The following is a 72,089-nucleotide window of genomic DNA, read 5'->3' as shown; positions in this document are numbered from 1 at the left end:
GATTTCATCAATAAGTCTTGGTCTTATAATATTGTCTAGAGGAAGCATTCCCAGACAGACATAACACAATTCATTTCAAAAAAACGTTCAGGCAAAATCGACATGACCTCTTCATATAATGTTAGCTCAATACATTTTAATTTTTATAATTTTATCAACCTTAGCAGCCTAACTGTTGCCCCAAACAATTGTTGGTCAGGTTTCTCATTGTGGTTTCTTGCCTTCTGACTTTAAAATTTTTCTCTTCTAAACACGTATGAATAGAACAGGCCTGTCTGAGGTCCTTAATATTGGGGGGCCAATAGGGGGTCCCTTTAGTCCACCCAACCTTTGGCAGTGTTTTATTAAAATGTTTATTTTAACTTCATTCATGTCCATTTCATTTATCCCATTTTTATTTTTAGTAACTAACTAAAGATTTCCATCCTGCTGAGGTGAGTCCTGTGTCTCTTCCCTTTTAATTCCTCTCTATTTTTTCCCCTTTTAATATTTGCCTTATTTACCCCACTGTCTAATTTACCTTATATATATATATATTTTAAAAACTCTTTAAAAATTTCCACTTTGTTGAAGAGTACTTTTATTTTTTTTCTGAGCTTTTTAAATTCTTTTGTTAACTTGTTTTCATTAACATCTGTAAGACCATGAGAGGAAGCTGAGACCCCAAATTTTATTATTTCATCTTTGTTTTTTCATGGGTTTATAACTGAAAAAATACCAATTTTGCAATACATGAGCCAGAGAGCTGCCACTGGGCATTGAATCTGAGTTTCCCATTATGCTGCTACCCACACACACACATTATACACACTCACACATTTCCACACAAGTATCAAAACAGATGGAGCCAAGAGTTGGTCCTTTCAACAAATTGGGGTTCCCCCCAAATAAACTACAGTAACCTGGAACAGAACCCCTGAAATAGAGGCAAATACACTACACATCCACGTCCGCGCTCACACACACACAAAAACAAATGGAGCTCAGAGTCAGTCCTCTCTGAGTGATATCTCTAGTCCTTACAACAAAGTCAGAGCCCCCTGACCAAACTCTAGCAACCTGGAACAAAACCCCTAAAGCAGAGGCAAACAAATGAAAAGAAAAATAGACTCAGTCAGTTTTAATGAGGCAACTCAACCAAAATAAATGGGGCCCAGAGTTTTCTCCTGAGTGAGATCCCTAGTCCTTTCAACAAAATCAGAGCCCCTCAAACAAACTCCAGTAACCTGCAACAAAACCCCTGAAATAGTGGCAAACAAAGAAAGGAAAAATAGGACTCAGTCAATTTTAATGAGGACCAAAGGAAGTCCCTTTCAAACCAGAAGCCAAAACAAACAAACAAACAAACAAACAAATCCAGAGCCTGCTTCCTTGCCGCAAGAAAAATGTGCCTAGGGCCAGTGGTGCTAGGTAAGATGGAAAGTACCAGGGACAGTCCAGAGGGAAAATCACCCAGGCAGCTGCTAGATTGCTTCCCAGGAAATCCCAGCAGACCTGGGGCCATGGAGCCACAGGCAAAGAGCCTCTTGGCTGGCTGGCCAAATTGTTACTGAACCCAAACACAGGTTCTTTCATCCACTGCATAGTAGGGCCAATAAAGAAAAAACTGAAACATCAGGCTTGTGGTAAGGAAAGGGGTTTACTATTATGGAAAGGCAGCCAGGCGAGGAGATGGAAGTTAGAATTCAGATCCACCTCCCTGAAGGAAAAAAGGTAGGGGTTTTTATTTGAGGTTTTAGGTAGGGGAGGGGGAGCTGTGGCCTTGCAGGTGGGTGCCTTCCTACCAGCCTGCGTTTGGCCTTGTGAGGCTGCTTGCAGGGAGGAGAATGGCGAGATAAGAGAATCAGCAGGTGGGTGTCCTTGGTTGTCTGCTTCCATGGTGGATGGTGGATTCTGGCACCAGGAAGCCAGGGAGTTGGGGTCTGGAAGCTTCGGCTTCTTGATATTCTCTGGATATCACTTTCCCTGTAATAAAACCTCAAAGGACCCATAACTAGCCAAGAGGTTAGTTTGAGGCCATCTGGGCTCTAACAATTTGTAACTTCTATTTGCCTTGTGAAGTTCAGGGATACAAAGGTTTAAAAAACTAATATTTACATATGAATGTAACTTAGAGAAGCAGGGAAAGGGGATGGGTGCTTTGGGCTTTAATCCCATATATGCTGGGTTTAATGTAGGGGAACTGATATCAGGGCTGACATCACATTTAAAAGATTTTTAAATTTTGTTTTAAGAGTATTTTTATTGTAAGATGAAGTAATGAACTGGCTAATCAAAAGTGGAAAACAACTCCTACAGGCCTGCATAATTGTCTTGCAATATACAGGAGTCTCTTTTTTCCTGTTTGACTTTTTATTTTTGTAGAGCTCACAGCTTTCAACAGGAAATAAAAAAATGTGAGTGGGACAACCAATCACTGAGTTTTCATTTAAAAAACCTTTTCATCTTTCCAGGGCTAATGTTTAATCGAAGTTATGATATATACAATAACAGTCTCCATAATGAAAACCAAGTTATATAATTTCAATAATGTCTATATATATATAGACATTTTTACTATGTTTTATAATTAAATAATTATATTCAATTAACTAATTTTCAGTGTCTTTAACATTTTGACACTGTAACATACCATGTGGTTTCATCTCTTACAACATGTTGAAGATAATAACACTGCCATAGAGACGGGGTACAAGTAAGGAGGGAGACCTATGTCTATGTTAGGTCTAGGTAGAGGAAAGGCAAAGAATGAGAATGCATGCCTTTGTGCTTCCAGCATTAACTAGGGAAATTAAGAAGAATTATTACATAGACTCATTACAGAGGGCAAGGATACTTGATTCTGATAAGCTGGCTTAATAGAAATATCCTTTAAGAGTATATATGTTTTAAAAAATTGGCAAGACATCACTCATTTTCTTATAAGTTGGAAACCTAAGTAATAGTTGCTAATTCTCTGTCCCTCATCTAGCCCTGGAGATGCCAGTAGTGAGACAGGGAATTAGAGTTCATTTTAATAACTAGAAAAGCCTGTAGGATGTTGATATGCTCCTAATAGGGTTTAGTTTTTGCATTTTCTGGACAGCAGAAAGAAGTGGCCTTAAGTGGAAGTCCAAAGTCCAGGGAGAGACGTTGGGCGGCTGTACAGGATTTTTGTTACTTTTTCTTTCTGCTGTGTGTTTTGTTGAGATCAGGCCAGTGAACGTAATCAGGAAGGATTAATAGGGCAGTACTTGGAAAGGTACATCTTGTGAACTTTGAGTGCTTGCCAATTTTGAAATCTTGGTCTCAGAACTCAGTGAAAAATTGCACCAGGAAAAGGAAATAAGAAAAAAATAAAAGAGGAAAGAGAAATTTGCACCAGAATCATGACAAGAGTTTCCTAGAAATAGCTTCCAAATACCTATTCCCTCTTACTTTGCCAATTGCAGAGTCATGTTGGGGACAATGCTAGAGGCAGGCTGGAGTGGGGAATCAAGAACCGAGAACAACAAATACACTTAGTTCAGGTAGCTCCTAGCCCTTGTCATTAAAAACGATGCAGCCGACCAGTAAGGAGAGAAGTTATTGAGACAGACCGGCTGAAAGGCTTTCCTGGAGGGAAAAAAAAAAAAAATTTCTATCCATCGGGACAGAGGATTACAAATATGAGAAATTCCAGCTGAAAATTAAAAGATTGAATTTATATCTTTCTTCCACCTCCACCAAAACACCAAGAAGAAAATAAAGTTAGGACCCAACCTTGTCTGATCCCTGCAGATATAACTAATCAAGGCAACAAATATACTGATAAAGGGAAAAAAATCAATATATCTGAGGAACTCCAGAATTATGAGACAAAACCAACAATTGGAACAACATATACTAAAAGAAGCAGAATTTATTTGAAAGTAAGTACAAATTTCCAATAAGCCTAACAAAAGTCTCAGAGCAATAAACGTCATAGAAATCTGAATCATCATCAAGCAATTATGAAGCACAGCCATTTGAAAAAAACGGTGAAATGAATAACTGAAAGTAATGGGTTGCATAACAAAACAGATATAAGAGTAGCTAAAAAATGAATAAATGAGCAGAAATATTGATGGAGAAACTTTCAGAATGCATTAGACAGTGACAAAGAAAGAATGAGAACAAAGTCGAGATATATGGAAACTAAAAAGAAAGTGCAAATATTTATCAGAGAGGTCAGAGAAGAAGAAAAAGTACAAATGAATGGGATGAAATATCCAACAAATTTATAATATCCCTTCATAAAAGACAGAAGATTTGTTCTAAAAGAGTCAATAACACTCCATGTAGAACAGCCAAGGTTTAAAACACACACACAGACATGCACATCTAGAAACAATATAGTGAATTAAACATTAAAAGCAAGAAAAAAATTTTAAATTTTCTGTAAAGGGAAATCAGATCTCCTACAAAGGAAAACTCAAGAAATGAGTCTGACTTTTTAAGATAAACAGGGGGAATGAGAGAAAATGAAGAAATATCTTCAAAATGTTAAAGGAAAAGTGCTTTTTTAGCAAAAAAATTATATGTTGCTAACCTTTACTTTAAACGAGAGAATGAAATAAAGATATTTGTAATCACAAAAGTGTCAGAATATTTATTTGACAGAGGCTCTTTTTGGATAACAAACTCTGGATAGATTTATTCTACCAGGAGTAATTGTAATTTAGAAACGTATCAATAAGTTATGGAAAATAACAAATAAAATCTTAGTAAAATTCATCTTATAAATAAGTATTGATCACTGTGTTTGGAGTTTTTATTGTAGTTGTAAATAGTAACTTAATTTTAATAATATTTTCATAGTGGCTATTATCTATATGTTGGAACACAATTTATTTATTTATTTATTTATTTATTTTTTTTTTGAGGAGATCAGCCCTGTGCTAACATCCGCCAATCCTCCTCTTTTTTTTTTGCTGAGGAAGACGGCCCTGGGCTAACATCTGTGCCCATCTTCCTCCACTTTATATGGGACGCCGCCACAGCATGGCTTGCCAAGCAGTGCGTCGGTGCGCGCCCGGGATCCGAACCAGCGAACCCCGGGCCGCCGCAGCGGAGCGCGCGCACTTAACCGCTTGCGCCACCGGGCCGGCCCCGGAACACAATTTATTTTGAAAAGCTGATTTTTTAATCTGGCTTCCTTGCTGAATGAACTCTCTCAGTTTAAATGGAAAACTCAATATGAGAAAGATACAAATAGCTTAGCTGATCATTCGATGTGCAAATAATCATATCAGATTTTTTTCCTTTAATCTTTCTATTCTTCTCATTTCTCTATTAAATTGTTTTGATAAGTACTTCTAGCAATATTTTTGAACACTTCCATTAATATCAGGTATATTGTAATGTTTTCTGTATACATAATCAGATATTTTTATAAAGATGAGACTTTTATTTAATCAAACTTAATTTGACACTATAGATTTTTGTGAGATTCTCTTTATTATATAAGAAAAATTTTGGTATTTCTCATTTTACCTGGAGATAAGGAAGAAATTGTTTTTCACTGTGGCAATGTGATAAGTGCTCAGTTCCTGAAGGGGAACAGTTCAGAGCACATATCTTACCTGTGTCTGACGCACAGAGCTCAGAGAATAGGGTGTAAAGAGAGTGGATATAAATGCACATTAATAACACCAGCTAATATTTATCCAACAAGTTTTAAGCACCAATTTTCTAAGACTTTACACATCAACTCATATGATCCTTATAACACACCTCTGAAGTATGTACTATCATTATCTCTTTTTTATTTACGAGGACACAGAAAGCTCAAGGGTCTTGTCCACACTCAGCAAGTACACGTTGTGGCCCGAATTCACATCTGCTGGGTGGTATCACTGTTTGTTCTCTTAATCTCTGAATTATGCACTTAGAATGAATTTATTTGCTACTGTGAAGTATATACTGCCACTGAATATTGTTTCTGCTTTACAGTCACTTGTCAAAATTTATTCTATATTCTATTAAATATATATTCAGTTTTTAGAAATGTGAAAGGCATGGCAAATAAAAGTCTTTTCACCCTCATCTAAAATTCAAATTGCCATTTTTATGATTTCCCCCAAAATATTTATGTTCTGAATGTAGTTGAGATAATATAAGAATGAGGTTCTTATACACAAGGGAGTGCCCCTCCTTCCTCATTATAAGGGCACTTAGGCACTTCCAATTTACCCAGATTTTTTTTTGGTGAAAATACTTTTTATAATATTTTATAAATATTGACTATATATATATTTTTTTGTGAGGAGATCAGCTCTGTACTAACATCTGCCAATCCTCCTCTTTTTTTTGCTGAGGAAGACTGGCGCTGGGCTAACATCCGTGCCCATCTTCCTCTACTTTATATGGGACGCCGCCACAGCATGGCTAGCCAAGCAGTGCGTTGGTGCGCGCCCGAGATCCAAACCGGCAAACCCTGGGCCGCGGCAACGGAGCGCGTGCACTTAACCACTTGTGCCACTGAGCCGGCCCCTTGACTATATTTTTAATATATTAAAATCTTTATAGTATACAAATATATTTGTAGTTAATGTAATGTAAGCTATCATAAAATTTAAAATTGGAGAATGTAGACAAAGTTATTTCTTCATTACTTCCTTACTTTTTTTGAAGTCCTCTCTTAGACACAGAATTATCCTCACAACCTGAACCAGTCACATCCCTTGTACTCTACGTTCTATATGTTATTTTTTCCCCAGCTTTCCAAACAGAATCAATTTTGCACTCCTCTGGCACTCGTCATATATTACTGGTATACCTTTTGGAATTTATTTTTAATATTATGTCATATAGTTTATATATCTTTTATAATCCTTTGAAATGAAAGGCACTACCTCATATATATGTGTATATATAATATACACATATATATATACACATTACAGTTTGTGGTCATTGCTGGGTAAATATTTGTAGACAAATTACACACAATGTTTTTTTAATCCTGCTTCTCCTATGTGTATAGAAATGACAATGAATATATGAAAACGCTTCCAATTAAGTAATACTTATCTTGCAAGTAATGAGACTGGACTTTGCTTTGTGGATTGCACAAATGAATTCATGTAATGGGTTAAACGAAGTCAGTTATCAAAAGAAAAGATGATAAAATTCTAGTCTTGAAATGAAATACATTTCTCTTATTGTGGTAATCATTTCACAATATATACACATATCAAATCATTACGTTGTACACCTTAAACTTACACAATGATATGAATCAATTAGATCTAAAGAGCTGCGGGAAAAAAGATTCTAAGAGTACTATATCTTCACCATGATTAGAATAGTGTTATTTAAGTGAATGGATGTATCCAGCATTGTGTAATGCATGTAGTACAATGTTTAAAATATTTGTAAAAAAGACATTTCTAGTTTCAAAGACTTGGTACAAAAAAAATAATGTAAAATATTTCATTAATATTTTTCTATTTTGATTGTATGTTAAAATGGTAATATTTTGGATATGTTAGGTTAAATAAAATATATTAATTAAAAAAAAGACATTTCTAAAAGTGCTACTTGTTTGCTATGTTAAGAACAGTGTCATTTTGGTGAATGGGTGTTCCAATCCTCCCCCCACCATGGGTTTCTTTCTTCAAGATTTATTATGTGTTTGAAGGAGGAAGCTAAATTAACAGTTTTTTTCCTTCTCCTCTTTCATTGTGATAAAATATACGTAACAGAAAATTTACCTTGCCCTGTTCCAGATATGCCTAACTGAAATAAAATATTTATTTGAGTTCTCTTTTAGAATGTTGAAAGACCAGATTATGCTTCTTTATGAGGATGTATTTCTAAAAGCTGTGAGAAACCAAGCTCTACGATACACACTCACGACAGTAGCGACAAAGGGAGAGAGATTGAGTTGTCTTCCTTGGGGCATGATGCAATACCACAGCCAGTGAGGTGAGAATTGGCTAAAAGAGTCTATAAAGAAAAGAGATTATTTTATTACAGATTTGCTATTTCATTAAAAAAAAAACAATGTCAATATTGTTATCCACAACTAAAAGTAAGGCAGAGCTGGAGAATACTGGCAGCCTTACCAGGGTGGAGCTGGGCAGGCTGATTGGGGTATCATCTAGTAAGACTCACCTGGGAGCCCTGGTTGCTGCAGAAGCCCGGGCCCCCTCAGGCAGCAAGTTCATATGTGGACTGACCGTCGCCAAATTGTAGCTGCTGCCTCAGGGTGATTTTCTGAGTGGAGACTACGCAGGTGGTTGGGACCAGGCCCCAGCTCCACAGGCCTGCTGGGAACCAGTGGCCCCAGACCTGCTGAAGCGTTGTAAACTGCGCATGCTTGTCCCCAGCAGTTCAGGATGCTAGGGATGTGTTAAGGGTCAAAAGTGGGGAGAGTCCAGGTCACAGGAAGGGCCCTTGGGAGACAAGGTGTACGCCAACTCACAAGCTGTAAAGTACTCAACGGGCAATATTCCCACTGAATGCGGAGCTCCAGGCTACTAGACTGCCTTTATAGGGTGGGCAGAGAGGGCTGGCCAGGGATTCTTCTCCTAAGAGACACCTGGGAGCCATGGTTGCTGGAGAAGTCTGGGACCCCTTAGGAAGCAAGTCCAAATGGGACTATTACCTATTTGCAGCTGCCACCTCTGGGTGATTTTCAGGGGGTGGGCGCCCTCCAAACTGGAGACTACGCAGGTGGTTGAGGGACCTAGCTCCTCTAGAGACCCTGAGGGCCCCTGCTGTCCAAAGCTGGCTGAAGAACTGTGATCAGTTCATCCATGTGCTGTGCAGTTCAGTGTAGCCAGGGACCTGGACCAGTGCGTGGGTAGGGAGCAGCTGGGTTACAGGAGCAAGATCTTGGGGACACAGGGCATCTGTCTACTTCCAAGCTCTAAACTACACAATTGTGCATATCCCACCTGAAGGCAGATCTGGAGGATGCTTGCCTCCCTGTGCATAAAGATTCTTGCTTTTAGGATGATTTGAGGATGGTTTATTAGGATGTTGTAGAGACAGAAAAATTCCCGTGAGCCTAGGAAACATTCACACATGCACACACATGGCTGGAAATGATGGAAACCAGGTGGAGAAAATCCGGTTGACACAAGAGGAAAGTGACTTGATGATTGCCTTTTTCTCTATTTATTGTCAATTTATTTTTCTTTGGAATTATGGTGAGGTTTGGCTGTACTTTTTATTTTAAAAAAATCCCAATGTTCCTTTTCTATGGGCTATGAGAGATGGGTAGAGGGAGGGTATAGGTAAAAAAGAGATGGCATTGATTATTTTGTAATGAACAGACTGATGTTCAAAAGGGACTTGAATATTGACAGTCTGTATGTAGGCTGTGCGTGGCTGTGCATGAGACTCATTTCTCAGATCATATTATCTAGTATATTTGAAGATGATCAGAATCCTGTGTCACCTGTCCTGACTCACTCTTATTGGAACTAGAAAGTCTATTTATGAATTCTCCCTAATAAACATGAGTGGCTATCATTGACCCTGGCTCATTCTCTCCTTCTTGTCAAACCCTTGTGAAAAATCAAGGCTGCTTGCTTGTTATATAAAAATCAAAGCACGTACAGTAATAAAAACAACGTAGTATTGACACAAAGACAGACATATAGACCAATGGAAAGGATAGAGAGTTCAGAAATAAACCCTTACTTTTATTGTCAAACTATTTTCAAGCCCAAGCTGTTCATTGGGGAAAAACAGTCTTTTCAACAAATGGTGTTAGGAAAACCGCATATCCATATGCTGAAGAATGAAGTTGTACCCTTGCCTTATACCATATTAAAAAATTAACTCAAAATGGATCAAAGACCTAAATTTAAGAGCTAAAACTGTAAAACTCTTAGAATAAAACATAGAAGAAAATCTTCATAACACTAGATTTGGCAATTATTTCTTGTATATGAGACTTGAAACACAGGAAGCAAAAGAAAAATAGATAAATTGGATGACATCAAATTAAAAATTTCTGTGTAATAAAGGACACAATAAACAGAGTAAAAATGCTACCCATGGAATGGGGGAAATTATTTGCAAATCATGTATCTGATAAGAGGTTAATATAAAGAACTCCTATAACACAACAATAAAAAAAGATCTGATTTAAAAATGAGTTAAGGGCTTGAATAGACATTATTCCAAGGAATATATACTAATGGCCAATAAGCCCATTAAAAGGTGTTCAACGTCACTAATCATTAGGGAAATGAAAATCAAAACCCCAATATGATGCCAGTTCATATCCATTAGAACAGTTACTATGAAAAAAAAAAGAATATAACAGATGTTGGTGAGGATGTGTTGAAAATGAAATTCTTGTGCACTGTTGGTGGGAATGAAAATCACGTAGCCACTGTGGAAAACAGCATGGTGGTTCCTCAAAAAATTAGAAAGAGAATTACCAATGATCCAGCAACTATACTTTTGTGTATATACCCAAAAGTATTGAAAGCAGAAACTCAAAGAGATGTTTGCTTACACATGTTCATAGCAGCATAATTTCAACAGCTGAAAGGTAAAGCAAATTAAATAGGCATTGACAGATGAAGGAATAAACAAAATGTGGTGTATACATACAATGGAATATAATTCTGCCTTGAAAAGAAATGATATTCTGACACATGCTACAAAATAGATGAACACAGATTTGAAAAAAGCTAGTCAAAAAAGGACAAATACTGTATGTTTCCACTTAAAGAGATTACCTAGTATAGTCAAACTGATAAGTACAGAAAGTAGAATGTGGTTTCCAGGAGCTGGGAGCAGGGGGAAATGAGGAGTTATTGTATCACTGGTACAGAGTTTGGGTTTAGGAAGATTAAAGAATTCTAGAGATGAACAGTGGTGATGGTTGTACAACAATGTGAGTGTACTTTATGTCACTGAACATTAATGCCACATAACTTTAAAATGGTGTATTTTATGGGAATCCCTGTACTGTAAAAGGGGTAGAGGCTATTTTCATTGTTTATAAATATCACAAATACAGTTTACAAAAGAGATCGATATTTTATGATTTTGTGACTTCCTGTAAAATCAAATGTGTAAAGAGAGGATCTAAGAGGTTAAGCATCTTCTCTAAGCCATGTATTGAGGGAATCACATTTCACTGGGTTCCAAATTACAAGAGGAACTCAGCGGGTCGAGTGTAAGTTTGCAATAAGATGGTAGAATGATTTTCAGTTGTTCTCACCTTTTTGTCACACATGCTTATAGTCACTTAAGCAACGTGTGTATTTTCCAGCACACAGATTCCCTTTCTATAATAGTTAGTCACTACATTTTCATTCAATGATGTCCATTTCTCATTCTGGAAATGTTTAGACTCATAGTACCAGCCTTCAGTTACACCTGACCACGAAACTGAATAATATGCCAATTTCATATTCCACAAATACTCTCTGAAAAGAGGAAATAGGGCTGGTCATACTCTACAAAATTTGGAAATATTACCCAACAATATTTCCTTGTTTTTATTTTTAAAAATGTATCACTGATCATACAAGTGACATCCTATAAGAGGAGGCAAAGTCAGTTGTATCTCAGCTGGCAATATTCTCTCTTATAGACGAGTGAACCTGTGGTGCTCGGGTTTGGTGAGAAGTTGACAGTAGGACATTGTGTGCAAACTTTGAAATAGATCAACTAACATTTCAGTCCCTGCCAATTGCAAGCTGATGGAGAGGGTGAAACCAAATCAGAGAAACGCATGAGTTGTAACAGGGCCTGTGGCTTGAAAAGCCACACAGAGGTGTTCACCATGCGAAAATCTTTATATAAACATTTGCTCATTTATCCATCCACTTGTGGTATGGGCTCTGGATTGAGCATGGTATTCTGGAGTGATCTGCCTCCCTGGGACAGGGAACACCCACATTGCTAATTCACTGCTCCTAGGCCCACATTGTCTCCCAGGCCTCAGTTGTGTAGTCCCATACTCATCCATCCACTTCTACCCCAACCTCCTCCTGCATCTCAGTTCTTACAATAGAATGGCCATGACTTCCAATTCAGAGTGGTCCAAAGTATGTGGAGATCAAATCTGGGGAGTCCACCCAACAATTGTGCCTGCCTTCTTCTGCACAGTGTCTTGTGTCTCTCCTCTCAAAAATACCCCAACTCATACGTGAACTCTCCACATCAAGGAAGTTGATGTAGCCTAGGAAAACACAGAAAGTGTATTCATCTCTTGCCTTTAATACATTAAACATCAGCAGTGGCCAACTTGGGTCAGAGAGTTGCTTCTCTAGGACAGGCAATCTTAGTCTTCAGCAATCCAGGCCATGCGGATTCCTGCCGCACATCAGGAGAATATGGATTTGAGTAATTCAAATACCTGAGGTGAACACATTCTGTCACAAGGGATTGTGGAGAGAAGACAGGGGAGAGCAAGGAAGTTAAAAGTCAGAGGTATGACTTTCAGACCTAATTGTTCATCCCCTGTCCTGGCAATACCTATCCTCAAGGGGGTAGTGAGCTTTAGAAAACCTGGGACAGGTGTGGAGGTGGCCAGAAAATTGGGACTACTTATATGCTCCCCTGGGAGAACACTTGTGAACTACTCAACTTTAAAGGATGCCTTGAGTTAGGGTCTTGCAGTGTGGCCTTCATAAACAGATAGACAAACTGCTGGAATCCATGTCCTGTTGGTGTGTTGGTGGGATCGCTGAAGATACCAGGCGCCCCAGGGATGGCACACGTATCTGCTAAAAGTGCTCCAGAATGAATAAGAGGGAGGGGATGTCCAAGAGAACAGTATTTTAGCTAAAGAGTATATTTGCAAAAAGGGTCTTTCAGAAGTACTATATATCATTAGACCACTTTTACTGGATTAGATTCAAATTTATTTTTGTTGTCTTATTTGTTTTTGCCAAATTTTCTTTGTTCTACTATTTAGCAGTAATAGTAGTGATGAAGGTCAGATCAATTCACAGAAAATAAATGAGTCAATATTTTTCTTACACTTTTCAGTGTACTCTTGGCAATTTTCTGACCTAGAGAGGTTGGTTATGTTGATAATGCTGTGTCTTGCCATTGCCCACAGGGAGAGCTTAACCACCTGCCACTTATAGAAACACCACCCAGCCTTCTTGGCTCCAGCACCTAGCGTTACTTTGTAAAGTTCTTTAATATACTTTTTCTCACTATGTATTTTTAAGCCAAGTAAATGGGAGAGTGGGCAGGTCATATATGTGCTTATCTACAACCAGTGCATTTAGGAAATTAAAAAAAAAAAACACGACACATGACATATGCTAAAACCTACAATATGGGGAAATTATTTTATGGAAAGAGTTTTGGAGAATACCTTAATTTTATTAAATTTGGCTGCTGAAAATTAATCTTCAATTACATTGAGCTAAGAGGCCCCAAAATCTGTAGATATGGAAGTTGTATTAGTAATTTTTTATGATGTTATAATAAAAATAGTCTTGTAAATGTTTTTAATGTTTACTTGTGTAGTACTAATGGCTTTTCTGGAAACTAGCAGTGAACACCTAATTTATATAGTCAACATGTTGCCATGAGATGGGTTCATTTTTGAGCACCTAAAATTGCTCTTATGGACTATATGGTAAAGTTGCATATACCTCATTTCTTAACAATATTAGTGTTCCAAAGCTAAAGAAAGCCCCATGGTGATTGTGAGTAGCTGAGATAACTACAGAGTGGAAAGCTTTGAGCTATCTGGGTGACCATCCAGCCGTCCTTGGATTACTCCACAAATCTGTGATTTTGAGAACTTTGATTCTTTTTTCCTAATGATCAGAATATGCAATCTGAAAATTTGAATAACCAAACAAAGAAAAAGATAAAACCATGTGTTGAGTCACATTCATTGTCAGTAGAGTTACAAATGCAAATACAGCCTGGATGATTTAATTCATCATTGCCAGATCACAACAATTCCTGAGGATTTTAGAGCACAAAGTTGTATCACATAGAAATACACCTACTTGTAGCTTGCCTCTACAACTCCTTTGCATTGTCCTCTGTCGTTCACACTGCTTTGACAACATTCTGGCATTTTCTGCAGCATCTTCACTCCAATTCTACAGTGGAACAGTAAAAACCAAGGTCATGGTCTTATTAAAATTTCCACAATAAGATTCTAGTTTGTTTTCTGAAAATCCAAGTCTAGCAATATCCTCGGTTGTGTAAGATAAAAATTAAAATAATAAGATTATTATTAAATATTCTGATTGGAAGAGAAATACAAACATTTCAAATTAATGTATTAGCCATTGATTCACAGAATCAAAATTTGGTAATAACATTCAGATGTAGCTTCTTTTTCAGAGGTAGTAAAGAGTTGAAGGCATGCTTCCAGTAAGTCAGACCAGGATTAGGAATCCATCTTGGTCATTTATTAGCAGTTTTACCTAGGACATGTTATTTAATCTCTTTGTATCTCAGTTTCTGCATCTATAAATGTGACCCGTTATTCACACCCAGAGTTCATTTCAAAGATTTAATGAGATACCCCATGCAGTACAATTGTGATATGCTAAATCTCGCTCGTACTACATGCACAATTAATAAATGACAGGTTTGATTAGATTTGAGTCTAGTCTCAGGCACCTCAATTTAAAGTTGTGGATAATAAAAGATGATAACTAAGACAACATGCCAGGATCTGTTATGAATGCTGCGTGTATTTTCCCTTACTTTATCCTCGCAGCAACTCTACAAGGGAGGTACTACTATTATCCCCATTTGCAAATGTAGAAACTGAGGCACAGATATGTTATCAGGTAGATGTCAGCAACAGCTCTTCTACAAGTAACATGAAAGGTAGAACCGCTTTATTAGTAGTAATGGGACACACAATCTCGCTACCACTCTCATCCTCTCATTGTGTACATCCACTTAAGGACTGCAGCTATATCCACGTGCAACACATTGCTAACAAAGAGCGGAGTTTGTTTTTCCAATAGGCTCTTATGTAAATCATTTAGTTACTCTTTAGTATGATTTTTGAACTACGAACGAGCTTAGATTTCATTATATTCCCGGCAGCAGCAGTAGTTCAACTATCATGTGGATATGCTGCCATCTTGTGGTTATTTCCTAGAATTACCTTTAATGTTAATAAATTTACTGAGTCTTGAAATGAATTAAGTAACTCATTAGCCTAGCACACAGTAAGAACATGGTTTGTGGGTTTTGATTTATTCCTAAAAAAAAGATATGATTTTGTCATGGCTTCATCTAACTGGATAAATAGATATACAGAACACATTACATCAGGGTATAAGATCCCCCAAATGTGGGAACATCATTGTACTCATTAGTAAAGAAATCCGGCCTGTTGTGGCCAGATTACCAAATGATTAGGGCTGGACTTAATTGCTAACTCACAGCTGATTGCTTGTAGTGGGTGCTGGTCCCTTTCTGCAGTGAAGCACTTCTTTCTCCAGAAGCTGGGAGTCCTCCCCACGGGCAGCTCTATTGTCTGCCCTCTCTAAAAATTGCCCTCGTCCAGGAGCATACTCTCTTCTCTGGGGTGGCCCACATGCGAGAACTGTTCGAAGTGGGAATTATAGATGCCAGGCCCCCTCTGTCCACCTGGGGACAACTCAGAAGGACCATCACAAATTTATAGCTTCCATGGGATTAGCTGAAGACCCTGTCGTGAGTACATTACAACCCAACTTCTCCATGTATCCATCCCGCTTCTCTCCCTGCCTCCACAGGTAGGCGTAGATCTGGAGATTTTCCCCCAAAAACATCCTGCATGCAAATCTCCGTCTCATAGTCGACTTATCTACCTGCAACACTGATTATATAGTTTGCAGTTCAGACCCCTTTGAGGAAGCTCTCTAGGACGTCATCTCTGATTAATGTTGGTAAGGTCCTTTTTTTTGGTACATCCCTGATTAAATCACAAGTGAATATTCATGGTTATTGCACCAAAGCTATGAATTCTGGCTTGAACAAATGCTTCTATTTGACCAGGTCCTAACCCTATATACTGACATTTTTTTTCTTTTTTGGGGAATTCTCTGCCTGACATTTGTGTTTGTTTCTTCAGTCCTGTTCTTGTTCCTTAAATTTGCTGCTACTAATTCTATCAGTTCCTTCCGTTACATGTCCTATGCACTTTTTCTGGAACAACTCAAATCTCATATTCCCTTTGAAATGTCACTTAGTTACCAGTGCATTTAATCTATCATCTTCTTGATCTCTCAGACCTTCACACCTTCCCACTTTGTTTTATAGCACCTGCTCTGCTCACACACCAGGTTTATAGTGGAAAGACAATTTCTCTCTCCGTTTATGGGATGCAAGAGAACTGGGAAACAGATTTGTCAACTTTTGTTTATCTGGCAGCATTAACTGGCTTAGAATCTGGACGTCTTGATTCTCAGAGTGTCTAGCCTCTGGGCTACTGCCCAGTGAAGACAGCTATGAGATGCCTCTGTAACTTGTTAAACAAAGTTTGCTATAGTGATGATATTGACTCTCAGCATGAGCATCAGCTGGGAGCTTGAGGGGGCCTCCACCTTGGACCCCTCGAATCAGGATCTCAGAGACTGTTCCTGGGCCACAGGGCCCAGGAACCTGTGCTTTGACACATTCTTCAGGTGATTCGTAAGCACACTCGAGTTTGAGAAGCACTGTCCTGGGGTACATCAAAAATGAAATTACACTGTTTGAGTTGGAGTTGTTGCTCTGTCATTTACCAGCTGTGTGATTTTAAGAAAGTTACTCATCTCCTTTGGGCCTCCATTTCTTCAGCAGTATCATAGGTTTGTTTGTGAGGAACAAACTTTTAATATATTGAAAGTGCTTAGACCTTAGTGAAAACTCAGTAAACACTATTACTACTATTGGCATCATAGCTGTTGCTGTTTAATTAATCTTACCATCATCAGCATGCTGTTGACTAATGGAATTCTTTCTTTCTTGACGATGTTATGTACAGTAGCAATTTCTTCTGGGATAGTTGGTGATGTGGCGAAGAGTGTATTATATGGGACTCTGGCTGGTTTAGCCTGTTACCAGAAAGTTGCTAATTAATCTTACTTCTATTAGAATTTATCACATTAAATATAATATTTGTAGATCTATCAGTAATATTAATTTAGTTCACTGTGAACAAACAGTAATATACAGCATTTTTAAGTTTATGATTTCTCAGCATATTAATTTCCATATCTCCTGTTCTAGTTTTGAGAATTTCTGAATGTTGGTCTGACATTACACAAGTCCACAGCATAGTGCAATGAATATTCTGTGATTAAGCTTTTTCAAATTTATACTTTATACTTTGGACCATATTGAAGCACTTTTATTGGGCATATGAATTATAGTTGGAGATGGCTTGATGTTGCACCTTTTACTGACTGACTTCCCTTCCTTGGCTCATTTCCTGTCCCCTACAAGTGTTCCTTTCATTTTTCAAATAAACTTGTATTTTAGTCTTTGTCTACAAATTTGTATGTGCCAAAACTGAATCTAAGACATTCATTATGAGTACAAAGTCTCAAGTGTCATTAATTGACAGTGTGTATCTTTGTCTTATTCATATGAAACAGATACCCCCGTTTGCATCCATGTGTTGAGAGATTGGAAAATAGGGAGAATTCAAACTCAGCCTATGATCTGGAATTTGTCCTGTTCTTTTAGTTTGTTTACATTTTATCCTGCCAGTTACTGAGAAGAAAAATAAATACCTAAATATTTTAGGCTAGCCTTAGTTGCTACAAGGAGCAGTGTGTGTGTGGGGATGTGTGTGGTACAATTTGAGTGATATTATTTTTTTCCTCGACCACCACAGGATTTTCAGCACAGTTTCTGAATGAATAAGATCCAGCATCAAATATAGAAGTACTTATTGTCATTTATTTTATATCAACAATTTCAAGGTACAGGGAGAAGGCACAAATATGGAATCCAGAAGCACCTTCTAGAGACTGTCCCTATGGACATCATTTCTTCAAAAGCATACTTACATGGTGCTATTTTCCTGTTGTACTGCAGGTAGCTCTGGTCGAGACTTGATGAGAAGTTGGAGACCCACAAGAATCCCCTTACCATTTCCATATTATAAAAAAGATCTCAAATAAACAACCTAACTTAACACCTCAAGGAACTAGAAAAAGAAGAACAAACTAAATCCAAAGTTAGTAGAAGGAAAGAAATAACAAATATCAGAGTGTAAATAAATGAAATAGAGACTAAAAAGGCAATAGAAAAGATCAATGAAACTAAGAGTTAGGTTTTTTAAAAAAGGTAAACAAAGTAGACAAACATTTAGCCAGACTTACTCAGGAAGAAAAGAAAGAAGACTCAAATGAGAAAATTAAAAATGAAAAAGAAGACATTACAACAGACACCACACAAATCCAAAGGATCATAAGAGACTACTACAAAAAATTAAATGCCACCAAATTGGATAACCAAGAAAGAATGTAAAAAATTCCTGGAATCATACAACCTACACATATTGAATCATGAAGAAATAGAAAATCTGAACAGACCAATCATGAGTAAGGAGATTGAATCAGTCATCAAAAATCTCCCAACAATGAGAGTTCACTTGTGATATCTCCCAAACATTTTAAGAGAAATTCATATCAATCTTTCTCAAACTCTTTCAAACATTAGAAGAGTAGGGAACACTTCCAAATTCATTTTATGAGGCCAGCATTACCATCATACCAAAACCAGACAAGGACACTACAAACAAGAAAATTATAGGCCAATATCCTTGATGAACATAGGTGTAAAAATCCTCAAGACTAACATAGTAGCAAACTGAATTCAACAGTACACAAAAAGGATTATACACTATGATCAAATGTGGTTTATTACAAGGATGCAAGGTTGGTTCAATATCTGCAAATCAATATATATCACACACAACATTAACAAAATGAGGAATGAAAATTATATGATCATCTCAACCTCAACATAAGAATGGTTATATATTACAATCCCACAGCTAACGTCATACGTAACGGTGAAAAGCTGAAAGCTTTTCCTCTGAGTTCAGGAACAAGACAAGAATGCCCACTCTTTCCACTTTTATTTAACACATTACTGATGTCCTAACCCAAGCAATTAGGCAAGAAAAAAAAAAAATAAAAGACATCCAAATTGAAAAAGAAGAAGTAAAATCTTTTCTATTTGCAGATGACATGATATTATATTTAGAAAACCCTTAAGACTTTACCAAATAACTGTTAGGACTAATAAACAAATTCAGTAAATTCACAGAATATAAAATAAACACACAAAAATCAGTTTTGTTTCTACACATTAACAACAAACTATCAGAAAGAGAAATTAAGAAAATAATCCCATTTATAATTACATCAAAACAATAAAATACCCAGGAATAAATTTAACCAAGGAGGTAAAAACTATATGACATTGATAAAAGAAATTGAAGAAGACACAAATAAATGGAAAGATATTCTGTTCTCATAGATTGGAAGAATTAACATTCTTAAAATTTCTATTCCACCCCAAGCAATCTACAGATTCAACACATTCTCTGTTAAAGTTCCAGTGGCGGTTTTCATAGAAATAGAAAAAACAATCTTAATATTTGTATAGAACAACAAAATACCCCAAATAGCCAAAGCAATTTTGAGAAAGACAAACAAAGCTAGAGGTATCATACGTCCTGATTTCAAACTTTATTACAAAGCTATAGTAATCAAAGCAGTATGATATTGGCATAAAAACAGATACATATATCAATGGAGCAGGATAGAGAGTGCAGAAATAAACCCGTGCGTGTAGGGTCAATTAATTTACGACAAAGGGGCCAAGAATATACAATGAGTATAGGACAATTTCTTCAATAAATGGTGTTAGGAAAACTGGACAGCCACATGCAAAAGAATGAAACTAGACCCTATCTTATACCATACACAAAAATCAACTCAAGATGGACTAAAGACTTGAATATAAGACCTTAAACCATAAATCTTTTAGAGAAATACCTGGGGAGTAAGCTCCTTGACAATGGTTTGGCAATAATTTTTTGGATTAGACACCAAAAGAAAAGGTAAAAGAAGGAAAAATAAACAAATAGGACTACATCAAACTAAAAATCTTCTGCTCAGCAAAGCAAACTAGCAACAAATGAAAAGATAACCTATAGAATGGGAGAGTGAAAACCACATAGCCCATTAGGGTTTAATATCCAAAATATACAAGGAAATCATACAACTCAAAAAAATATTAAAAAGCAAATAACCCAATTAAAAAATGGGCAAAGGACCTGAGCAGACATTTTTCCAAAGAAGACATAGAAATGGCCAACAGGTACATGAAAATGTGCTTATCATCATTAATCATCAAGGAAATGCAAATCAAAAACCACAATGAGATATCACCTCACACCTGTTAGGATGGCTATTATCTAAAAGACAGATAATAAAGGCTGACAAGGATATGGAGAAAACGGAACCCTTGTACACTGTTGGTGGGAAGGTAAATTGATGCAACCACTATGGAAAACAGTAGGAAGGTTCCTCAGGAAATTAAAAATAGAACTACCATAGGACCCAGCAATTCCACCTCTGGGTATATATCCAAAGGAGATTAAACGACTATCTTCAAGAGATATCTGTGCTCCTGTATTCACTGCAGCATTATTCACATTAGCCAGGGTGTGGAAACAACATGTGTGTGTATCAAAAGATGAAAAGATCAAGAAAAGGTGGTATATATATGCAATGGGATATTATTCAGCCTTAGAAAAGAAGGAAATCCTATCATTTGAGACAACGTGGATGAACATGGAGGACATTATGCTAAGTGAAATAAACCAAACACAGAGAGAAAAATGCTGCATTGTATCACTTATATGTGGAATCTTAAAAAAAAAAAAGAAAAAAAAAAAAGATGAACCAAGAAACAGAGAGTAGAAAAGTAGTTCCCAGGAGCTGGGAGGAGGCGGTAAATAGAGAGAGGTTGGTAAAGGGGTACAAACTTGCAGTTACAGGATGAATAAGATCTGAGGATCTAATGTCTAACACAGTGACTATAGTTGATAACATTGTAATACATAATTGAAATAAAAAATTAAATCACTAACTTAGCATATTGGCATATGCTAAAATATGCAATATCAAGAAGTTACTTTGTGGTAAGAGTTTTGGAGAAAAACTAAAAACTTTTAGTTTTTTTTCAATTTCGGTGCTGAAAATTAACCTTTGACAACATTGGATTAAGATTCCCAATCGCCAGTAGATGTGGAAGTCAAATTACTACTTTTATATTATGTTGTAATAAAAAAGATTCTTGAAAATATTATCAATGTGTAGTTCTGTAGGAAATACTTATGACTTTTCTGGAAACTAGCAGCGCACACCTATTTTATATAGTCTCTGTATTGCCATGAGATGGACTCATTTTACAGCACTGAAAATTGTTCTCTTGAGCAACTCAGTATAGCTGCATATCACACATTTCTCAAAGCAAAAGAAATCCCCATGGTGAGATTGTGTGGAGTTGAGAAAACTACACATAGAGTGGAAACCTTCTAGCTATCTAACTGCCATTTGTCCTGTAATCATTGCATTACTGAAGTATTCTTAATTGTTAAAATTTTGATTGTTTTCTCTTCATGATGAGGATCTGAAATCCGAAAATTTGATTATCCAAATTAAAAATATGATAATAGAGGAGTGTGTTAGGTCACGTTCACTATCATGAAAGGATGCAAATGCAAATACAGACTGGGTGATTTAATTCATCATTGCCAGGTCGCAACAATTCCTGAGGAGTTTTGAGCACAAATTTGGATCACACAGACATATACCTACTTACAGTTTGCCACTCCTTGTGTTGGCCTCTGTCATTCACACTGCTTTAACAACATTCTGACATTTTCTGCAGCATCTTCACTCCAGTTTTACAGTGGAAGGGTAAAAACCAAGCACATGGTCTTATTAAAATTTCCACGATAAGATTCTAGTTTATTTTCTGAAAATCCAGGTTGAGCAATATCCTCAATTGTGGAAGGCAAAAAGTAGAATAATGAGATCATTCTTAAATATTTTGGTTAGAAGAGGAAGACAATATTTCAAGTTAATGTATCATCCATTGATTCACAAAATCAAAATTTGGTAATAACGTTCAGGTGTAGTAAAGAGTTGAAGGAAATGCTTCCAGTAAATTAGAACACGATTAGGAATCCATCCTGGTCATTTACTAGCAGTTTTACCTAGGATGAGCTATTTAATCTCTTTGCATCTCAGTTTCTGCGTCTATAAACTCGACCCGTTATTCACACCCAAGTTTGTTTCAAAAACAGATAAGAAATCTCATGCAATAAATTGTGATATGCTAACTCTTGTAATAAGTGCACAGTTAATAAATGACAGCTTTTATTAGAAGCAAGAATAGTGTCAGGCATCTCAATTTAAAGTTGTGAATAATAAAAATTAACAGTTAACACAACATCCCAGGGTCTGTTATGAATGCTGCATATATTTTCCCTTATTTTATCCTCGCAGCAAGTCTACAAGGGAGGTACTATTATTATCCCCATTTTCAAATGAGGAAACTGAGGCACAGATATGTTATCAGGTAGATGTCAGCAACGGCTATTCTATAAAATGAAAGGTAGAATCTCTTTATTGGCAGTAATGGGACACATAATCGCCCTACCACTCTCATTCTCTCATTGTGTACATCCACTTAAAGGATTGCAACTTATTGTCAACAAAGTGTGGAGGTTGTTTTTTTACTATAAATTTTTATGTAAATCATCTACTCTTTAGAATAATTTCCGGATATCAATCTAACAGAGTTCCTTTTCCTTGCCTTGAAAAGAAGTTTAACTATCATATGCATATGCTGCCATCTTGTGATCGTTTCCTAGAATTACCCTTCAAGTGAATGAATTTTCTAAACTGAGATGTTCAACTCAGCCTGACACAGAGAAAAAAACATGGTTTGGCAGCTTTTAATTATTTCATACCCAAAGACATATTTCTATCAAAACTATGTGTAACTGAAGTAATAGAATTGACAGAACAACCCAATCAGGGTATAGGATCTTCTGGCGAAGGAAATACTGTTGCACTCACTAGTCAAGACATCTTGCCTATTATCACCAGGGTACCAAAAGCTTAGAACTGGAATTGACCTGGCTGACTCAAGGATGATTGCATCCATGATGCTGTGCTGCATTGCCCGGGTCCCTTTCTGCACTGAAACACTTATTTCCTGGGCAACTGGCAGTCCTGCCCACAGGCAGCTCTACTGTCTGTTCTCTATAAAATTGCCCTAATCCATGGCCATAAACTCTTCCCTGAGGCAGAGAACTGGTAGATGTGGGAATTGTAAATGCCAGGCCATATGTATAGATTTTCTTTCAGTCTTGTTGAGACACAATGGATGTAAAGCTCTGTATAAGTTTAAGGTGTACCTTGTAACGACTTGACATACACTGTGAAATGATCACCACAGTATGTGCCGTTAATATCAATCTCCTCATATAGTTACAAAAAAATTTTTTCCTCGTGATGAGAACTTTTAGGATCCATTTTCCCAGCAACTTTCAAATTATACCATATAGTATTGTTAACTATAGTTCTCATGTTGTAGATTACATTCTCAGTATTTGTCTGATAACTTGAGGTTTGTACTTTTTGACCATCTTCATCCAATTCCCCCACCCCTCATCTCTGGTAACCACAAACCTGATCTCTTTTTCTATGACTTTGGTTTATTTGTTTGTTTGTTTTAGATTCCACATATAAATGAGATATACAGTATTTGTCTTTCTCTGTCTGATTTATTTCACTAAGCATAATGCCCTCAAGGTCCATCCATGTTGTTGTAAATGGCAGGATTTCTTTCTTTTTTTATGGCTGAATATTGTTCCAATGTGTATATATATATGTACATACTAAATTTTCTTTATTCATTCATCTGTAGATGGACACTTAGGTTGTTTCCACATCTTGGCTATTGTAAATAATGCTGCAATGAACATGGGCGTGCAGATATCTCTTCAGCATAGTGATTTCTTTCCCTTCTGATATATACCAAGAAATGGAATTGCTCGATCATACGGTAGTCCTATTTTTAATTTTTTAAGGAACCTCCATACTGTCTCAAATAGTGGCTGTAGCAATTTACATTCCCACCAACTGCGCACAAGTGTTCCCTTTTCTTCACATCCTCACCAGCATACGTTATTTCTTGTCTTTTTGATCATTTCCATTCTTACAGGTGTGAGGTAATATCTCATTGTGGTTGTGATTTGCATTTCCCTGATGATCAGTGATGTTAAGCACCTTTTCATGTACCTGTTGGCCCTCTGAATATCTTCTTTGGAAAAATGTCTATTAGTGTCCTTTGCCTATTTTTTTAATTGGATTTTTTTTGCCATTGAGTTGTATGAGTTCTTTATATATTTTGGATATTAACCCTTTATTAGATGTATGATTTGCAAGTATTTTGTCCCATTCCATAGCTTGCCTTTCATTTTGTTGATTGTTTCTGTGCTGTACAGAAGCTTTTTAGCTTGATGTAGTCCCACTCATTTATTTTTTATTTTGTTACTTGTGCATAAAGGTGTCATATTCAAAAAATCATTGCCAAGACCCACGTCAAGGAGCTTTTTCTCTATGTTTTCTTCTAGGAGTTTTATGGTTTCAGGTCTTACATTTAAGTCTTTAATGCATTTTGAGTTAATTTTTGTGAGTGGTGTAAGATAGGGGTCAAGTTTCACTCTATTATATGTGAATATCTAGTTTCTCCAGCGCCATTTATTGAAGAGACTGTTTTTTCTCTATTGAGTGTTCTTGACTCCCTTGTCAAATATTAGTTGACCATATATGCGTGGGTTTGTTTCTGGCCTCTTAATTCTGTTCCACTGGTCTGTGTGTCTTCTTTTATGTCGGTACCACACTGTTTGATTCCTGTAGCTTTTATAATACAGTTTGAAACCACAAAATGTGATATCTCCAGTTTTGTTCTTCTTTCTCAGGATTACTTTGGCTATTTGGAGTCTTTTGTGGTTCCATACTAATTTTTGGATATTTTTTTCTACCTCTGTAAAAAATGCCATCGAAATATTGACAGGGATTGCATTTAACCTATAGACGACTTTGGGCGATATGGACTTTTTTTTGTGTGTGTGTGAGGAAGATCAGCCCTGAGCTAACATCCGTGCTAATCCTCCTCTTTTTGCTGAGGAAGACCGGCTCTGAGCTAACATCTATTGCCAATCCTCCTCCTTTTTTTTTTTTTTTTCCTCCCAAAGCCCCAGTAGATAGTTGTATGTCATAGCTGCACATCCTTCCAGTTGCTGCACGTGGGACGCGGCCTCAGCATGGCCGGAGAAGCGGTGAGCCAGCGCACGTCCGGGATCCGAACCCCGGGCCGCCAGCAGCGGAGCGCACGCACCCAACCACTAAGCCACGGGGCCGGCCCCTGGACTTTTTAATAGTATTTATTCTTCCAGTGCATGAACATGGGATACCTTTCCATTTATTTGTGTCTTCTTCAATTTCTTTCATCAGTGTTTTGTAGTTTTCAGTGTAGAGATCTTTCACCTCCTTGGTTAAATTTACTCCAAAGCATTGTATTGTTTTGATGTTATTGTAAATGGGATAATTTTCTTTATTTCTTTTTTGGATAATTCATTGTTAGTATATAGAAACGCTACTGAGTTTTTGTGTGTTGATTTTGTATCCTGCAGCTTTTACTGAATTCACTGATTAGACCTAACATTTTTTTGGTGGAGTCTTTAGGATTTTCTGTATATACAATAATGTCATCTCCAAACAGATAGTTTTACTTATTCCTTGCCAATTCTGATACCTCTTATTTCTTTTTATATCCTGACTGCTCTGGCTAGGACTTCCAGGACTACGTTGAATAGGAGTGATGAGAGTGGGCACCCTTGTCTTGTTTCTGACCTTAGAGAATAAGCTTTCAAACTTTCACCATTGAGTACGATGTTAGCTGTGGTTTTATCATATATGACCTTTATTATGGTGAAGTATGCTCCTTCTACGCCCAATATCTTGAGAGTTTTTATCATGAAAGAATGTTGAATTTTGTCAAATGCTTTTTCTCCGTATATTGAGAATATCATATTATTTTTATCTTTCCTTCTATTAATGTGATGTATGACATTTATTGATTTGTGTATGTTGAACCATCCTTGAATCCCAGGGATGAATCCACTTGATGATGGTGTATGATCCTTTTACTGTGCTGCTGAATTTGGTTTGCTAGTATTATATTGAGAATTTTTGCATCTATATTCATCAGGGATATTGACCTATAGTTTTTTTTTTTCTTTCTTGTAGTGTCCTTATCTGGCTTTGGGGTCAGTATAATGTTGGCCTTGCAAAATGAGTTTGAGAGTGTTCCCTCCTCTTTGTTTTTTTTTGGAACAGCTTGTGAAGGATTCACATTAACTTCTTTAAATGTTTGGGAAAATTCACTAGTGAATCCATATGGCCCTGGGCTTTTCTTTGTTGGAATTTTTTGATTACCGATTCAATCTCCTTCTTAGTAATTGGTCTATTCAGATTTTCTATTTCTTCCTGATTTAATCTTGGTAGGTTGTATGTTTCTAAGAATTTATCCATTTCTTCCAGATTGTCCAGTTTGTTGGTGTATAATTGTTCATATGACTTTTTAATTTCTGTGGTATCAGTTATAATGTGTCCTCTTTCATTTATAATTTTGTTAATTTGGGACCTCCTTTTGTTTTTCTGGTTATTCTACTCAAGGTTTGTCAATTTTGTTTGTCTTTTCAAAGAAACAACCCTCAGTTTTGTTAATCTTTTCTATTACTTTCCTTTAAACTATTTCATTTATGCCTGCTCTAATTTTTATTATTTCCTTCCTTCTGCTAACTTTGGGCTTAGTTTGTTCTTCTTTTCCTAGTTTCTTGATGTGTAAAGTTAGATTTTATGTATATTAATTTCTTTGCTTCCCCTGAGGTTGTTTAGACTTTCTTGTGACTACATCATAACTCAACTTCTCTGTGTGGCCAATTTTGCTTATTTTCTACCTCCACAGGAAGATGTAAATCTGGAGATTTTTCCGCAATAAACATCCCACATGCTAATCTCTAATCTCAGCGTCTGTTTATCTTATTAGGCAAAAAATCTGCAACACTCGTTATAGCATTTGCAGTTCAGATCTCTTTGAAGAAGCTCTCTGGGACATTACCTCTAATTAATGTCAGTAAAATCTCCTTTTTTGTGGTACATCCATGATTAAAATCACAAGTGAGCATTCACAGTTATTGCAGTAAGCCATCAATTCTGGATTTAAAAAGTGGTTCTATTTTTATATTTCCTAACCCTATGGATTCACATTTTTTTCTTGAAAATCTCTGCCTGGCGGTTGAGTTTGTCTCTTCAGTCCTATTCTTGTTCCTTAAATTACTGCTGCTAATTCTATCACTTTATATCCACGTCGTATGCGTTGTTAGTGGAATAGCTCAACTTTCATACTTCCTCTGAAATGTTACTCAGTTTTACCAGTACGTAATGTATCATCTTGTTGACCTCTCATACCTTTGTATCTTAGCACTTAAAAAAATTCATTCTTTTATTATTTTCTAATATTTTCTGTGTATTTGTCTTTAATCCCCAATGTTAAGATTTCTGATCAGAAGCTATACTGTCCATTCATTTTTTGACCTGTTTGTTCATCTGAAAACCAAAAGTTTGGACCCTTTTTGTCCTAAGGGAGGTAAGTAGTTAAGAGCAGGATTCCTGGGGCTAGTCCATTTGCATTTGAGTCTGGGCTCCAGTACCTATGACTTTGGATAAGCTACCTAATTACTCTGAAGTTCAGATTCATAATATGTAAAATGGAGCTGATAGTATGATCTACTTCACAGAATTATTGAGAGAATTATGACTTAATGTAATAAGGTTCTAGAAGAGTGCCTGTCAATGGTAAGAGTCATGTGCGTGTCAGCTACAATACTCACAATGCAAGAATGCCTGTGATAGCTAGTGATTTTTATTGTTTTGTTCCAATGACATTTTGGGCTAAGATGTCCAAGAGATAAATTTTGAAATGATTTTTCTGTTCATTTGCTTCCTCTCCTTCATTGTTTGCACAAGGAAGCTGTCCCTCAGCATCACTCTCCAGAGCCTGAGCCATTTCTAACCCTTGTTCCTCTAGGCCCATCCAGGGTTCCCGGAACCAGGATAAGGTTTCCCAAGAACCTGAGTGATACTCCTGGGAGACAATACATGCGAGGCTAATCATACACCTGAGACTTCCCTAAATTTGTTTTGTTTTATAGCACCTAGTCTGCTCACACAGCAGGCTTATAGTGGAAAGACAATTTCTCTCTCCTTTTATGGAATGCAAGGGAACTGGGAAATAGATTTGTCAATATTTGTTTATCTGGCAGCATCGATTGGCTTAGAATCTGGACATCTTGATTCTTAGAGAGTGTCTTAGCCTCTGGGCTAACACCCAGTGAAGACAGCTATGAAATGCATCTGCAAATTGCTAAACAAAATTTGCTGTAGTGATGGTACTGACTCTCAGCATCAGCATCAGCTGGGAGCTTGGGGTGGTCTCCCCCCTAGACCCCCCGAATCAGGATCTCTGTTTGGGGCCCAGAAACCCATGCTTTACCACATTCTTCTGATGATTCTTAAGCACACACAAGTTTGAGAAGCACTGTCCTAGGGTACATTAAGAATGAAATTAGACTGAGTTGGAATTGTTGCTCTGTCACTTATGATTTTGGGAAAGTTGCTTACCTCCTCTGGGCCTCCGTTTCTTCTTCTGCTACATTATAGGTTTGTTTGTGAAGACCAAACTTTTAGTGTATTAAAAGTGCTTAGAACTTAATAAAAACTCAGTAAACACTATTACTGATTATTGATATTATTGTTGTTGCTATTTAATTAATCTTACCATCTTCAGCATGTTGCTGGCTGATGAAATTATTTTTTCTTGATGATGTTATGTGTGGTAGCAATTTTTTCTTGGACAGTTGATGATTCAGTGAATAGTGTGTTATATGGGACTCTAGCTGTTTTGCCTGTTACCAGAAAATTGCTAATTAGTCTTACTTCCCTCAAACAGAATTTATCACATTAAATATAGCATTTGTAGACCTACGAGTGACATGAATTCGTAGTTTAAAGTAAATAAATAGTAATATATAGTATTTTATTTTATTTCTTTCATGAGGAAGATTAGCCCTGAGCTAACATCTGTTGCCAATCCTCCTCTTTTTGCTGAGGAAGATCGGCCCTGGGCTACCCTCCATGCCCATCTTCCTCCACTTTATATGGGACGTCACCACAGCATGGCTTGACAAGAGGTGTGTTGGTCCATGCCCGGGATCCAAACTTGTGAACCCCAGGCTGCTGAAGCAGAGTGCATGAACTTAACCACTACACCACTGGGCTGGCCCCATATGAATTCTCAGTATATTAGTTTTCATTTCTCCAATGCTAGTTTTGAGTGTTTCTGAATCAGTCTGACATTACCCCACTCTATAGCATAGTGCTCTGGATATTCTGTGAATAGGGATTTTACCTTTACAATTGATACTTTCGGCCATATTGTAGCATTTTTCATTGCACAATACCAAGCAGAGTAGAAGGCTTGATATTGCACCTTTTACTAAAGACTTCCCTTCCTTGGCTCAATTTCCTTCCCCACTGCAAGTGTTCCCTTCATCTTGCAAATAAGCCACTTGCACTTGAGTTCTAGTCTAAAAGTTTTTCTGGGAGAACCCGCACTGGGAGTGTCATTACTGAGTACAAAGCCTCAAACATCATTAATCAGAGTCTATGCCTTTGTCTTATTCATATGAAATATACAGCAATGTTTGCATCCATATGTGTAAAAAATTTTAAAATATAGAAAATTCAAATTCAATCTACAATCTAGAATTTGCAACTATTCTTTTAACTTTTTACCTTTCAACCTGCAAGCTACTAAAGAGAAAAATAAATGGCTTCATGACATTTAGCTCTACCACTATCTCCCCCAACATTTACTCTCCAATAATGGTTTTTCTGTCACTTCCCCTCATTCATAGAATTTTGTTCTCCTGAAATAAATTCCTCCTCTCCATTTCAGTTTCTATAGTCAACGTGAAGGGCTTTAATATCTGTGTGGATGACTGTGACCTCTAATTTCTTAGGCCCTTGAACTCTTCCTATTTTAAATTTCTCCTTTAATGCTCGTTCTCTCTGCCTCTCTCCTGGTCACATCTTGAATATTATGGTCACCCCAAAATTCCATACCTCTAAAGGTCAAGTGTTTCCTTCTCCAGCGAGGATCTCTGTTCTCCCAGATTGATGAGGTTGCCCACCCTGAATGTTTTTCAGCATAACCTAGCCCTCTAGCTCACTCTGCATTCTCTCTATTCTTCAGCTCTTTCTTGCTTGTTATTTCTTCTCTAACCATGTTCTGTCATTTTAAAAACTCTTTTGCCAATCCTCTGACTCATTTGCCTTCCGCTCACTTCCGTTCAAACACATCTCACGTTCTTAATTGTAAAGTGGGAGGTTTCCAGCTCCACGCTCAAAGGGTGAGATGTACAGATATTCTGAGGGGAAAGAAGCATGAGGCTTCATCAAAGGACCCTGTTAAAGGACAGTGTCTTCAAAAATGGTGTTGGGAGAACTGGACAGCCACATGCAAAATAGTGAAACTGGACCACTATCTTACACCATACTCAAAATTAACTCAAAATGAATTAAAGACTTGAATGTAAGACCTAAAACCATAAAACTCCTAGAAGAAAACATAGACAGTAAGCTCCTCGACATTGGTCTTTGGTGATGATTTTTTGGATTTGACGCCAAAAGCAAAGGCAACAAAAGTGAAAATAAACAAGTGGGACTACATCAAACTAAAAAGCTTTTGCACAGCAAGGGAAACCATCAACAAAGTCAAAAGGCAACATACCAAGTGGGAGAAAATATTTGCAAATCATATATCTGATACAGGGTTAATATCCAAAATATATAAAGAAATCATAGAATTCAATAGCAAGAAAACCAATCTGATTAAAATATGGGCAGAGGATCTGCATACACATTTTTCCAAAGAAGATATACAGATGGCCAACAGGTACATGAAAAGGTACTCAACATCACTAGTCATCAGGGAAAAGCAAATCAAAATCACAATGAGATATCACCTCACACCTGTTAGAATGGCTATTATCAAAAAGAAAATAAATAAGAAGTGTTGAAAAAAGGAATCCTTGTATACAGTTGGTGGGAATGTACATTGGTGCAGCCACTATAGAAAACAGTATGCAGGTTCCTCAAAAAATTAAAAACAGAACTACCATATGATCCAGGAATTTCACTTCTGGCTATTTATCCAAAGAAAATGAAAACACTAACTCAAAAAGATATATGCACCTTCGTGTTCTTTGCAGCATTATTTCCAGTAGCCAAGACATGGAAACAACCTAAATTGTCCATCAATGGATGAATGGATAAAAAAAGTGATATACATATATATAATGGAATATAATTCAACCATTAAAACCTCATGGACCCTCATGTTCTTTGCAGCATTATTTCCAAAAGGCAAGACATGGAAACAACATAAATTGTCCATCAATAGATGAATGGATTAAAAAAGTGATATATGTCTATATAATGGAATATTATTTAGCCATTAAAAAGAATGAAATCTTGCTTTTTGCAAGACATGGATGGACCTTGAGGGCATCAAACTAAGTGAAATAAGACAGAAAGGAAAAGATACATATATGATCTCGCTTATATGTAGGATCTAAAAAAACTAAACTCATGGAAACAGAAGAGACTGGTGTTTAGCAGAAATGGGTGGGTGAGGGGTGGTGAGGGGTAGGGGATATTTGTGAAGGTAGTCAAAAGGTAAAACTTCCTGTTAAATGTTAAATATGTTCTGTGGATATAGTGTACAGCGTGGTGACTGTAGTTAGAAATACTGTACTGTGTATTTGAAAGTTACTAAAAGCAGACCTTAAAAGTTCTCATCCAAGAAAAAAATATTTGTAACTGTGTGAGGTGATGATGGTTAATTAAACTTATCGTGGTAATTATTTCACTATATATATAATATATATACATATATTTTTTTTTATTGTAGAGATCTTATAACTGAGAATCAGGGGTGTGTTACCTTTACTCATGGCATCAAATCCAAGTCATTCAGTTTGGCGTTCCTTCAAGTTTCTCTGTAATCTGGATCCATACTTGTGCCCATTTGTTCTCCACTATGAACCCAACAACATAAGCAGGTTTTTGTCTTCAATGATGCCCTTTACTGCCTTTGCTTCACAGGTTTTCTGGACATTCATTAGTATATGTACACACACACACACACACACACACATACACATCCGGTTTTAATAGAACAGTGCATTCAAGATCCTGAGTTCAATCGTGACACTCCCCCTGACAGTGACCCTGGAACATACCATGGGATTTCATTCTATGAGTAAATGTGCTGCTGCATCCACAAATGCCCCAGGTAAGCTGTGGTCGTGAGGGTGATGTGGGGAAGCATTCAAAAAGTTGCACTATAATTTGTGTCACACTTCCTTGGAGATGTTTAGCATATGATGCTTATTTGGGGTCACAAATAATTCTCATCCTTGAAGTAAAACTTGGTTTCTACTGACTCTTTCTCATACGTGATATGACAAATGAAGGAACCCTAGGGAATTTTTTTCTATAAACTTTCAGAAACAAAGAGCACATTTATGAAAAAAGAAACAAAACCTTCAAACTGAAAATAAAATACCAGGCCCTGTGCTCTCTGCGTCACCATACACTTCACCGGGTTTCTGTAATGTTCACATTCACTAATATTTACATCCTCATTTGAAATGAGGGAGAAAATATCCTTCATATATGGATCACACCTTGTATGCAATCAGTGTAGAATACATATTTTGTTAAATTAAGGACACACAGGGTTTTTTTTCCTGCTTTACAAATGTGTATAGATATGTCAATGAAACAATGAGATCTTTAAACTGCTTCCAATTAAGCAATATTTACTTTGCAAGAAATGAGACTGGACTCTCTGTTTGCTTTGTGGATTATTTTAATGATTGATTTAAAATAGAAGTAAAGTTAAGATGTGAAGAATTATCAGTGCATGCAAGTTGTGCAGGGAAGACAAACGTCAGGGGGTTGGAGACATGGGAAAGCAGAGGGAGGAGTTAAAGAGGGATAGACCCTCCTCTAGCACTGCTTATTGTTGCGGGAATCAGTTATGCCATCAATTGAATTATGTCAACCTACGAACTACAAATCACATGATTTAGGTATGATTGTGTTGAACTGGACCTTTCACTCTAGCAGTAAGAAAGTTTAAAACAATGTTACTCCAGGATATATCAGGACAGAAGTGGGTGGCAGGGAAGTAAATAACTAATGCCCATATATGATTAGTGAAAATTAGGATCTCAAGTACAGTTAAAACCCAAAGAAATTCAGCAGAAGCTACTGAAGCAAAGTAAGGTAAAAGATATAATCCAGCAGACATTTCCCCAAGAGCACATTACAGTTGCAAATAACAAAGGCTATTTTATCTCGGTGTCACACAGACAACTAGCTTTGCAGAGTAGTCTAACCGACACGTGGCGACATCCAAGAACTCGTTTTTGTGTCGTACAGTTACTGTATTCATCATAGTAGAGGCAGGGATTAGCTGAAAGAAAAAAACATGTTTACGCAATATTATCTCAAAAAATCAGTCACTGGAGAAAGAGATCATCTCCTTAAAGACATAAGCGTAAAATTTATTAACAATAGCTAATTAATTTTGATTAGCATGAGCTAATAAAATCAGAATGGAAAACAGGTAATGAGTTAAATGGGGTCAGTTATTAAAGAAGATTAAAGGCTGGTTTGATGTTAAACAGTTTTCTTTAATCACTTTTTTTGGAAGGTCTATAACTAAGCAGACTGGAGATGAATCACATTTATTGATTATAATGTCATTTCGAAATCATCAACATCATAAGCTGTACATAAGAAAGTGAAAAAGTTTCATTCATTCATTATAGTCTACTTATATAATGTTTTATCCTTTAATAGATAAGGCATTGCTTTGGATTATTAAAAGCACTATATAGCCATATATGCCGAGGGTTTATTTCTGGGCTCTCTATTCTATTCCACTGGTCTATATGTCTGTCTTTGTGCCAGTACCACACTGTTTTGATTACTGAAGGTTTGTAGTAAGTTTTGAAGGCAGGAAGTGTGAGTCTTCCAGCTTTGTTCTTCTTTTTAATGAAAAAAACTAACATACAGCCAATGTAAAAATTATATAAAATCCACATATAGTTTAGCAAAAACTCTCAAATTCTGTTTTCACCCAGAGATTATCTTAAATAACAGCACAGTGATTTTTCTCAATTGGCTCTATCATATGAACAGGAACATATGTACATCAATAATTTTTTATAAGTTATCCACCATTATCCCACTGTCTTCTGCTATGTAGTATTTTACAGAAATATGACATGTAACAGATTTTTTCTTTTTCTTTTTTTTATTTTTTTGGTGAGGAAGATCAGCCCTGTGCTAACATCTGCCAATCTTTCTCTTTTTTGTTTTGCTGAGGAAGACTGGCCCTGGGCTAACATCCGTGCCCATCTTCCTCCACTTTATATGGGATGCTGCAACAGCATGGCTTTCCAAGCAGTGCATCGGTGCGCACTCAGGATCCGAACCTGCGAAACCCGGGCTGCTGCAGCAGAACGCACACACTTAACCTCTTGCACCACTGGGCAGGCCCCCAGATTTTTTCTTTTTACGTAACGTATTTTTTTCTTTAACTTCTCTAAGGTGTTTTTTTCTTTTTAATTTTTATTTATTTATTTATTTCCCCCAAAGCCCCAGTAGATAGTTGTATGTCATAGCTGCAAATCCTTCTAGTTGCTGTACGTGGGACGCAGCCTCAGCATGGCCGGAGAAGCAGTGCGTCGGTGCACGTCCGGGATCCGAACCCGGGCCGCCAGCAGCGGGGCCCACTCACTTAACCGGTAAGCCATGGGGCCGGCCTCTAAGGTGTTTTAATTCATCTTTTTCTTTCATCCTTTACTTTTTTTCCCTAGTTTTATTCAGATAAAATTGACATATAGTATTAGTTTAAGGTGTAGAACATAATGATTTGCTTTGTGTATATACTGTGAAATGGTTACCATTTAGTTTCGTTAACATCCATAACCTCACGGTTACACTTTTTTTTTGCTTCTGATGAGAACTTTTAAGATTTATTCTCTTAGCAACTTTCAAGTATACAATACAGTATCATTAACTATAGTCAATATGCTGTACATTACATCCTCAAAACTTATTCACCCTATAACTGGAAGTTTGTACCTTTTGATCACCTTCATCCATTTACTACCACCCACCACCCCCCACAATAGCCTCTGAGAACCACCAATCTGTTCCCTGTATCATTGAGCTTGGTTTTTTTAGATTCCACTTATAAGTGAGATCATATAGTATTTATCTTTCTCTGTCTGACATATTTCACTTAGCATAATGCCCTTAAGGTCCATCCATGTTGTCAAAAATGGCAAGATTTCCTTCTTTTCTATGGCTGAATAGTACTCCATTGTATATATATATATATATATATATATACACCACATTTTCTTTATCCATTCATTCATCGATAGATATTTAGGTTGTTTTCATGTCTTGGCTATTATAAGTAATGCTTCAGTGATCATGAAGGTGCAGATGTATTTTTGAGTTAGTGTTTTCATTTTCTTTGGATAAATACCTAGAAGTAGAATTGCTGGATCATGTGATAGTTCTATTTTTAATTTTTTGAGGAATCTTCTTATTGTTTCCCATAGTGAATCTTTAATTTACATTCCCACCAATAGTGCACAAGGGTTCCCTTTCTCCACATCCTCACCAACATTTCTCTCTTAACTTTTTGATGATAGTCATTCTAATAAGTATGAGATGATATTTCATTGTGGGTTTGATTTGTGTTTCCCTGATGGTTGGTAATGATGAGCACCTTTTCATGTATCTGTTGGCTATATGGATGTCTTCTTTGGAAAAATGTCCATTTAGTTCTTCTGCCTAGTTTTTAATTGGATTTTTTTCTATTGATTTATATGAATTATTTATATATTTTGTATATTAACCCCTTATCAGATATATGGCCAGCCCAGTGGCATAGTGGTTAAGTTTGCATGCTCTGCTTCGGTGGCCTGGGGTTTGCAGGTTTGAATCCTGGGTGCCGACCGACACGTTGCTTGTCAAGCCACGCTGTGGCAGCATTTCACATACAAAATAGAGGAAGATGGGTGCAGACGTTAGCTCGGAGCCAATCTTTCTCACCAAAAAAAAAAAAAAAAAAAAAAAGATATATGATTTGCATATATTTTCTCCCATTCCGTAGGTTGCCTTTTCATTTTCTTGATAGTTTTTTTTTTTTTTTTTGTGAGGAAGATCAGCCCTGAGCTAACATCCGTGCTAATCCTCCTCTTTTTGCTGAGGAAGACCGGCTCTTCAGCTAACATCTATTGCCAATCCTCCTCCTTTTTTTCCCCCAACAAAGTCCCAGTAGATAGTTGTATGTCGTAGGTGCACATCCTTCTAGTTGCTGCATGTGGGACGCCGCCTCAGCATGGCCGGAGAAGCGGTGCGTCGCTGTGTGCCCGGGATCTGAACCTGGGCCGCCAGTAGCCAAGTGCGAGCATTTAACTGCTAAGCCACGGGGCTGGCCTTGTTGATAGTTTCTTTTGCTGTGCAGAAACTTCTTAGTTTGATGTAGTCCCACTTGTTTATTTTTGCTTTTGGTGTCAAATCCAAAAAATCACTGCCAAGGCTGAAGTTAAAGAGTTTGCCTGCATGTTTTCTTCTAGGAGTTTTATGGTTTCAGATTTTACATTCATGTTTTTAATCCATTTTGAGCTGTATTTTGTGTATGGTGTAAGACAGTGGTCCTGTTTCACTCTTTGGCACATGGCTGAACAGTTTTCCCATACCGCTGATTGAAGAGATTATCCTTTCCCCTTCTATATACTTGGCTCTTTTGTTGTAAATTAACTGACCTTATTTGCTTATTTGGTTTATTTCTGGGCTCTCTCTTCTGTTCCACTGATCTATGTGTCTATTTTTATGTCAGTACCATACTGTTTTGATTACTATAGCTCTATAATATAATTTGAAATAAGGGAGTGTGCTACCTCTAGCCTTATTCTTCTTTCCCAAAATTGTTTTGCCTATTTGAGGTCTTTTGTGGATTCACACCCACTTCGGGATTGTTTGTTCTATTTCTGTGAAAAATGCCATTGGAATTTTGATGGAGATTGTATTGAATCTGTAGATAGCTTTGAGTTGTATGCACTCTAACATTATTGATTCTTCCAATTCATGAGCATAGAATATTTCTCCATTTATTTGTGTTGTTTTCAATTTCTTTCATCAATGTCTTATAATTTTCAGTGTATAGATCTTTCACTTCCTTAGTTAAATTTATTCTTAGGTATTTTATTCTTTTTGATGCAATGATAACTAGGATTGTTCTCTAATTTCTCTTTCTGGTAGTTTGTTCTTAGTGAACATAAACACAATTGATTTTTGTATATTGATTTTGTATCTTGCAACTTTACTGAATTCGGTTATTAATTTCAGTAATTTTTTGGTGAAGTCTTTAGGGTTTTCTACATGTCGTAACATGTCATCTGCAAATAAAGACTACTTTACTTCTTCCTTTCTGATTTGGATGATTTTTATTTCTTTTTCATACCTAATTACTCTGGCTAGAACTTCCAGTACTATATTGAATAAAAGTGGCAAGAGTGGGCATCCTTCTCTTGTTAATGATCTTCGAGGAAAAGCTTTCAGCTATTCACTGTTGAGTATGACGTTAACTGTGGGATTGTCATATACAACCTTTCTTATGTTGAGATACAGTCCCTCTAGCTCCAGTTTGTCGAGAGAATTTATCATGATAGAATGTTGCATTTTGTCAAGTGCTTTTTTTTTGCATCTATTGAGAAGACCATGTGATTTTTATCCTTCATTTTGTTAGTGTGGTGTATCACATTGGCTGATTTGTAGATGTTGAACCATTCTGGCATTCCCAGAATAAATCCCACTTAACAATGGTGTGTGATCCTTTTAATGTATTGTTGCATTTGGTTTGCTAACATGTTCTTGAGATTTTTGAATCTATGTTCATCAGGAGTATTGGCCTGTAATTTTCTTTTATTGTAGTGTCTTGTCTGATTTTGGCTTCATGAAATGAGTTTGGAAGTGTTCCCTTCCCTTCCGTTTTTTGGAAGAGTTTCAGAAGTATTAGTATTAATTATTTTTTAAATATTTGGTAGACTTCGCTAGTGAAGCCATCTGGTCCTGGTCTTTTCTTAGTTGAGAGGTTTTTGATTACTGATTCAATCTCCTTACAAGTAATTAGTCTGTTCAGATTTTTTATTTCCTCATGATTCAGTCTTAGTAGATTGTATGTCTCTAGGAATTTATCCATTTCTTCTAGATTGTCAAATTTGTTCATAGTAGTCTCTTATGATGCTTTTTATTTGTGTGGTATCTGTTGTAATATCTCATCTTTCATTTCTAATTTTATTTATTTGATTCCTCTTTTTTCTTGGTAAGTATAGCTAAAGATTGTTCCATTTTGTTTATCTTTTCAAAAAACAGCTTAGTTTCATTGATCTTTTCTATTGTCTTTTTAGTCTCTTATCTCATTTATTTCCACTCTGATATTTATTTCCTTCCTTCTACTAATTTTGAGCTTAGTTTGTTCTTCTATTTGTAATTCCTTGAAGTATAAAGTTAAGTTGTTTATTTGAGCACTTTCTTTTTTGTTAATATAGGTATTTATTGCTACGAATTTTTCTCTTAGAACTGCTTTTCCTGTAGTTATATTATATATATTATATAAATTATACTAATTTATATATATTATACTAATTTATATAATTATACTAATTTATGTAATTTCCACTATTTGATAAGTAGAAATTTTGTTTTCATAAAATTTATTTGAAGTATACTAAATTGATTGTATCTGCATATGCAGGTCTTATATTTTTAGCGTTGTTTCCAATCCAAGGTATCCCATTCTTAGATATATATCTTTATTTAATATCTCTCATCTTCTCATGCATTTATTGATGAGTAAAGGGCTTAAGATATGTATCTTCTATCTTAAAGATTCGATCTTCTGAAGTAATACTTCTCTCTTTCCTACTCTCATTTCACTTCTATCATATTTTTCATACCGTTGGAGACATTGCTTTTATCTTTTGGTAAAAAAAAACCTGCTCCATCCTCCCTATCACAGACAATTAGTAGATAGGTTATCTTTCTCCAACTATGTTTCTTTTCAGAAGTGGAGTCTAAAAAGTGAAGTTGAAAGTGAGAGAGGAAGAGAGAGAGAGAATGAAAGAGAATGATGGAGAAAAGAAGAGAAGGAGATGGATATATAGGGAAAGAAGCCTCTGGCCTTCCAAGTCTGAAGATAAAGGATATTTTTTCTGGGTTTTTTATTTACTCACAAACTATTGAAAATTATCTTGTCAACATTATCCCCAGGGATTAGGGAATTGTGTTTGCAGGAGGCTCTAGAGAAAAGGAATTTTTACCATCTAAAGGAATGAAATGGCACCCATTGGTTTAAACTACATTGTAGGTAAAATTTACTTAAGAAATAAAAGACAGTGCTGTGAGGCTACAGTGTGATCATCAGCTAACATCTTCTGATGTGTCACTGGGAATGTGGAAGAATAAGAATCACTTTGTAAGAAATTACATGCCATAATAAGTGGTCAGGCAGGTAGGAGAGTTACGGAGCAGCAAGCAATTTGAGAGTACTGGTAACCTGAAAGCAATTTGTCTAATTTGGGGGCTGCAATAAGACAGCCCGTAAACTTTTTATAAAGCACAGAAAAATTTATACTTATATTAACATCTTATCCAAGGTGCCCCTATTAGGGTCTTTAAGCTTTAGAGTAGATACTTGAGTGTAGACCTAGAGATTCTAATTTCCATTCCAATAGATTTAATCGTGGTCTTCTTGGTCATTTTGGGGATGAAGAAAGGGAAATCAGAAATAATGTTGATCTTTCCTGTGGGACGATTGAGATGAAAGTTACAGAAAAGTGCAATACTGTTAAATGCTTGATTTAAAGGACACATGGCTCCCAGATCAACAGTCAACATTAAGCAAACTGAGATGTAAAACTTACTACAAAGTTTATCTTCACAGTCATTTGGACAGTCTCCACATGGAGTTCCCATATTATAAGGTTTATTCTCTTTGTCAGGCTCATTTCCCCTTCAAAAAAGAATGAAGAAAAAAGTAGATTAATAAAATTTGATGTTTGGAAAATGTATATAAAATTTTACTCACTATTACAATCAACTTTAAAAAACAACTTTTGAAAACCACTTGTATATAATGATGATGATCTTTAAGACAGGTTTAAGATTTCTAGACTTACAATGATAATAATTTATCTTTTTGAATGTACAACAGGCAACTCTGGAGTCCTAAGAATATTTTGAGGCAATTTGCATCTCTTTGGACAATCAATTTCTAGCAGGACTGGACTTGTGAACAGTTCAGTCCCAACAAGCAGGAGGGTGTTAGAGCCATTTACAATAGGACACTTTTTTTTTAAATACCCATAAGAACTTGGTAAACAGTCATAAAAAGAACATGGTTCTTAACAATGTTAAGAAAAATTTTAAGGGGCTGGCCTAGTGGCATAGTGGTTAAGTTCGCATGTTCTGCTTTGGTGGCCCAGGGTTCAAGAGTTCAGATCCTGGGTGTGGACCTATGCACCGCACATCAAGCCATGCTATGGCAGGTATCCCACATATAAAGTAGAGGAAGATGGGCACAGATGTTAGCTCAGGGTCAATCTTTCTCAGCAAAAAGAGGAAGATTGGCAATGGATGTTAGCTTAGGGCTAAGCTTCCTCACAAAAAAAAAAAAGAAAAAGTGACTTACATTGAAGATGTTCTAATTTCATCTTGCACTATGTCATGAGAAACTTGATACATGTTAGTATCTTTTGTAGAAACACATGGAGTGTTATAAAAGTTGAAAGTACATCAGCATGGCTAAATCTAAAGTATTAGAGTCAGGGAAGAAACAGAGTCGATGAGAATTTCCAGTTCTGAGCTAATTTGAAATTTCAGAGAAGACAGTCTTGCCCACAGATATCTAAAAAAACAATGGGGATTATAGTTGATTCTTACTTAATATCACTTAAAAAATAAAGTAAATGTTCTGGTTGAAACAATATTCTATCTGATATTTTTCTCTTTGGTATCTGAGTTGTTAAAATTTTACTTTATAAGAGAAACTGACTACTTAGTTCAGTAAGGGATTTGGTCAGACACTTGGCCTAGTCTTTGGCTGAGAAAATTCTCTTATCACATCATGTGTTCTACTTTTTTTTTCTTTTGTATTGTCAGAAGTTCACCACAGACCACCAGCCACTGCAAAGATTTAGTACAATTGACATGTTGTAGATGCAAAGAAATCTTACTGTCTTCAGCCCTAATTACATAGATAAAATCACAACAAATACTAACAACTGAAATAAAGATGTTATAAGACTAGGTAACTCATATAGAGCTATTATATGAATATGTTATATTTATTGAATCTATAGTAATACTGGAGTTCTCATTTAAAGTGTAAATATGGTACCGTATTACCAGATAAAGTATTTTCATTGATTCATATTGAACATCTTTTATTGTGCTACACACATGGGAGACAGTGGTTAAACACCATGCTTGGAGCTCGTATAACCACAGCTGATGGGACAAAGGAGTACATCAGCCCCTCACAGAAGCAATCAGATTATCTCTTCTAGGAATTGTAACTCACACCTTTGACAACATGTAAACTTAATTTCTAAAGAAAAGACATATACCAATAGTTAGACTAAAAAACTACGTAAAAGAACACTTCACTTTTTCTGTATGTTCCTTCTTGATATTCCATTGCATTTCTGCTCTTGTGTTCTAAAAATACTCTTGTGTCGTTGAAGTAAATATCCTTGTTTCTTTGCTTAAGCTGGCTCAAATTTGTTTCTCTTAAATAATACTACTTGAAGAATCAATAACACATAGCAAGACTACTGGTAATAGTTCTGAACTTGAACATTCTATTAATGAGGTATAGATTTATTTAGAAAAAATATGATGTAAATAAAAATGTGTGTGTGTGTATGTAATGTTTTAGGTATTACCCAAATGATATTATATACCTTAAGTTCTGATTAACTGAAATGAACTCTTTATTTGAGTTTTCTTTTATAATGTTTGAGAAACTAGATTATGTGAGGGAGATATGTGTCTAAAAGCTATGTGAAAACAAGCCGAATAACACATACTCATGACAATAGTGACAAACGTAGAGATACTGTGTTGACTTTCCTTTGCGGCATGATGATATCCCACAGCCAATGAGGTAAGAAGTGGCCCAAACAACCTGTAAAGATAAAGAGATTATTTTATAAATAATTTGACATTTTGCTAAATTATTACAATGTGAAAATTGTTATCCACGGTTGACAATAAATATGCTTGCTTTTAGGATGCTTTGATCATGGCTTATTAGGAAGTCATAGAAACAGAAATATTCCTATGCGTCTAGAAAACACACATACATATGCACACTCAGTGGCCATCATAGACACTTGCCTATTCTCTTCTTGTCAAATCTATATGGAAAATCAGATAACATGTTGAGGGCTGCTTGGTGATTATATAAAAACTGAAGCATGGAAGGAACTTTACTTAATCATCAGAGCACAGGCATGGTATAGAGTAATGAGTTGGCCTTGAGGCAAAATGACTTAGATTCAATTCTATCTCTACCATTTCCTGGTGGGATGGTATTTACCAGTTTGCTTTATGTTTTGAAATTTTATTTTCTTATTTGTAAAATGAGATGTAATAATACTATCTTCTACATCATAGGTGTATGGTGGGAATTGAATAATAAAACTTTAAAGTGTTTGAAAGAGAAAATATTAAGTTGCTATCTTAGAGAGATAGAGCTAATGCTCTTGTGATGGAAAAAGTAGGCCTAGTCTACTTCTATCTGAAAGAAATAGAAGGTAGGAATTGATGTCACAAATTTGTCAGATTTTTAACTCTCTGGGTGATAATTTTATTTTTATCCTCTGATTGTTTGATAAGTAAATTGCATGAATAATTTAATGTTATAGACTCCTGGCACACACCCTTTTGTCCGAGGGTATCAATTCTAAAAGAAGAATACTATTTGCTAATATTTTATTTAGAATTTCTGCAATGCTATCCATAAGTGATTAAGTCTATGATTTTTAAATATTCTATCTTTGTCAGCTTTTAACATCAATTTTAAGTAGGCTTTATTTTAAGTAGATTTTATTTTAAATTTTAAGTGAGTTTCAATTTTAAACTCATCAATGGTCACATCTGAGTCTTCTGCTTTGGAGACAATAGTTGCTTTTCCAATTTTTTCTTTTATTGCATTTTAAGTGCTTACATCTATCTACTGTATATAAGTTCTGTTACTTTATATTTTTCTGGAAAATAATCCGCTTGATTCAGATATTCAAAGTCATTTCTGTAGAAATAACTTATTCTCTACTTTGCAGCCCAATGATCTTTTAAAAACATGAATCAGGTTAAATCATTCACCTGCTCAATGACTTCATACTAAATTTAAAATACAATGTAAACTTTACAATAGCTAAAAGGCTCCAATGATATGGCCCCACTTCCTTTCTGTTCTCATCTTCTTCCACTATTCTGTTTATCATGTTCTAGCCTCCTTCTCTGACTCTTCCCCTAGTCTTTTTTCTGTCCTTGAACACACTCAGATCCCAGATATTGGTTTCTAAATATTATTTCCCACTAAAAGTAAACAGAGCTGCTTGGAGAAATGGATGGCTTCTATATGAAATAGGAAAAATACAAGGTATTGCTGACAAATTTACCAGTCTGGGGCCAAGAGATGTTCAAAAACTAATGAAGTCATGGTCGAAACACAGAGAAAATGGGTCCATGAGCAATAGATGGAGCAATGCGAGTATCCACATATCACACTGAATTAAAACAACAACTCATGAGTCTGTAGTGATTCTGAGAGGGAGAGAGAATAGGAGAGATTGTTAATAAATAAAAAATGAATGATAATTAAAGAATCAGCATTATGCAACTTTAAATGCAATAACTGATTCAGGAAAGATCATCAATGGCAGCTAAAATGAACAGTAAAAGATTGTTGGGGAGCAAGATCTTCATATGATCTCAAATTATTTTCATATAGCTTATTTATTCTTTTCCAAAGTTAGCAAATTGTACCATTACAATTGAGAGATCAGATGGTCATCATTTTAAATAATTCAACAAGATTTATCATCACCAGCTACTTGGTCACCCTGACAAGTGAGTCTCCTGATAATATTCAAAAAAGTTATATAAGATTATTTTTATTATTCTTGCCAAAATGTTTAACTTCAATCCAATAATAAAGAAATGATCAAACAAATTCAGAATATGTGTCCTTGAACACAAGTAGCTTGGTTGCTCTAAAAAGTCATGAAAAATTAAAGGAGGGATAATATTATTGGGACGATTAGAGAAAATTATAGATGGAATGGATATTAGATGATATTACTGAATTAATGCTTGTTTTCTCAGGTGTAGTCATGATATTGTAGTTTTATAGTACAATGTCCTTATAATTAGGAGATACATATTGACGTACTGAACATCGAGTGTCATGATTTCTGTAACTAACTTTCCAAGGGTTCAAAAAAAATGTTTATATTTTTATAGAGCAATAAAACAGATTTGATAAAACTTTAAGAATTTGTGAATCTAAGTAGTAAGAGTATTTATTGTACCTTTATTGGAACCCTTTTGTAGACTTGAAATACTTTGAATAAAAAGCTGGGGAAAGAAGAGTGTTGCCAGCAGCGTGGTGGAATAGGAAGTTCTAAGTCCTCATCTTCCCATGGAGACATTAAAAAAAGTACTTGAGACTGGCTAAAATGACCTTATAGAAGCTCTGGAAAACAGTCAGAGATCTAGAGCAACCAAGTAAACATTAAATTAAGAAAAAGCCACAGTCAAATGGTAGGAAATTTCATGGTGTTTTTACTTGTCCTTGACACACCTCCTCCCTGGCACGGCATGGCGTGGTTGGGAGGAAGTAGCTTAGTCCTGTTTTCCTTACTTGGGCTGGAGGAAGTAAAGAGGACTTTATTTGCAACATTCTAGTCTCTCTATGGGCTGCCTCAAGGACTGTTCTCTGTTTTGCCTGACTTAGAGCTCAGATGGGGAACTGTGGCATAGTTCAGATCTGAGGTTAATAAAAGCCAAGGGAAACAATGGGTGTAGCTATGAGAGCTGAAGAGAGACTAGACTCAGTGATACCTGGGACTAGAGATTATGGGTAAAGGAATACTATAGAACATCTGAAGTGCTGGGAAGAAACTGGCATGAGATATTGTGGGAAATTAAGACATTTAAAAGAGCTGTGTATTTGGGGGAATTGGAAAAAATCATATACACTGTCTCCGGCAAGATATGTGCCCAGGAAAAACATAAGAAGGCCTGGATTGATCCCAAGTCTCAAAATATGCTCTGCTAATTAGTCAAGGTCTTCCCTACCAGTGTCAAAGACTAGGAGATACGGCTCTTTTTTTTTAATGCCCAATTTTCAACAATAAAAAAATCACAAGGCATACAAAGAAATAGGAAAACATGGCTCATTAAAAGAAATAAAAGAAATCACAGAAACCATCCCTGAATATACACAGGTATTAGACTTACTAGACAAAGACTAAGACAACTGTCCTAAATATGCTCAAAGAGCCCAAGAAAAACAAGACAAAGAACTAAAGGAAATCAGGCAAACAATATATGAACAAAATGAAAATATCAACAGAGACTGAAATTATTTTAAAAAAAGGAGAACCAAACAGAAATTCTGGAGTTTTAAAATACAATAACTGAACTGAAAAATTCACTAAAGGTGATCAATAACAGACTTGAACAAGCAGGAGAAAGAATCAACAAACTTGAAGACGGGTCATCTGAAATTATTGAGTCTGATTAGCAAAAGGAAAAAAGAATGAAGAAAAGTAAACAGAGCCTAAAGGATTTATTGGACATCATTAAGTGGATCAATATATATATTATGGAGTCCCAGAAGAAGAATATGGAGAGAAAGGGGTAGAGAAATTATTTGAAGAAATTATGGGTGAAAATTTCCCAAATTTGAGGAAAGACATGGATCTACAAATCCAAGAATCTCAATGTTCTCCAAATAGAATAAAACCAGGACTAAGCCACATTGTATTCAGACTGTCAAAAACCAAAGACTAAGAGAGAATCTTAAAAGCAGGAAGAGAACAGTGACTCATTGTGTACGGGAACTCTGTAATAAGACTACCAGAGGATTTCTCAGCAGAAAACTTGCAGGACAGAATACAGTGGGGTGATATATTTAAAGTGCTAAAAGAAGAAAAAGTTAACCAAAAATCTTATATCTGGTAAAACTATTCTTCAAAATGGAGGATAAATTAAGATATTCTCAGAAAAACAAAATCTGAGGAAGTTCATTACCACTAGACTTGCCCCACAAAAAATTCTGAAGGGAATCCTTCAAGTTGAAATGAAAAGATGCTAGACAGTAACTTGATGTCATATTAAAATGTAAGATGAGACATACAGAAAACATTTCTAAAATGACAAAAGTAAGACATATACAGAACACTTAAGCCAATAACAACTGAATACACATATTTCTCAAGTACACATGGAAAATTCTTTAGGGTAGACTATATGTTAGGCTACCAAACAAGTCTTCATACATTTAAAATGTCGAAATATAACAAAGTATCTTTTCTGATCATAATGGAAATGAAACTAGAAATCAAAAGTTGAAAGAAAACTAGAGAATTCATATTAAAAAATCCAAATACATGCATATTAAACAACATACACTTAAAAAACCAATGGGGAAAGGAGAAATTACAAGAGAAACTAGAAAATATCTTAAGACAAAAGAAATTGAAAACACAACAAACTAAATCTTAGGGGAAACAGCAATAACAGTGCTAAGAGGGAAATTTACAGCTATAAATGGTTATATTAAAAAATAACATCTCAAATCAACAATATAAAGTTTTACGTTAAGAAACCAGAAAAAGAAGAACAAATTAAACCCAAAGTTAGCAGAAGGAAGGAAATAATATAGATTAGAGCATAGATCAACAAAATAGAGACAGAAAAACAATAAAGAAAATCAATAAAACTAAGAGTTGGTTCTTCAAAAAAGACCAACAAAATTGACAAATCTTTAGCTAGATTAACTAAGGAAAAAATAAAATAATCAAGACACTTAGATAATAAATATTAAAGATAAACAAAACAAAGAATAGAAAAACAGAGAAAATCAATGAAACCAAGAGTCGGTTTTTCCAAAAGATCAACAGTAATCAAAAACCTCATGATAAAGAAAAGCCCTGGCTCTGATAGCTTCACTGGTCAATTATATCAAATATTTAAAGAAGAACTAACACCAATAATTTTTAAAGATTTTATTTATTTATTTATTTTTCCGCAAAGCCCCAGTAGATAGTTGTATGTCATAGCTGCACATCCTTTCAGTTGCTGTACGTGGGACACGGCCTCAGCATGGCTGGAGAAGCGGTGCGTCGGTGCACGCCTGGGATCCGAACTCGGGCCGCCAGCAGCAGAGCGCGCACACTGAACTGCTAAGCCACGGGGCCGGCCCTAACACCAATAATTTTTAAAGTCATCTAAAAATTTCAAGATGAGGAAACACTTCCTGACACCTTTTATGAAGCCAACATTATTCTGATACCAGAGGCAGATGAAGACACTAGAAGAGAAAGAAAACTACAGACCAATGTCTCTTATGAACAGTAATGCCGAACTCCTCAACAAAACACTAGCAAATTGAATTCAGCAGCATATTAATAGGATTATATACCGTGACCAAGTGGGATTTATTCCTGCAAAATAAGGATGGCTCAGCATATGAAAAGCAGTCAATGTAATCCATCACCTTAATAGAATAATGGGGGGAAAAAACACATGATCATATCAGTTGATGCAAAAAAAGCATTTTACAATAAAAACACTCAACAAACTAGTAATAAAAATAAAACTATCTCAACGTAATAAAGTCTATATGTGTAAACCTCTCTGCTAACATGATGCTCAATGGTAAAAGACTGAAATTATTCCTCTAAGATCAGGAACAAGACAAGGATGCTGGCCTTTGCCACTTCTGTGAAACATAGTACTGGAAGTCCTTGCTAGAGCAATTAGTCAAGGAAAAGAAATGAATGTCATCCAATACGGAAAGGAAACAGTAAAATTATCTCTGTTCATAGATAACATGATATTATATTTAGAAAACCCTGATGATACCACAAGAAATTGTTAGAACTAATAAAAAAGTTCAGCAAATCTGCAGAGTACAAAATCAACACAGAGAAATCAATTGTGTTTTTATACACTTGTAGTGAATAATCTGAAAAGGAAATTAAGAAGACAATTCTATTCAAAATAGCATCAAAAAGAAAATACTTAGAAATAAGCCTAAATAAGGAGGTGAAAGATTTGTATACTGAGAAGTAGAAAACTTTGCCAATAGAAATTAAAGAAGACTCAAATAATGAGAAAGGCATCCAATATTTATTGGCTGGAGGACTTAATATTTTTAACATGTCACTATTATTCTAAGCAATCTATAGACTGAATGCAATCCCTATCAAAATCTCATGACTTTTTTTTTTCAGAAATAGAAAATTTTTTCTTAAAATTCCTATGGAACTTCAAAGGACCCCAAACAGTCAAACAATCTTGAAAAAGCAGAACAAAATTGAAAGTCTTACACTTCCTGATTTCAGACTTTACTACAAAGCTACAGTAATCAAACCAGGGTGATACTGTTATGACAATAAACATATAAAACTATGAAATAGAATAGGGATCCCAGAAATAAATTCTCACATATATGGTCAAATGATCTTCAACAAGGATGCCAAGACCATTCGATGGGAAAAGGACAGTCTTACCACAAATATGGTTGGGATAACTGGATATCCACATGGAAACACGAAGTTGGACTCTACCCTACGTCATATAAATAATTAACTCAAAATGAATCAAAGACCTAAATGTAAGAGTTGAAACTATAAAACTCTTAGAAGGAAATATAGGGAAAAATCTTCGTGATATTGAATTTGGCAATGATTTCTTGGATATGACACCAAAAGCACGGGCAAAAAAGGAAAAAAATAGATAAATTGAACTTCATCAAAATTTAAAACTTGGTTCATCATAGGACACTATCACCAGAGTGAAAAGGCAATCCAGGTAATAGGAATTAATATTTGCAAATCATATACCTGATAAAGGATAGATATCAAGAATGTATAAAGATCACTTACAACTTAACAACAACAAAAAATACAACCTGATTAAGTAATCAGCAAAGGACTTGAATAGACATTCCTCCAAAGAGGATATGTAAATAGATGATAAGTACAAGAAAAGGTGCTCACCATCAGTAATCCTTAGAGAACTGTAAATCAAAACCACAGTGAAATACCACTTCACACCCATGAGAATGGCTATTATAAAACAAACAAACAAAAAACAACACAAAATATAAAAAGTGTATGTATGTTATGAATTGAATGTGTATGTCCTCCCAAAATTCATATTCTGAAGCTTTAATCTATAAGTATGGCTGTATTTGAAGATGGAGTCTCCGAGGAACTAATTTAGAGTCAATGAAGTCATAAGAGTGGGACCATGATCTGATAGAATTAGTGTGCTTACAAGAAAAGGTACCAGAGTGCACTCTCTCTTCTTTCTTTCCCTTGCTCTACACGCATGGGCAGAGGAAGTGATGTGCTTGATATAAGAGAAGCCATTTTTGTAGAAAGGGAACCATATTGTAACTATGGATAACCTTTAAGTAATTAACTCAGCTGGATATACTCCGCTTGCACATAGGCTAAACAATAAATAACTGAAACATAAAGAAAACTGCATGCGTTGTAACTTATGACCCCTACTTAGCTTTATAGCTCCCAGCCGCGATAAGACAGTAACCTTGTTCTTTTGAGTTTCTTAGAAATGTCGTGACCCGCAGTCTATGGCTCCAGTTGGAAGACCTTCTTGACCCTCTCCTCCAATGACCCCCAGAGAGAGATTCTATATTGGCATACATCATTAATGACAGCTGAAAGGTCTGGTGTGGTGTCCCCCACAGTGTACAGCGCCAAGCGGTGTGGCGGCCTCCAGTCTGCAGCGCCGGATGGTCAACATTCTGGACCCTCTCCTCTACAGCCCACTAGCCCTATATACTGCTTCAAGATTCCATATTGTCTTTAAGATAGTTCTTTAGGACGCAAGTCCACCATCTTCCAATGAGCTGGCTTTTCACTTAATAAAATTTCTTTCTCTACCACCATCTTGCCTCTTGATGGTTTGGCTTTAGTCTTATGGCGAGCAGATTGTGCCCTTTGTGTGGCAACAGAAGGGCCATGTGAGGGCATAGTGAGAAGATGGCCATCTATAAGCCAGGAAGAGAGCTCTCACAGAAACTGACTATGCTCCAGAAGTTCACAGACTTTCAGCCTCCAGAACTGTGAGAAAATAAATTTCTGTTGTTTCATCTACCCAGTCTGTGGTATTTTGTTATGGCAACCCAAGCAGACCAATACAGGTGGATGTGAAGAAATTGGAAATTTCATTGATGTTGGGAATGTAAAATGGTGTAGCTATTGTGGAAGACAGTATGCCAGTTTCTCAAATAATTAAACATACAATTACCATATTAACACCAATTCTACTTCTGGGTATATACCCAAAAGAATTGAAAACAGGATATGAACAGATATTTGTACACTAATGTTTATAGCAGCATTATTATCAATGGCCAAAAGGTAGAAACAATGAAAGTATCCATCAGTGGATGAATGGATAAACAACAGGTGGTATATACATACAATGGAATATTATTCAGTCTTAAAAAGGAATGAAATTTTGACACAAGCTACAACATGGATGAACATGGATTGAGAATATTATACTAAGAGAAATAAGGCAGACATAAAAAGACAAATAGTGTATGATTTCAATTATGTGAGGTATCTAGATTAGTCAAATTCATAGAGACAGAAAGTAGATTGGTGGTTGCCAGAGTCTGGTGAGAGTAGGGAATAATGAGGAGTTATTGTTTAATGGGGACAGAGTTTTAGTTTGGGAAGATGAAAAGTGCTGGAAATGGATGGTAGTGATAGTTGCATAACAATTTGAATGTAGTTAATGCTACTGAACATTAATGCTACATAACTTAAAAATGGTTAAAATGGTATTTTCATAATATATACGTATATGTATATAAATTATTTTACCACAATAAAAATAAACCAGAAAGAAGGGGATTCTCTATTACAAGCTACTATTATTTTCATTCCTTACAAATATTGCAAATGTAACTTATAAATGACATTGATACTTTATGATTTTGTTACTTCTCAGAAAATCAAATGCATAAAGAAGGAAACTAAGAGGTTAAGCATCTTCTCTAAGCCATCTATTGAGGGAATTACATTTTCTTGTGTTCCAAACTATAAGAGGAACTCAGTGGGTCGAGTGTAAGTTTGCAAAAAGTGGGTAGAATGATTTTCCATGGTTCTCAGTCACCTTTTTTCCACACATGCTTATAGTTACTTAACCAATGAGTATATTTGCCAGTACACAGCTTACCTGAGTATAATGCTCAATTGTTATGTCATCATCTGTTGATATCCATTCCCCATACTTGAAATATTTAGACTCACTGTACCAGATTCCAATTACATTTGACCATGAGATAGGATAAGATGTCAGATGCTTATTTTCTCCACAAAAAGTATCTGAAAGGAGGAAAAAGGGCAGTGTCATACTCTAAAAACTTGGAAATATTTTACAATGATACTTTCCTCATTTTTATTTTACAAATGTTTCACTGGTCATCTAAGAAATGTCTTATAAGAGGAGGCAAACTCAGCCATATCTCTGTTGGCAATTTTCTTTTTTATTAATAACTGAACTTGTTGTACTCAGGTTTGGTAAGAAGGTGACAATAGGAGATGTTGTGCAAGCTTGGAAATCAGATCAACCAACATATGAGTCTCTGCCACTGCCAGGTTGATGAAGAAGGGTGAAACCAATCAGAGTAACCTATGAGTTGTTAGCAGAGCCTGTGGCCTGAAAGCAGCCTCACAGAAGTACTCATCATGCAAGGACCTTGAAACAGACATTTGCTCATTTAGCCATTCACTTGTGATGTGAGCTCTTGACTAAACATGGTATTCAGGTGTGATCTGCCTTTCTCTGGGGCAGCGAAGACTCAGGTTGCTAACTCACAGCTCAACAACATTGGGCAAAGATGCCCAATAATCTGTAAATATGGCCGGAAGATTCACATTGCTAATCACTGCTCAAAAGCATTGGGTGAAGATGTCCAATAGTCTATACATATGGAAGTTTCATTAGTATTTTAAAAATATTTTATAGTAAACATGTATCTCATAAATGTTATTAATGTCTACTTGTGTAGGAAGTACTAGCGGCTTTTCTGGAAACTAGCAGTGATTCACCTAATATATGCGCCACGAGATGGACTCATTTTTGAGGAACTAAAATTGTCCTTATGAGCAGTACAGTTGAATATAACCACTTCTCAACTGTATTAGTGTTCCAAAGCTGAAGATATCCCCACGGTGTTATTATGGGTAGCTGAAATCACTACATAGAATGGAAACCTTCCAGCTATCCAGCTAATTCATCCAGTCATCATTGTATTACTCACCTATTCTTAATACTGAGAGCTTTGATTTTTTTTCTTCTGATGATCAGAGTCTAGAATTTGAAAATTTGAATATCCAAATTTAAAAATTGATAATAAAGAATGAAACAATGCAGTGAGCCACAATTCACTGCCGCTTATGGGGCAAATGTAAACATAGACTGGATGACATAAGTGACCCTTGAACTTATCCCTGAGAACTTTTGAGCACAAAGGTAGGTCATATAGACATATACCTACTTGTAATTCGCCTCCGAAGTGCATTACTCTCTCTCAAATCACATTGGTTTGATGACACTCGGGCATTCCGTGCAGCTTCTTCACTCCAATTCTACAGTAGAAGAGTAAAATACAAGTAAAATACAAAATACCTGGTCTTATTAGCATTTCTTATCAGAGTCAGGTAAGATTCTAGTTTATTGTTTCTAAAAATTCCAGACTAGCAATATCGTCAACTGCATAAGCTAACAATTTAAATAATAATTCTGCTCTTAAATATTCTGGTTGGAAGAGGAAGACAAAACTTTCAATTCATTGTTTTAGCTCTTGAATTTGCAAAATCAAAATCCGTTAATTATGTTCAGAAGTAGCTTCTCTCTCAGAAGTATTAAAGAATTTAAGTAAATGCTTCCAATAAAACAGACCAGTGTTCGAAATCCATCTCATCACTTTGTGTAGTTTTACCTCTGACTCATTATTTAATCTCTTTGAATCTCAGTTTCTTCATCTGTATAATGTGACCCGTAAATCATACCCAATAGTTTGTTCAAAAGTTTTAATATGATAATCATGCAATGCAACTGTGATTACGATAAATCCCATGCTATGTGCTCAATAAATAAATGAGGGCAGTGATTAGAAGCAAGTAGGCAGTGCCACACATCTCCACCTAAAATTATGAATAATAATAAAAAATAATAGCTAAAACTACATGCCAGGATCTGTGACCAATTCTGTCTATTTTCTCATTTTTACTCACAGCAGCTCTACAAGGAAAGTACTGTTATTATTCCATTTGCAAATGAGGAAACTGAGGCACAGAGATGTTGCGTAATTTTTCAGGATAACGCAACCAATAAGTGGCAAAAAAAGAATTGGAATCCAGTTTATTCTAACTCCAGCATGTGTGCTTTTAACTCTCAATGTGTGTCCATTGTGCTGAGTTGAAGCATTTTGTTGGGTATACATATCTTCAAGAAAGGTGAAAGGCAGTCTATATCACTAGTTAGGGGACCCTGTGACACGTATTCTCCTTAACACACTTTCATCTTTACATTGTGTACATCCACTTAAAAGACTGTCCCAATATCTCCATGCAGCACATTACCAACTAAAGTTGTGGAGTTTTTTACTATAGGCATTTACTTAAATCATTCAGCTACTCTTTAGAATAATTTTTGGATGACACCCTAACTTTGATTTTCAATATTTTTCCTGGCATGAAGGAAGTTTAACTGATATATGTACACTCTGCCATCTGTGTTAGTTTCATAGAATTAATCCTCAGGTTGATGAATTTATTAAACCCTGAGATGAATTAAGTAACTCATTAACCTTGGCTCAAAGTAAAAACATGGTTTTGTAGGGTCTGGTTGTTTCATGAAAGAAAAGATGTATTTTAGTAATGGATATGTCTAACTGAAGGAGCAGAGGTGACACAGCAGATCCCATTAGGGCATAGGATCCCCTGGCAGTGAGAATACCATCATTGCACTCACTAGTAAAAAAGTCCTCCGTGTTATGACCGGGTTACCCAATGATTAGAACTGGAACTCATCTGGCTAATTTACAGCTGATCGCTTGTCATGCATGCTATGAAGCACTACCCAGGTCCCTTTCTGAACCAAAGTACTTATTTCCTCTTAAGTTGAGAGTCCTTCCCACAGATAGCTCTACTGTCTGTCCTTTCTAAAAATTATCTTTATCCAAGAGCATAATCTCTTCCCTGATGCAGCCCACACCCCACAGCTAGTAGATGTAGGAACTGTAAGATCCAGGCTACCTCCTTCCAACTCAGGACAACTCAAAAGGTTGTCCTAGTTGTATAGCTTCCCGTGAGATTGGCTGAGGCCTCTGCTGTGACTACATTACAACCCAACTTCTCCATGTATCCATCCCGCTTCTTGCCCTACCTCCACAGGTAGGTGTAAATCTGAAGATTGCTCTCCAATAAACATCCTGCATGCTAATCTCTATCTTAGAGTCTGCTTATCTTATTGTGTAAACCACCTGCAACATTCATTACAGATAGTCTGTAGTTCAGACGTCTTTGAGGAAGCTCTCCAGGATGTTACTTCTCACTAATGTCGGTAAGGTACTCCTTTTTGTGATGCATCCGTGATTAAAATCACAAGTGAGTATTCATGATTATTGCAGCAAAGCCATGAATTCTGGCTTGAACAAGTGGTTCTATTCAATCAAGTTCTAACCCTATGTACAGAAACTTTTTGTCACCTTTGGAAAATCTCTGCCTGGCAGTTGTGATTGGCTCTTCAGCCCTACTATAATTCTATCAGTTCCTTTCCGTCCATGTCCTATGCATTGTTTATGGAACAACTCAACTCCTATATTCCCTTTAAAATCTTACTCAGTTTTATGGTGCATTCTCACCGTAACTTTGCATCTTATCTCTCATATCTTTGCACCTTAGCACTTGAATATATTCATTCTTATGTTATGCCCTAATGTTTCCTTTATATTCACCTTTAATCCACAATAATAAAGTCTCTGAAATCAGAAACTGTATTTTCCACTTACTCTGTAACTTCTTTAATACCTCCTAGCTACGCTTATTTGCTCATCTGGAAACCAAGGAGTTTGGACACTGTTTTTCCTAAGGGAAGTAAGTATTTAAGAGCAGGTGCCTGGAGCTGGCCCATTTGCATTTGAATTTGTACTTATCCAGTACTTATGACTTTGGATAAGCTACCAAATTTCTCTGAGTTTCAAATTGATCATCTGTAAAATGGAGATGATGGTATTATCTACATCACAGAATTATTGAGAGAACTAAATGAGTTAGTATAATAAAGTTCTAGAAGAGTGCTTGTCAGCAGTAACCATCATGTGCATGTCAGCTACAACATTTGCCTATGATACCTGTTGATTTTTATTGTTTTGTTCCAATAACACTTTGAATTCTAAGATTATCAAGCGATAAATTTTGAAATCATTTTTCTATTCACTTGCTTCCTCCCCTTCATCATTTTCATGAGGAAGCTGTCCCTCAGAAATACCCGCCAGAGCCTGCACCGTTTCTAACCCTTGTTCCTGTAGGCCCATCCAGGGTTCCAGGAATCAGGATAAGGTTTCCCAAAACCTGAGTGATACTTCTGGGAGACAATACATGTGAAGCTAATCATTCACCTGAGAATTCCCAGAATTTGCTTTTTTTTTTTTTTTTTTTTTAATATAGCACCTAGTCTGCTCACACAGCAGGTTTATATTGGAAAGATAATTTCTCTCTCCTTTTATGGAACGCAAAGGAACTGGGAAATAGATTTGTCATTATTTGTTTATCTGGCAGCACCACTTGTTTTAGAATCTAAACATCTTGATTCGCAGAGTGTCTAGCCTCTGGGCTACTACCCAGTGAAGACAGCTAAGAAATGCCTCTGTAACTTGTTAAACAAAGTTTGCTATACTGACGATACTGCCTCTCAGCGTCAGCATCAGCTGGGAGCTTGGAGTGGTCTCCGCCTTAGATCCCCCGAATCAGGATCTCAGAGAGTGGGGCCCAGGAACCTATGCTTTGCTGCGTTCTTCTAGTGATTCTTAAGCACACTCAAGTTTGAGAAGCACTGTCTTAGGGTACATTGAGAATGAAATTAGACTGAGTTGGGAGTGTTGCTCTGTCATGTACTGTGATTTGGGGAAAGTTGCTTACCTCCTCTGGGCCTCCGTTTCTTCTGCTGCATCATGCATTTGCTTGTGAAGACCAAACTTTTAGTATATTAAAAGTGCTTAGAACTTAATAAAAACTCAGTAAACACCATGATTATTGTTGGCATCATTGTTGTTACTGTTTAATTAATCTTACCATCTTCAGCATGTTGCTGGCTGGTGGAACTACCCCTCTCCTGAGGGTGTTATGTACAGTAACAATTTCCTCTTGGACAGTTGTCAGTTCAGTGAGGAGTGCATTATATGGAACTCTAGCTGGTTTTGCCTGTTACCAGAAAATTATTAATTAGTTTTACTTCTTTTAAGTGGAATTTGTTGTATATATTGCTTGCAGATCTATATGCAATAGGAATTTATAGTTTATATTAAAGAAACAATGATCTACAGCATTTTTAAATTTACAATATCTCATTATATTAGCTTCCATTTCTCCAGTGCTAGTATTGAGGATTTCTGAATGTCGTCTGACGTTATACCAGTCTGTAGAATAGTGTACTAGATATTCTTTGATAGGGGTTTTTGAAATTTATGATTGTTACTTTGGGCAATGTTGAAGCACTTTTTAATGGGCAATATGAACCACAGTGGAAGATGTCTTGATATCGCACCTTTTACTGACTGACTTCCCTTCCTTGGTGCATTCCCCACCCCACCTCCTACAAGTGTCATCTTTGCTTCCCGAATAAACCACTCGCACTTGAACATTGTCTAAAGGTATGTGTCTGGGAGAACTTAATTTAAGAGATTCATTATTGAGTACAAAGCCTCCAGTGTCTTCAACTCAGATTCTACATCGTTGTAGAAATCTCAGAAGGTATATCCGTCATTAAGTGACGCATGGCTGCATTGACTCCATTGTTAACAGCTCCTCACACTTCTCTTCTTGCTGTTGGCATCTTTGATTTTATATTTAATTTTTTTGTCTTAAATTCTTATTATACTCACAAATCAGTTCAATTGGGATATTGATGAAATACTTACCTTTTCTGGGTAAAAAAAAAAAACCCAGTATTTTCCCATTTAGTCATGGAAAATGCGTGGATAGGTTATAAAGAAGTAATTCCTGCCCTACATTCTTGGCTTTTTTGAATTATCCAGAGGGGCTATAATGAAGTGGGCATGGGCCCATGGAGCCAAACTACTTAGGTTTGCTTTCAGGCTCTGCCACTTCCTAGTTATCTGACCTTGGCCACATAACTTTCCTATGCTTTGGTTCCTTTCTCTGTAATACTGGATTAAGAATAGTACTTGCCTAGTAGGGCTACGATGAGAACTAGGTGAGTAATGGGCATAGCATCCTCACGAGAGTGCCTGTAACAAAGTAAGTTCTATTACAGAGTTAGTTCTTGTCCTTTTCTGGAAAGTAATTATGAAACATACAATCCTCACATACTCTTATGCTCAAAACAGGCAGGAAGCCAGCAGCAGCAGCCAAAAACAAGAAGTGTTTCATTGTCATCCCTGAAAAGAAAAGTAACATAATTTTAGATTATTGTCAACTCAAGGAATAATGTTTTGTAATAAGCCTTTTTTTGAACCACTTTTACACATATTTGCATTTTCTGCAAAAAGAGACCTGCAGGATCAGAACAGGATTTAATACATTAGTTATTGGGAACAAGAGAGGAAGACAGAACTGTGATTGGAAGAACAATAGACTTAATGTCTTAATCTCCAGAACCTTTGAATATGTCACATTATGTGACAAAAGAAAATTAAGGTAGCAGATGGAATACAAATTGCTAATCAGCTGACTTTAAAGTAGGGAGATTATCCTGGATTATCCATGTGAGCTCAATGGAATCACAAGGGGACTCAAATGTGGAAGAGGGAGGCAATGTCAGTGATGGATCGTGAGAAAGACCCGACCAGCCATTGCTGACTTTGAAGACAGAGGAAGGGACCATGGGCCAAAGAATGCAGATGACCTCTGGAAGTCAGAAAAGGTAAGAAAATGGATGAGACCTATTTGGACTATTGACCTCCAGAACTGTAAGATAATAAATTTATGTTATTTTAAGACACTAACTTCATAGTAATTTGTTACCATAGCAACAGGAAACTAATATAAAAACACAATAAGATTAGATTTGAATTCTCTATTCTACAGAGAAGAGGTGTGATCTTGGTACTAGAAATTCATGCCTATGACTTAGAAATATTCTGTAATATCTGATCCTTGTGCTAAGAATGGTTGTCATTTAGAGTCAGGCAAATCAGAGTGAATATATCCTCTCCTTTATTTCTATTTGATGTAGGTTGCTGACTCCAGAATATTAATATGTATGAGTTACTAAATTTGATTGGCACCTTCTTTTCACAATCTGCCAAGTTTATTTCTGAATCCATCCTGCTTAGTGGGAAGCAGAAAAGGCTAACAATTTTGTTCTCATTTTAAAGAAAACTCTCAAAGAGCAGGTTAGACGATTTGTGCAGAATAATACACACAATGTGGTTTGCCATTGCTCTTAAGCTTCCCCCACCCACTGCCAAACATGTTTGATATAAGGGGAATTCTGTAAATTCTTTCAGCAAACATACACATGCAAATAATCTCTCCTTTATCACTCTTTTTTTCATCTCTTTCTTTCCCTTCTTTTCTTTCTCCCTCCAAAGTGTCACATATCCTCACACCCTAAGATTTACAGTAACATAGTGACATAGAAGATGAAATATGCATCCTATTCTCTTATTTTATCCTCAAAAAACCAAGTAAAGCAGATAATTTTCCCTTTGAATTAACTGAAGAAAAAATAAAATAAAAAAGGAGTTTCTGAAATATAGTAGGTTGATATATACACACACATTAATATTTAAATCCCCCACCCTATAACACTGTATATGTATGTATGTATGTATGTATGTATGTATGTATCTATCTATCTATCTATCTATCTATCTATCTATCTATCTATATTCACTGAAGTCTTATTATTAAAGTTAGGTCCCAATATGAGGCTGTTTATAATGACTGTTGTTGCATTTTTCTGAGGGAAAAGTTTTGGAGGTGGTGTGTATGCTCATTATCTTAATTGTTATGATGTTTCATGGGTATATGCTAACATTTACCTCAATTACACCTCAGAAAATTTTACCTGTTATAAAAGGTTTAAGAAATACCAAAAAAATTTACCTGATTCACACCAATCAAACAACTGGCATTGACAATTTAGATTTTTTCTTTCAAGCCTTTTTTTTCTTTATGTACAAATTCAGTACTTAGATAGATTTACACATAAACACATCATTTATATAACATATTGTGTTCTATTTCTCCCAGACTTTCTACTTTTATTATACATTCATTATGAGCATTATTTTGATAATGTGAATAACTTGTAATTTACTTAAGATTTTGGCTAAAATTTGATTTTAAGCTGTTAATATTTTTCTGTATAAGTAATATTATTATGAATATTTTAACACAAACACCCAGCCACTTTTAGGATTTTTGTTTTCACAAATTACCATAGAGTTTGAGCTCCAGAACTGAAAATTGAAATCTTTGGCCTCTTTTCTTTTAAGATGATATAAATCTAACTTTACTTCTAAGTGTATCTGATACATAAGTGATTAATAAATATTTAATAAATGAATTTATATTTGTACAGTTGAAATAATTGGGTACTTTAGACACACACGCACACATGCACACACACATAATCTGTTAATTCAATACAGTGTGGTATAATAAAAATCATACTGATCCTGGAATTAAAATACTAGTGTTCTATCCTAGATTCTCCTATTATTTATGATGTTGATAAATCCACAAGTTCTCTGAAAATCAATTTCCTTTTAAACAGAATGAAATCCAATATGTTGAAGATACAGATGGCATTCACATTTATGGGGATGCATGACACAACCAGCTCTTTAGAGTTAACTATCGTTCTTCTTTTCAGAAGGCTGCAATCTGCTTAATGGGATTCATAATCCAAATTTGAAGGCATACCATATTTTATAAACAGACTGTAATTAATACTGATAGAAGGCCTTTGAAAATATATAGCATAACTTATGTTATTAAAAATATGTAAATATAACCTGGTTATTTTACATACAGATACAGTATCTTTCTGCTGTCATAAATGGAAGAAAAATTATTGTTTTATAATAGAAGATGCATAAGGAATTGGATACAATATTGTGTCTTGATGATTTAACGCCAGAATTTATATCCTGTACAAGAATTGAAAGCAAACACAAGAAAACTTATTGTGACCTCTTGAGAGTGATTACGGGACAATTAGTGTCAACTGGGGTTACAGTTACTTTAGCATGTTCGACTCCTCCAAAGAACTTTGGTCAAAATTAAGGGGAACTAACCTGAAGAGTAAGTGCTAAAACAGGACCCTCAGATTTTTAAGCCCAAGATTTGGCTTGGGGTCTATGAATAGGTGGAATGTGTACCTTTTCCCTAAAACTCTGCAGAGGACAGGGGCTATTAGGAAAATAGAAGGATTACCTTTGTTTACCTAAGGTTCAAATATCCATTTGGAGCAACTGAGTCAAAACATGAAAGTAAAGGTTAATACTTGGGCATCAGTAGTACATTAAGCATTTTAGAATGAGGATTGAATCCAGGTAATTGTGAAGGTATCTCTGTTGGCCCAGAATTATTATGAAAGTACAGACTTTGGGCTCTGGGATAGTCCTCAGAGATAGTCCGAGGGTAAGTGAAGGGATGGAAAGCAGCAGGCAATAGTCAGACATCTCGGCACACAGTGAATCCTGCAGAAGTAACACAGGTGCAGACATAGAAATTAGAATTGGACAGCATGACTCGGAGGTTGAGTAGAAGTCATGGGGTTAGTGGGCCCAGGGCAAGAGACTCTGGGGACCCAGGCTGAAGCTTTTTCCCTGGAGGGTTAAGACAAGGCTTAGTCCCAGCTTCCGGACCAGGGCCAAATCTCCAGAGTGCTTTTAATGATTCTCCACTGCCTAGAGGACTGCAGATCTAGAAACTAAGTAGGCCATTTTAACCAAGGAATTGTAGTCACTTTTACTCAGGTAAAGGCAGTTTTTCTAAACAGAAGCATTACAGAAGCAGCAGAAATATCACCTCTTTGACTTTAGCATCAATCTCTACTCAACACAATCATTTCATACACAGTAGGCAATTTTAAGCCAAAACTTAAAATATTTTCAGATAATAATACCAGAAACTTCTCACACTGACTATTTAAATTTATTTTTTTTACATTTCTATTTCAGATTGTATTTCTTGTTATTATATAAACAGAATATGGATATTTGCAAGTTAATATTTAGCATGAGGAAAGATCAAGAATGAGGAAATAAACAGGAGAATTGAGTACTTCCTTCTGGCATGCCCTTCAGAATGCATTCTCATGTATTAAATTGTTAGACCATGACCTTCTCAGAAAGCACGTGCATGAAGAACAGGCCCTTCCTTGCCTTAATCAAAGAATTCATAAGAATGAACTCTACAAGAAATATATCGTCAATCCTTTTTACCTTCTTTGCCACAGTGAATTCGTTAATTTTTTGAAAAAAGTTTTAAAAGGTATAACTTACACTTAGTAAAGTACATAAATCTAAAGTGTACAGATTGATAAATTTGTAAATATAGGTATATACCTGTGTAACCACCACTAAAAGCAATATATATAATAGTTTCAGAACTCAAGAAGATCCCTGGTTCCCTCCTCCAGTCAGTAACTCCCAAGAGTTAAAACCATTCTGAATTCTGGGTTAGTTTTATCAGTTTTGAAAGTTCATATAAGTAGAATATATTTTTTATATCTTTCACTTAATATAATGCCTATGAGATTCATCCACGTTGCATGTGAAGTTTTTGTTAATAGCTGTGTAATATTCTACTGTATGCAGACAATATAATTTATTTACCCACTCTATTATTATTATTTTGGTCAGGAAGATTGGCCCTGAGCTAACATCTGTTGACAATCTCCTTTTTTTTGCCTGAGGAAGATTGTCCCTGAGCTAACATCTGTGCCAGTCTTCCTCTATTTTGTATGTGGGATGCCACCCACATACAAGCCACAGCATGGCTTGATGAACAGTGTGTAGGTCTGCGCTTGGTATCCAAACCCCCAAACCCTGGGCCACCAAAGCGGAGAGCGTGAACTTAACCACTATGCTATTGGGCCAGCCCCTACGCATTCTATTATTAATGAACATTTGGTTTGTTTTCAGTTTACAGCTATTATGAATGAAACTCCTATCAACATGTTATCCATACCCATATATCTTTTGGTATATATTATTATTCACTTTTTAAAAAAATGTATATATATACTCAAGAGTAGAATTATTAGGTCATATGGCATACATATGTTTTCCTTCAGTAGACAGTGTCAAATATTTTTTCAAGGCAGTTATAGAATTTATATTTCCACCAGCTTCAGATCCTCACCCGTATTTGGTATTCTCATTTTTTAAAAAATTTTATACGTTATGTTTGTGTAATAGTATTTCATCACAGTTTTTAATTTGTGTTTGTTTAATGACTGATATTGAACATATTTTTGTATGTTTATCAGCCACTTTGATACCATCTTTTATGAAGTTTCTGTCAAACCTTTTGCCCGCTATTGTAATTAGATTGACTGTCTTTTTCTTACTGGTTTGTAGGAATTCTTTATATGTTTTTGATGTGATGTATTTGTCAAATGTATGTACTGAAATTATCTTCTCTTAGTCTGTGGCTTATTTTCTGAACTGTCTTAGTTGTATCTTTTGTTAAACAGAAGTTTTTAATTTAAATATGTCTAGTTTATCTTTCTTTCGTAATGGTTAATTCTTGTGTGTGTGTGTGTGTGTCCATCTTATTTAAGAAATTTCTGTCATCCCAAAATCATGAAGTATAAAGTTATTTTCTTCTAGAAGCTTGATTCAACATTGATGAAATACTGAAGATGAACAAAGCTGGAGGACTCATACTATCAGATGTCAAGACTTACCATAATGCTGTAGTAATTAAGACAGAGTATACTAGTGGCACAAGTGTAGATCCATGGACCCATGTAATATAATGAAATGCACAAACAGATTCATGCGTACAGTTACCTGATTTGGGACAATCCATGAAATGCCTAGCCACTCCCCAAGGTAAAATTTGAAACTAGTCTGCTTTCAGTTATAAAAGAGAGAGAGGGCCACTGTCTATTTGAGTATGATTGGCTGGCTGTTTTGGGACCAGTGTCTTATAGTTCATAACATAAAAGATGCCTGCCTTGTCATGTTAAGATCTATATAACTACATCGTAATTGGCCCTACATGAAAAGTAGTTTCTTCTTAGCCCTGCTACAAGAAGTTCATGAGAATGATCTGAATAAGTAATACTACTTTACTTTTGTATAGTATGTCTAAGTTTATTAATTCTTTTATTAAAAGCATAGAAATAACTAACATTTACTTTTAGATTATAATGGATAGTGTTAAGATAAGACTGCATATAATCTCTTATTTAACATCATAACAATGCTATTAGGTAGTCATTTATTATTAATATTACTTTTAAAGTAAGTAAACTGACAAAGACATTACATAACTTACCCAAATTCATGCAATTTGTAAAATTCAGTGTCCTAATGAGAACCAGATATCGGGCTACATAGTACATTAATGCCTTTAAACAACACTCCACAGAGAAGATTTGCTCTATGAAGAAGTCAGTGCAAGGAAAATGCTTGTAAGAGATCCAGGAATTTATAGCAGACCAAGGACAGCAACGCATAATAGTCGGAACAAATCTATAGCCTGTGAAGATTACGCATCATGATTGTGGATACATTTCTAGTTTATAATCCAGCATCATCATCAGTGGACCTCAGCAGCCTTAAACTTCCACATTTGGAACAAGCTGCCGAGATCAGCTGCATGATTCAGTGGATCCACAATCAGATAGCAAGAGCCCTGCAAGGGAAAATGAGTCCATGGTCCAGAAAAGAGAAGCAACTTACCAGCTTTACCACATGCATGCATGCATGCATTCACTAAATATTTACTGAGGTATTAAAATGAGCCATGCCCTCTTTTAGACACTGAGGATACATAGAATAACCAAACTTATAAACTGCACAATCTCATGAAATTTGCAGTCTAGTACCTGGCATGTAGAACATAACAGTACATTTATAGCAACTGCACTGTAAGTGTCAGACAGTTTGAGATTCTGGGAATGAAAAGATAAATAGTCCATTTTCCTAAGGAACTTCTTGTTCAATAAGAAAACTACTTTCAATATAGGAGCATTCTAATAGAAATTTGTCCAGAAGTGATGTGGAAGCCACTAATTGCCTTGAAAAGTCTGGAAATACTAAATCGTATTATACTAAATAATAAAATACTTAATACTCCAGGTGTCATTTGAGCTTGATGATGAGAAATAAATAGGACTTCTAAAGCAAAAAAGGACATCGTTGCACAGACAGAAATCATATATGAGAATGGAAAATTTACTCTGAAACCAGGTATATAATCAGATGTTTTTGATTTATTTTATTTTTCTGAAAACTTGGGAAATGTCCGTATATATAAGTGCATGGCCATTTATATTGAAGTCTCTATCTACGTGGCTTGCTGATATCTTTTACCTTTTTTTTTTTTTCCCTTGTGGATTATGCCTTTGTTCTTTGGAAGAAAGAAGACATTATTATTTAATAAAAATGTTTTCCTCAGAGCTTTCCTGAGAAAGTTCAATTGAATATATACATGGGAACAAATAAGGTAAAGAGTGTATAGTCATGAGTTATTTTGTGTTATATATTCAGGTGGGGGATATAAAATGAAAAATAACAGAATGATTGGAGGATCTTGAAAAAGAATTTTATGGCCTTGCCAATGAGTTCATAATGAATGCCTGTAAAACAGTCTGAAGGAAAGGAAGATTAAATTCAATTCAAATTCATTCAAACATTGCTCACCTATAGCCATAAGAATTTTTGTGGTTGTTGGAGGGGGATAGGGTTAAGCTGGAAGCATGTCAAAGCTTATCAATAAATCCTTTAACATTCTGCAGGCAGAATTTCACATGATCTCTGAAGTAAAACTCACAAATTACTGAGCAACTTTTTTTCTCCCACATTGTAAAAAGAAAGCTGGAAAAGAATTCTGTTACTTCATCAAACCAGCACAGTTTATATATTGGAAATGTATGATTTGTCATTTATGTCTTGCTACACTGCTGTTTATAAAGAAGAGTGTTGATTCAACACCAAGTCAAGTGTTTATGGAAACTTAATTGCTTTGGTTTTATCTGTTGGTCCTGTCAATTCCTGGCATTGCTCTACCCAACACAATGCTGCCCGTATTTATATCACTGATGTCTTCATATAGAGTTGCTATCCAGCTTCAAATATGGTTTTAAAAGAATTTGGGAAGTGTTGGAAAGCAAAGAATAACTCAATTTGCATGTGAGCCCCAAGCATGGATGCCAGTTGGCTGCTTCTGCTCACATCTCTCCTATTTTCATACATTGTTCTTTTTCTGTTTAAGCTTCTTAGCATAGTAAGAAATGATCTGCAATGACTTTTTTTCTAAAACAAAAAAAATCAAGACACATTGGTCTAACATATGATATAACAACATGATAGAATATTTTTCATTGGAACTATCCCAGAAAACCCTTGGGAGATAGATGAAGACTAATGTGTTTATAAGCACATCATGTTTGTTAAAATATATGCATTTAAAAAAAAAGCTTTAAAAAATCAATCATTTACTTAGAAGTTGGCTACCAAAAATTTTAGAAAACACAAACATGTGAACGCAGTGAAGGAAGAAACCAGCATCTATGTGTTAAACATGATTTGAAAATAATAATTGTACAAGAACAGTTCCATACATTATGGCTGTAACATCCTAAGGGCAAGATTTAATCTAGGAATATCTCCTGTGAGACATTCATGCTGCTTCGTGGATGTATGAATTATTTCCAATACAATGGCTCATTTCCATTTTCCACTGGCCCTAGAACTCCTCTCGCTTGTCTTCTTCTGTGGCTGCACTCTTACCTACCAAAGTCGCATTTGAGACTTATTGCTTCTTCATACTACTCAGCAAAATCGTACTTATGCTTCCAAGTCTTCTAAGCTGCAAGGCCTCGACAACTCTAGACTTGCCTGGAAACTTGGGCCCACTCACCTGAAATTCTTTAGAACCTACGAAATCTAAACCCCTGTCACATACAGAATAAAGTCAAAGTAATTTTTTTAATTTGAATTCTAAGAAACCAGCTGGATATCCCAACACTTTGAATGCTTTTTCCCTCTTGTCCTACAATTTATAGCTTCTATAGGAGCGGGAAACTTTTTTCTTCTTCCTTTCTAGGTTCTATGGCTGGTCTAACATAAATTGACATAGGACAAATTAACAGGAGAAAAACAAATTTCATATGTACGGGAGCCCCATAAAAATATGAGGCTCATAGGCAGTCAGGTAATTGAGGCTTATAGACCATCCTGAGCTAAGGAGAGGAGGTAAGGGGTCTGGGGCTTTAAAGGGGAGGAAGACAATTCACAGGAAGATGAGAAGAGCAAATGTTTGGTAAACAAATGTTTGCCCTGCCACGCGGGTCTTTCTGACATAAAGTTACTTGTGTAATAGCTCTCTTCCTGGTATAGGGCCCCTACCTACATTTTTTTAGGAAGTTATGGGAGAGACAAAAAGCTTTTCTTGAGTCTGCTAAGTCTTAATTGCCTTCAGCTCAAAACAATCCACATGCCAAAGCGGCACATTTTGGGGTGGTGTATTCTGCTCCCCTCCAATTTCGTAATCTGGAATGAAAGTCCGTACACATTCTTCTACTCAACTTTGTTTTAGTTCTTTACTTCGTGTAATAAATTATCCCACAGCTTAGTGGCTTAAAACAGTAAATCTGGTCTCTCGCAGTTTCTGGGGATCAGGAATTTGGGAAGGGCTTGACTGAGTGCTTTTGGCGTAGAGTCTCATTGACTTAGAGTGTCTCATTGATTGCAATCCGATGCAAGCATCTGCAAGTTGCCAGCATTTATCCCTCTAATGACTTAACTGCTTCCAAGTTGACTCATTCATATGACTTGCAAATTGGTTCTGCTTGTTGGTGGGAAGCTTTAGTTGCTCTCCTGATTGGCATCTCCACGGGGATGCTTGAATGTCCTTACAACAGACAGCTATTTACCCCAGCAAAGGATCCAAGAGCACAAGAAGAAGCTGCAACATCTTTTATAACATAGATTGGGAAGTCACACACTACAGTGTTCTGTTGGTCACAGAGACTAGCTCTGATTCAATTAAGAAGGAGCTCACACAAGGGCATAAATAACAGGAGGCAAGGGTTATTGGAGCCATCTCAGAGGTTACTATCATAAACCCCCAACCCCAACCCTTTTTAACTCTATATCCAGTTTTTCCTTTCTCCATCTTAGGAAAGCCTTGTAAGTTCTCTCCAGTTTTCAGGAAGACATCATTAGGAAGCTGGAAGTAAAAAATAGTCTCCCTTCTTTCTCAGAAGTAAAAGTACTTAAGCATCATGCCTAAAACTTAAATGAAAAAGGAAAGACAGATAAATATAATGCACCCATTCCAAAAAAGGTTCCCAAGCAATGCCAAATGCCACAATCATATGGATCTTTCAAAAATAGTACTATATAGATTTAGATATAGTTAATTTGGAGTTTGTATCAGTCAGGAGGCCAACAGGAAACAGATGCCATTCTCAAGTTGGGTAAGTTGAAGAGAGTTTAGTAAAGAGAATTTCCAAAGGTATGGGTAGGATGTAAGGAAACCACTATGGACAATGCAGTAACCAGTATTAGTAAGTACATTTCTCACCCCTAGTCTGAGTGGGTGAGGGGAAGGAGGAGTTACTGGAAGCTGGAAAGTGAGAGAGAGAGATGTGTGGAAAGGGCTGCCTTACAACGAACCAGCTTTGGGTACAGAAACACAACCAGCGCATAAAAATCCTTCCAAGAGAGAGTTGAAGGAATAAATATCCTTGACCTTGGTCAAACTCAGCCTGAAGTTGAGATCAGGAGAAGGAGATCAGGAGAAGCTCGAGAGATCCTGTTGATACAGACAATTATGCAAATATATGTGTTTAATTTCTCAACTTCAATTCTTTGTGAGACCCACTATATTTCCTGTCCTTGGGTTATGGTAACCACAAGATCAGTTTAAACTCGCCCCCATCTTGCCAATAACAGAATGCTAAAGCTCTCTTGCAGGGGCAACTAGCCAAAACTACAAATCCTATAGCCAGAGAATGCTACATGAGGAGAAAACTTGGACCTGAAATAACACCTGGAACCAAAGATTCACCCCCACCACCCCCGCCATGGCATCAAAAGGACCAGGACACAACCAGAACACAAAAGACCGACACTTTTCAGAAGCGAGGAATCTGTTGTCCAGGAAGATCCAGTGTTCAAGCCCGTTTCCGTACCTTATCATAAACGGTCTTGTTTGGAGTCCTTCCAGTGGAAACCTGTCCTTCCAGGGCTTCCACATATCAGCCTGCCCTCTGCAATCCCTTAAATTTTATCCCAAACCCTGGATGGGGGAGACTATTTTGAGAACCTTACCTCCTATCTCCTTGCTGGTTGATTTTGCAATAAAGTCTTTTCTTTCCTCAAAAGTCAGTGCCATAGTATTGGCTTCTATGTGCATAGGGCAGTGGGTCCTTACCTGGTAACATTATGAAGGAAAGTATTTTCTGCTTCAAATCAATTCCCAAATTTTGCTTAAAGTAGTGTATGTAAACTTTAGTTTGGGTTTCCAACAACAAAACCATCTCTGAATAAAACGTATGCCAGCATCCATTCTTTTACTATGATCTCAAACTGTATACATGCTTATCTTTTGCTGACAGAGAACAAGGACTGAAATGAGACATAAACCATGAGATTATCAGTTGAGTTGGTGAAGGAAGTTGCAAAACTTGCCAGGAGTGTGACAGAAGTCAATAAGGTTCTATTAGATTCCATCTAGAACAGAACCTAATTTGGCCAAAGAACAAATTTTGGGGAGAGGAAGGAGTAAAGGTAGTAACTCAACCTTAAATTAAAAAGATGTCTGATGTTAAGTATAGGTGCTGAAAGCCTATAAAGTGGCTAAGAGAGTAAACTATGGAGTCAGAATGCTCAGGTCCAAATCCTGTGGCTGCTGTTCACCAGGATAATTGTCACTTAACATCTCTGTGCTCCAATTTCCTCATTTCCATATATAAGTAATCATATTGCCCACCTCTCAGGGTTTCTCTAGTGATTAAATGATTTTAATGTATCTGAAGCATCTAGATGAGTTCCAAGCACTAAGTATTAGTTATTTTCATCATCATTACTATAAATCTCACATCTGTTAGAGGGCCCGACCACCTGAAAGAAGAGAGACATCAAGAAGAATACAGGAAAGTTTAGTCTGAAATGATGATCAAATACCATGAAGCAGGAAACATGACACATGTGTATTCATTATAAAAAAAAAAAAGTATTTGGTGCCTTCCTTTCAACATGATGTACCATTTATTTAACAAATGTTGATTGAGTGCCAACTCTGTGCCAGGTGGTGTACAAGATGATGAAGACGTGGTTTTGAACAAAACAATTGCCCTGCTGGTATGGAGGCTACACTACAATGACTGCATGGCTTAAGGAAATATAGTAATGACAACAAAGAGATGGATACTGCAAAAGAGGTCCATAAAACAGGGTGATAGCCCATGTTGAAGGAAATCAACTGGAATTAGATTACCAGGAAATCATGTAAGTATTAATAGGAGGTAGAGTGCAGGTTTGGGGAAAATGGAGAGATTCACACGGAATGTATGCTGAACATAAACTCATTCAAAGTCAAAGCCAAATTCTTCCAAGCCCTTCCCACCATGTAGTTGAAGAACATACGGAAATAGATTAGAAATCTGTAAATAGCTACACATTGAAGGAAGGGTTAAACCAGAAAAACATGAGTATTTGTTCAAGAACGTAGCAAAACTTTCATTATTTCATTTTGGGAGACATTCTCAAAATATGTGTCTGGAAGGAGTTAGGCAAAGAAAGAAGCAAGAAAGCAAGTAAATAAGATGGCAGAGAGATCTCAGGAGATATTGCTTAACTTTATAAACAGGTACCATTAATTTCATTGATGTGAATCTATTACTGTGAATCCATATTTAAGCTTGGCCTCCAGGCTCTAACCTAAAGTAACCAACTTGAAACTTGCTACCATGTTCTCATGCGAAGCTCCTCTCTCCACCTAGGGAGTATACCACTTAGGATGGTTCCTAAATGTGCACACTCAGCCTTTTGATATTTCAGGATGAAATTTACACTATTCACTAGCAAAATGAGGAAAAAATAAGAGAAATGTGCTGAGTTCTTCATAGAATTAGTTATATTAGTATTATATTAGTGTTCTTTTTATCTGATATTTTGTTGGTTTCTGTTCTGGGTGTTCAATTTCTATCTGTATTGAAATTATCTGAATAGTAGATGAAAGATTTAAAGACTTTTTAAAGCTTGGTGTACATACTTGACAAAATATAAATTTGGCAACCCATTTGATCTCCAGATTTAGTTTCTCTAAATGGTTTCATTTCAGTAAATCTGGACAATTAATACCGGCTACTAATATATTTTAAAGATGATTAGACTGATAGCAACAAGCAGATACTTATTTATGACTTGTCTCAATTAGCTGGGGGGCTTAAATACATCGTTTAACCCTCAGAGATTTCTGTTTCCTTATTTTTAAAATAAAGGAGTTAGGATATATGCTTTTCAAGTTTTCTTTTTGAATTAACAAGCTATGTTGAAGTTTCAGTATTTCCCTGCAGTCCCAAAGTTATGTCTTGTTAGGAAAAAATAAGTGAATGAAGGGGAAGCACTCTTAGTCAATGATTGAATAGAACTTTAGCAAGCCAGAAACTAATGTAGATATTTTACTACCAATGACAGATGATCTTTCAGTAGTTATTGAGAAATAAACATGGCAATTCCAAATAATGTTAGAGGCAAAAAACATTACATAGCTTCTTAAGGCAAGTACTAATGCCCAAGGCTATAAATCATTTTTTAAAATGGACCCAATGATTTTAGATGACTGGGAACGCCAAGAAAAATTGCGATTTTTCTTTGTGTCCTGCCAGAAAATTTCAAACCATAAAAGATAACCTGCAAAGAGTAACGGCATTTGATTTTGAATATAAATTTTAGAAAAAATCTTCCTTTTTTTTTTTTGCACTTTAAACAAATCTGAGCCCTTTCTTGACTTATCTCCTACCTTTTGGCCTTTACAAAATTATTTAAGACAAAATCAGTGTACTCCTACTCTCATGTTATGGACC

The 72,089-nt window shown here is 36.0% G+C and overlaps 1 protein-coding gene across 1 annotated transcript; it reads right to left on the bottom strand.

The window, feature by feature from the left end:
• Window positions 1-33,532: 33,532 nt before the first annotated feature.
• On the bottom strand, window positions 33,533-64,505 carry CRISP1 (cysteine rich secretory protein 1). Its single transcript, XM_058553934.1, has 8 exons — window positions 64,325-64,505; window positions 58,172-58,239; window positions 56,915-57,043; window positions 53,116-53,206; window positions 51,792-51,940; window positions 42,365-42,462; window positions 40,199-40,287; window positions 33,533-33,660 (listed from the first exon to the last, which is right to left on the bottom strand). Exons 1-8 carry the CDS (start codon window positions 64,503-64,505, stop codon window positions 33,533-33,535), a joined length of 933 nt encoding a protein of 310 aa, XP_058409917.1.
• Window positions 64,506-72,089: the final 7,584 nt, after the last annotated feature.

The sequence above is a fragment of the Diceros bicornis genome, chromosome 14 (genome assembly GCF_020826845.1).
Source record: "Diceros bicornis minor isolate mBicDic1 chromosome 14, mDicBic1.mat.cur, whole genome shotgun sequence".
In the NCBI taxonomy this organism is placed as follows: domain Eukaryota; kingdom Metazoa; phylum Chordata; class Mammalia; order Perissodactyla; family Rhinocerotidae; genus Diceros; species Diceros bicornis.
The sequence above is the reverse complement of the archived record's forward strand: the minus strand, read 5'-3'. Positions and strand labels throughout refer to the sequence as shown.

Coding starts and splice junctions, on each gene's coding strand:
- CRISP1 (XM_058553934.1), bottom strand. CDS start 64,505: ATGCGTTGCTGTCCTTGGTCTGCTATAAATTCCTGGATCTCTTACAAG. Junction 57,044..58,171: donor TGCCTGTTTTGAGCATAAGA/GTATGTGAGGAT, acceptor TTCTGGTAACAG/GCAAAACCAGCTAGAGTTCC. Junction 42,463..51,791: donor CAATTGAGCATTATACTCAG/GTAAGCTGTGTA, acceptor TTATCTTTACAG/GTTGTTTGGGCCACTTCTTA.